The sequence below is a fragment of the Molothrus aeneus genome, chromosome Z, assembly GCF_037042795.1.
Source record: "Molothrus aeneus isolate 106 chromosome Z, BPBGC_Maene_1.0, whole genome shotgun sequence".
Classification (NCBI taxonomy): domain Eukaryota; kingdom Metazoa; phylum Chordata; class Aves; order Passeriformes; family Icteridae; genus Molothrus; species Molothrus aeneus.
In genome coordinates this window covers 38,426,994-38,482,408 of record NC_089680.1, presented here as the reverse complement: position 1 = coordinate 38,482,408, position 55,415 = coordinate 38,426,994, and the positions used below count along the sequence as shown (strand labels likewise).

Genomic DNA, 55,415 nt, shown 5'->3' with positions numbered 1-55,415 from the left:
ATCGTGTTCACAGGCAGAAGCAAGTTGCTGTGAATCAGGGTATCTCTCAGCATTCCTCATCACTGCCACTCACCTTTCAGGCTCTACTAACCTGCTTTGGGATTCAGGATAGGGAAATGTGTGACTAGATTTCTGTCAGGATAAGGCTCCCTGCTGACAGACTTTGTGCAAAGGTCTGTATCATTAAATATGCATTAAGTTTTGAAGAGACTCAGGAATGAAACTAATTCCATATACCCTTATAGTAAAATGTAACTGCAGACTAAAAATAGGCAGAATGCTCATTTTATAGGCTCCTTATTTTATACAAACTCTAAGATACTGACTAAAATTCCATGTTATTATTTACAGGAAACTGCAAGTATATAGGTAAGAGAGATAATCCAGGACTATAGCAAACTATTGCTATAATGGCAATGCTGGGTGAATCACTATTCTTTGTAGTGCATTTTTCACATATGCAGTTTTACACATTAGCATATAGTCACTTGTCTCTCTTACCTTCACTGCAACATTTTTTCCTAATAATGTCCAGCTAGTAGCTGAGGCTTATTTTTTTTTACTCATTCTACAGTATAGGCATTATAAAAATAAATATTTAATCCTTTTGTCCCTTTGCTCTTTCAGTCCAATGGAATGAGAAATTCAATTTCAATATGAACTTTGCCCAAGAGAGGGCTGAAAGTTGAGTGTACAGTTGTTAATTTTAAATTGAATTGAAGCAATTTCATCCTGAAAGAGCTTTTTTGCATCTATTAATAGTACTATAGTATGATAAGTCTATGAATATGCACTTTTTGTATTTTCCTTGCAACCTAATATTCTATGGGTGATTTAAACAAAAACAATAGCCTTGCAGAGGATAATACAATTATATTTACTTTACCAACAGCAACAAATTGTAAGTCAGTCTGCTGAAAACATCTTAATTTCTATTTAAATGCAATCCTTTGACAAACTTTAATTACTATGTGGTTTTTTATTTTCTGAATACCCACTCTCCACTTGCTGTATCCCTGTAATATCAGATGCACTATAATGATGCCCAAGCAGCCACCCACTAGCAAGCTACATACCTGGTGCCATAGTAGGGCAGCTTGGGAAGGCTTACCCCTTCTGCTGTTTGCCTCTGATACCTGAGTCAGCAAGCTGTTCTTTGATTTCATCAGGAATGTTAAAGATATGTTCACATTAAACTCAATTTCTTCTTTGTCACTAGTGGTACACCTTCATACTTACAATTTTTGTGATCCTCCTTGTTTGCTCCTTTTCCTCTGAAAGCTTCATATGATATTTTGTGTAAGTTTTTGCATACGTGTATTAGAAGGTACTGTTTCTCCTAAAAATAATAATAATCTAAACAGGGCTATGACACTGATACTTCTTCCTGCACTCTTTGAAAGTGGAATAAAGAGCCTGTGATTTTCCAGAAGCCAAAGAGAAAAACCTACCCTAGAGAAAAGAACCAAATTGGATTTCTTATTCCCAAGGCAGTGCCCCTAACCAAAGTCCAGCCATCCTTTCTTGCTAATGTCTCAGCAGGTGGATTATAAACCTCTCTTGTCAGTAACAAAACCAGTTAGTGATAATGATCTGAGCAGCACAAACAATGCTGCAGACACACTAAGGAACAGTCCTGTGTATCCAAGAAGCTTAGATGCATTAGAGACAAGAGCAGGGGAATAAATACAATGGAGAGTGTGTATTCTTGGAAATGCATTTCCACTCAGGCATTTTACTGTGTGAGTGGGAATTTTACAATAACACTGCCCCTTTTTCTCACTGTTTTTATGTGTTTCCAGAATGAGGGTCTAAATATTGCATGTGAATTCAGCCACTTCATTGTAATTCTTTCATCTATTCTTCTTGCAATTACAACTCCAAAGGAGAGGAAAATAAGAAGAGGGTGTGGATATTCTGAGTCCATCTTGAAGAATTCTTGCTTTGCTTGTCTTTTGAACATCCTCCACATAGTCTTGAGGATGGAATAAAACAAGCAAGAAGGTGTGCCATGTAGAAATGTAAGTAATGACCCTGAGATTGGGTTAGCTGCCTAGAGCATGGTGCTATTTCCGCCAGGGTTGTAGGTTCAATCCCTGTTATAGACTACTTAATTAAGAGTTGGACTTGATGATTCTTATGGATCATTTCCTACACAGAAAAATTCTGTGAATCACAGTGTCAAAGATGCTGATGATGCTCTCAGCCAGACTATAACTCAAATCAGGAATACAGATTGAAATATGGTAAGGTTTTGTAAAAGCTCTTGAAGGGCTAAATATTTTATGTGGTAACTATGGATTTCAGCTCTTGAAACAAGTCCAAAACATGCTTTACAGGGCTGTTTTACTCTCATTAACCTGTTTCAGATTTTTCCATTGAGGGAGAGGCCAGCAGCCAAAGTATAGGTTCCTTGCTTCTAACACATCTGAAGAATATGTGAGAAGGAATACCTGTTGTATTTTATTTCTAGTTTACTTCAGCATGAAGGATATGGGTAGATCTGGATCATATATGATTTTTACAGTCCTGGCAAAACAACAAACTGCTTTTCTGTATAACTAATGTGAAATTTGATCTCTTGCTTCTATGTGGAGGCTTTAAGAATAAAATGGAAGTGAATTTATTAATTCATTAACATGTAATTCTGTTAATACTTATTCAGAGAATTAAAGCTAAATATTGTTGTTATTCTGAACACATAAAAACCCATAAGTAATGGTACTAAATTATCCAGATACTGGAACATTCTTTCAAGTAAAGCTGTTTATATTGTGGGGAAAAAGCACTGTCCATTTATGCTTAGAGCAAATGATTCTTATTAGTGTTGATCACTAATTCTTCATTTTCACCCTGCTCAGCAGTTCAGTATGCATATTAATGCATTGTCTTTGAACTGAGCCATAGGCAAAAGTAATGTTTTTCACACACTCACTGTTTTAATGGCTAGCTTTCAAAAGACTAAGACACATTACTGCATGCAAACAGGTATTGATAAAAGTCCCAACAAATTCTGTGGTATATAAATAGACTTCCAGTCTAAACATTTTAACCTGGGTCCTACCAAATCCTGCCTATATTTCCTAATATCATTCAGCTGCAGGAGGGGAAATACTGGTGTATCCCTGCTGGAACAGTGGGCAGAAAACACCCAATAGATTCAGTCTCTAGACAGAGTAGTGCCAAGAGGTTTCATTTTACCACATCAGCTGACTCGTCATTCTCATGGGAGAGGAGCAGACAGAAGTCATGGTGTACTCACATATAACTTCACTTTAGAAAACTGTATATTACTATCTGAATTAATTCCCAAATGTGATTCTACCTTTCTGCCTATCTCATATCCTTATAGCAAATTGTGTCTTGTGAAAAACAAAGAAGAGGAACAGAAACCTAACGATTGTGGCTGTAATGCAGTAAATTTTAAAAACACTTAGTAAGAAAATGCTAAATTTCAGATTTCCTATGCACATTTATTTCAGCCTGCACGTGCCTGTATATTATAATGTGCTGTCCAATTATGGAACTCTACTGTATATTTTCCACTTGACTACTATATCAGTCAGAATTAAATTTTCCTTCTTCTTTACTTTTTAGTCAAGAATTATTGATGCATGTGGCCTCATGTTTTTCTTATGTTTTTTACTCACCACTTGACAAATTCTGTCTGAGGACAGAAATCTCTTTTTTGGTCACATAATCTGACACTAACTTCTTCACAGATACTATGTTTCTAAGATTCTATGATTCTATGATATTAGTCAGTTCATTTTCATAACAATCCACTAAGATGAGAGATTATTATTGCCTTTCTTTCAGAAGCAGGAATGAGGCACAGAAAATTAAAAGTCCAAGTATTTATTGATTTTGGGCACCTAATATAAACCAGAAAGGATTCTGTAATATTTAATATCAAGTAGCTACTGGCCAGACCACTTTTAATATTTCCTGGAAGTACAGTTCTCAGTGCCTAGTACTGCTGTAGGTCTTGACATTCCAGCTCAGATCTGCTGTAGTGGAACAAACCATGGGCTAATGGCTTTTTCTGTTAGCCTTTCTCCCCACATCTGGAGGTAATAACTGCAGGGGTTTGTATCAAGTAACAGAAAACATCAGTCCAACTGTTTTAAACATGAAGGCAATCAACTCCATATTAGCTGGTACAAAAGGCAGAGCTGACATGTGGCAGCCTTGTATGCCAGCCAGCTTGGAGTTGAAAAGACAGCTCCTAATGAACTCACCCACACAGGAGATGGGAACATAAAGGTTAACAAGAGGCAAGTGCAGCAACTACATTTTGGAAGGCCCTAATGGCTTTTTGCCTTTTCAAATGGGACTGAATTTTTCAAGTAGTCATGCACTTGACACGTAATTGGTATGTAGCAAGCATATCTTGTAACCACATTACCTAGCTGTCTAAATGCTTGCTTCACACTTGGATATGGAAAAAAAATACATACATGAAATCAATGTGTGACATTTGAAACCAGGAAGTTAAAATTATTATCAGAGTATGTAAAGTGGCTTTAAAGACTAAAGAAATTGAACTACTGAGAAAAAATATTAACATCATGATTCTACATAATCAGAGTGTAGAACTGCAACAGTAAGATAACTAAAACACACTTTTCCAGATTGCAGAATAGTTTGGTGTGTTTTTATGGTATCAACAGGATGCATTTTTTACTCTGGAAACAATAGCAACAGGAAACTGTATTTGATTTCTCAAAATAGCAGAGGCCTCTTGCACTATTTAAGTACCTAAACTTAGGATGCTGATTTCCTATGGTTCTAGACTAGACCTTAGATTAAAGAATTACCAGTTGTTTGTATATTGGTCCCAAATCTCTATTGCGCTGTAGTCTGTGAATGTCAGCTATCCCACAATTATTGTTCATAGAAGAACTCATTACTATTGTTTGCACACTGGTGGCTAACTGCTCTCTATGGCTCGCTATACAAAGGAAGAATGAAGCATGATTTGGCATCTGATTTGGCCCTGACTCTTGTTCCTGAGCAGAAAAGGGGCCTGTCTCCAAACTACACAGATTGAGGTTGGAGAACTAAATGAAAAAAAACATAAAAGTATATCAAAGTAGGGAGGAACTAGAAAGCATCCCTTCTTCCTTAAGGTCATGTTCTTAACTCTAAAATGTTGTACATTATAAAAAAAAAAAAAGAAAAGCCATTGCCAAAAAAAATCTAACATTGACCCAGTGGAAAAAAAAATGCCATAGGCTGTGAACCACTGGTATGTGATTTAATAGTCTGTCATTGTTCTTAATCCTGTTATTGTTTTCTTTGCTATTTGTTTCCACAGCAAAATTCCAGCAGTGGTAGAAAATGAATAGTGGTAAGACAGTTTGGAGTCTATATGAAACTGTCTGGTGGTTCTTTCTGTCCTGGATTTCTGCTAGAATAAAATGTAATCCTGTAGCCTTTACTTTGCTGATATCCTCAGTGAATGCTTTGGGAATAGCAATGAGAGTAGGGAGTTGACAAATGGGACAGATAACCACGATTTATTCAACATCCAGCTGCCTTTAGCTACTATCACTCAGTACAGTTTGCAGAAGGACAGCTTGCTTGTACGCTAATAACCAAATTTCCTTGTGTTCAGAACATTTTGTCTTTCATTCTACTTCAATCTTCTTTATCCATCCATCAGTCATTCTCTTTGTAAAACTGAGTATGTTTTGAATTGATAACAAAATGCCAACGATGCGAAGTCCTTTGACTGCATGTCAAAGCCCCCTCTGTGGTTTTGCTTATGATTAACTCTTCCGAATTATTTTCCTGTGGCTTTGTTCATCCCTGCACAAAGAAGCCCCTCACAACAAAGGCTTTATCAACAATGAAGAACACAGTCTGCTATCTATAAGTAGCTTTAACTGGCCCCAAAGAAAGCTAAAACCTATATGGAATAGCTAAGTAAACAGTTATGCCCAGTAAATACACAAATTATTTTTTAAAACTTCTCTCTAAGAGTACACAATCACATTCAAGCTCGGTTGTACTAATTACTAATCTTTGACTACAGAACTACCCCATTAGCCTGCACAGACTTAATTTACCTCCTTGGTACAGCAAAGATTAATATGGAAGAAAGAGATTCTACTGTGAAAATAAAATTGTTTCTATAACATGTGAGTTAAATCTGCCTTTATAAATATTATTTTTCTCTCATGACATCACTACAAACACTTTATTGCTTGCAGAGCATGCTATGTAAACATAAACCTTAGCAAAATAAAGTTTCATTAAGGATCTTCTGACCTTCAGTAGAACAACATAATAGCAACAGATTTTCACAGCAGTTATGATCTGTGTTATAAAAATAGCTGTATTGACAAATACATGTTGGGAGGAAAGTACTGTAGTAATGAAAAGAAAGGGCTACCTTACCTACTAATCAGGTTTCTAGTCATGTTAAATAAATGTGGACATGTACAGAGATCGTTCTTTAAAGGGTATGACAAAGACTGAGTTAGATTCTTCCAGTATTTTATATGATACAATGGCTTTTTTATGAAGAAAAACAAATTTCCATTTTTTCCAACATATGTGGCATGAGGTCTTTGCAAATAGGCAAGTATACAAAGCAGGCCAGAAAACATTTTTAGATTTTTCAAATTCTAACATGCTTAAACAGAAGGTTGAATAAGAAAGAGGAGAAAAAGAGTTCTAAATTTCAGACCTAACATTTTTAAAGCATTCATGACTCACGTATATGGAATAACCTACTTATCCACCTCCCATAAATTAAGGTTCAGAGTAAATTAATTGGTAATCTTAAAAAAAGAATCTGGTCAAGTTCTGTTTTCTGAGATGAACACACACTAGGAAAGAAAATATAATTTCAGAAGTAGTATAGATGATAGTGTTAATATTAAGGATGTAAATTCTGCACTGATACATAATTAAGGGCAAGTCCAGTAAAGATAAAGGATTATGTAGTTTATAGATCAGAATTTGTTCCTCATACTTAACTGAAAACTATCAACAGAAAAGGATTTCTAGCAGCAGATTTTACCACCTCTGCAGCCTTTCTGGCATTGCCAAAGTCAGGAAATTAGGACAATATGAGACTATTGTTTTAATTCCAACACTAAGGGAAATAACAGTTCTGACATAGAAGCCAGATTTTGATTGGCTTTCACCATGTGGAGGGGAAAGGTGAGACAGTATTTTAGCCAATGAATTATTCGCTTTCCTTCTAAGAATTTCATATTATCCACTAAGTTACCATATGAAAACAATAGCATTGAGACACCATCAATATCCTATCAGTCACTCTAAATTTGAGATTTTGGAGTAGGCCTTCCAATCTAACTACTTACCCAGTCAGTCTCCAGCTGCTCCTTGTCAGCTAAAGATGCTTGACACAGTAGTTAATTCCCAGGGTATATCGAAATCAAACAGCATATTTATGTCATTCCAGAGAGGAATTGTTCACTAACCACAGCAAACTCTTCCTGTAAATCCTTCTCAAATCCCTGCAGTTTCTTTTTAAAGACTTTCTGGATGAAGTACTTCTACCCCAGGATCAGCAGCTGGTCACCAACCAACCAGACCAACATGTTGACACTCAGCCCCAACGAGTTCTTGGCTAAGTTCTCAGGGATTCTTTGAACACAGAACTTCTTAAATCTCAAAATTCATTTAGTGAGTTCAATTATTTTCTAGTAAGGACTTACTTTGACAAATATATCCAGAGGATCAGTACACCACTTATCTTCACTTTCTTCTTAGGAAAAAGAAAGAAACAAATATCAAAAACCAAAAGGAGATACTCAGTGTTTTGTGCTAATTACATACTAGCATATTTATGTGTAATATAGGACCTACACAGTACATAATTTTAAAAAGCATAAATTTTGCTACTTCCAGAACTTCATAGGTGAGATTTTCAGTACTTGTATTGTTTTTACTAAAGTGGTCCACATGAAAACATGCACAGCTGAAGATGTCCCCATGGATAGGGGTTTCACATTTTAAATGTACATGCTAGCACTAGCTATGAAATTTTAACAGGTCCAAAATACATGAGTCTTATTGTACTTCATTGCCTTGAGATATTCCTACCAAGTCTCAAGAGAAACTTTCAGTGAGGCAGAGGAGTAGGAAACCTGACAATTGGCATTCTTCTTGGAACACTAGTTGATTCTTCACTGGTGAAAAGTAAGACTGTTTCTACAGCAAGAGTGCTTTGGATCCTGACTTTCAATAGCAAAACAGAGCTTTTGACTCCCTAAGGCACATTATTCTCTTTTAATTGTTCATTTCCTCTCCACTGTTTTGTCTGAAAAAGTTGAACAGATTATTATCACTGTAAAGAGTTTGCATTCTATAGGAATTCCTCAAGAATTTGTGAGGCACAGATGCATTTGCCTCTAGCATACATGCAAATATTGAAAAACAAGCCATGTGAAAAACAAAGCAGATATGTGTAAAGAGTTGCATGACCTCACTGTAACTTTTACAGTAATGTGAAATTTAAAAATAATTGTTCTACATGTTGTATTTCATACCTTCACTGTTCTGTAAAGCTATTGTTCCAACAGCAGCTGCTGTGGTCCTGTCAACCTTCAACTGCTTCAGCTTCATCCTTCATCTGCTCTTCTATCATCTCAACATGTCAAGAAAAAAGTCTTGTAACAGTGTTTGCAATGTGTCAAAATGATAATTCATTCCATGATTACTTATATTTCTTACCATACTTCCTAACAAATGAGCAAACACTTGATTCTTAGTGCAAAAGCTGGGATTCGTTTTCCACTTCTTAAGAGGTCCATAAGTTACAAGAGAGCATCAGTGCCCTGGAGAGATTTTCCAAGAGGTTGATCAGATCCAGCCTTTTCCAGGTTTTGAAGGACATGACCCACAAACAGAAGTATCCCTTCAGTAAAGCTGGCTACATAACAACAACAGTCTTTACTACTTGCAAGAATTTTTATAACACAGCGTGAAGTCTTGCTGCAGAAAGAGTTATGTTGTGATTCACTGACCAATATAAACACCACGTGATTGGAATGAGATGTTACTTAAAAAAAAAAATCCCTCAATATTTATTGAAAACAGAACACTTAGTATTTGCTGATTAGGCACTTGCAGGACTCATGGTTACATTGCTTATTTCTTCAGCGCTTACACAGATCCAGATCTAACAATCCAGCTAAAAAGAAAGCTCATAGCTTTAAGGAGCAATGGATTCAAAGTGATGGAAGTGAGATGGTAATTTTCTCACTATAAACAAATATATTAAATGTCATGTTGAAAATAACTCTTTACCATGGAGTTTTCATATGTATCACCCCATTTACATTGTCACATATACCTTATTTTACTATCTAGCTTTTTGGTACCAACCACAAAGCCTGTATTTCCCGATTGGGCATAACAGAACATTACTAAAATGAAAGGAAATACTTCTTCTTTCATTTAATATGTACTGCAAAATCTTAAGTGACAATATCTCTTTTGAATGACATGTGAAGTAGATAATGAGTGGCATCCCTGTGTGCTTTCGTAAAAGTAACTTCAGTGCTTCATCTAGATTCATTTGGATAATTACATGGCCCTGATGTAAATTTAGCCTGTTAGCTTCTCCTATAAGAGTTCTTGTTCAATTCAGCCTGCCAGCCTTTTCACATTTTTCCCCTTTCAACAGTTACTGAATTTCAACAGTAGTTGAAATACAAATTTATCTTTGGGGAATCAAGCACACAGAGGATTGTGACAGGGTAAGCTACTACTTCAAAGTTGTGTCAAGCAAGATGGACCTGTATTTATTTAAGAAATGCATCAGAAATGTGTTACTCTCATGATTTTTTGCACCTTAGATTTTTGCAGTTTAAAATACAGCTTTACCAGGATGCCTATTTCATATATTTAATAGCATCACACAATCATAGAAAGGTTTGGGTTGAAAGAAACATTAAAAATCATTGAGTTCTAAGCTTCCTGCCATGGGCAGGGATGCCATCCACTAGACCAGATGGCTCAAAGCCCCACTCAATCTGCCTTGAACACTTCCAGGGATGAGGCATCCACAACTTCTGCAGACAACCTGTTCCAGTGTTTCACAACCTACACAGTAATGAATTCCTTTTGAATATCTAATCTAAACTACTCTCAGTTTAAAGCCATCCCCTCTTGTCCTACCACGACATGTCCTTGTCAAAAATCCCTCACAAGTTCTCTTGTAAGCCCTCTTTACATACTGGAAGGCCACAATAAGGTGTCCCTGGAGGCTTCTCTTCTCCGGGATGAAAAACCCCAACTCCCCACCCTGTCTCTGCAGGAGAGGTTCTCCAGCGCTGTGATCATCCTGCTGATGCTCCTCTGGACCCACTCCATCAGCTCTATGCCGTGCTCACGCTGAGGACCTCAGAGATGGATGCAGCACTGCAGGCAGAGGGGCAGAATCCCCTCCCTCGACCTGCAGGCCACGCTGCTTTGGATGCAGACCAGGACGTGAATGAAATATTTTTTTCCGCCACCCCCTTCCAAAATACTGAGAAAGTAGCTTATATCGGTGTGAAGGAGAGTAGAGATCTTATCCGGCGTTCCCTGACGCAGAGTGCGCGGCCCGCCGGGAGCAGTTCCCGGCCTCGCCAGGAGATGTCGCTGTGCCCCGCGGAGCCGGCACCGCGCGCTCCCGGCCGGCCGTGCCCGCGCATCCCGGCGCCGGGCTGGAAAACCGGCGGCGGAGGCGGACACCAGGGACACCGGCGTGGGAGGCCGAGCTGCCCGGCTGCTGCTTCTGAAGAGCACTTCTGCAGTGCTCCCCCTCGGCAGCCTCCCCGCTGGGCAGCACCGAGAGAGGCCTTCGAGGCACGGTAAAATCGGGAAACAAAACCTGAGGCACCGAGCTGGTGATTTAGGACATTAATCCTGCTCCTGTCGGATCTGCTCTGAAGGCTTAAAAAGACCCTGGTAATCAACTGTTATTAAAACGTATTGCTGGACCGAATCCTGCTCTAGGTATTTGAAGAACACGGCACCATGAGCATCAGAAGTGCCTCAGTGTTGTAGCACTGCGCCCATGTTTAGATTTGAAAGCCAAAAATCAAGGGTGTTTGTGTGTTCCACTTGGCATATTCCCCCCCGTTAGTAACAAACAGATAAGAAGCATTGTGCTAATTCATGAGACCACAGATGACAAACTGAGAGAAGGGACTGAACAGAGGAGAGGGCAGGATGGGAAAGCAGAAATAGGCTCTACAGCTTCATTATCAAAATCTTTCTGATTTCTTGTCCTACAGAGTAGAAAGGGATCCCATAACCTTCTGCAGCATTTTGCATGCAACATGAATTTAAAGGGTATTCAAAGAATCTTTCGTGCTAATTAGACCAGACAGCTTCAAGTATGCTTAGCACAGACATTTGAAAGACTAACACAGCTGTTTCTGGGAATAGATACAGCTGTCCCACAGTGACTTGCAGTGAGATGGTGACTTCGGTTTCCATTTGAAGTGTAACTATGGGCAAGTGTATCCTTTTCCAGAGATAATGAGAATAAATAAAACAAAATTTAAAAGTGATATTCCTGTACAGTACATTTATTAATGAAGTGCAAAACTGAAGTAAAATAAGTCAGGCTACAATCACAGAATTGATCAGGGACAGCAACAGCTTTCAGGAATCTGTATAAGCATAATATCACAACCAGTCAGGCATACTGCTTTGCTTCAGGGTTAAAGTTTCTTCATCAAGTGAATAATTTGCTAGCAAAAGAGAAAACACCTGAACAGATAACAAGCAATGCTCCAGGTTGGTTTTATCACTATTTTAGTCAATCATACATACAGAATTGCATTTTTAAATTATTTCTGGAGGACACTTTAACAGAAGAAGAGCCAATAGTTAAATAAAGTAGCTTAACTCTCCTTACAGTACTTCTTTCTCACAGTACTCAATTAAACAGTTGGCCTTTAATGTAAGTTATCTTGAACTTTTGAAAATTTCCTTACATTCCAATGCAGCCTTTATCATTTTAAAATAAAATGGCAGCCTTAAAGCTTTAATTACACATACATCTGGTAATTCTGCCCTGCTATTAATGCAATAAAGAAGTCAATATCTGATAAATATTGAAGTTTAGTTGCCTCTTTCTTTATTTCTCCATTAGCAACCAAAGATCCCATAATAACTACAGTAATGGAACATGTAAGGACAAGGGAGAGAGAGATCTCTGAACAACAATAGCCAAACAAGAAGAAATAAAAGTGTCTTATTTGATTATTTCTAGCCCTAGGGCAACTTTTACTGCACTAACAAATCAAACAAAATCTTCCCCAACAATTACCATAACACATTCTGCTTCACATTACAAAGCTCAGCTAGAGTGATATTCTAGCAAACATGCTAAAATTTAGAAATTATTTTCCTTCTTTATTGCACTTTTCTCTTAGCTCTTGTTAAACAAACTATTGACCTTTGTAGGCATTATCTGCCCTGCAATCATAGAACGGCAAGAAGATTACAAGGCAGAGGTTGTAGAACCTCCTTCTCTGGAGGCATTTCAAACCCACCTGGATGTGATCCTGTGCAACCTGTTCTAGGTGAACCTAATTTAGCGGGGGGGGTTGGTGTAGATGATCTCCAGAGGTCACTTCCATTCCCAAACATTTTGTGCTTCCATAATTACACCTCAGAGAGCCTTGGAAGTCATCAGTCCTGCTTTGCAGTCACATACAGTAGATGAGATCACAGGTTCAAGCTGTTAAGCAGCAGAAGATGGGAGTTACCGGGACAATGTTGTAGCATTAAGGATTTAGAATTGTCTTTACTATGTCCCTGGGGGAAAATAAGGCTCTTCTGGAAGCTCTGAAACATGAGCTTTCATTGTAGTTCTGTCTGCACTCTTGTGGCTGACTCCCTGACATGTTGGAGATGTCTCTGCTGTGTTTGTAGGTCACTAAGATTGCAGATTCAGCCCTTCAGGCTCCCCCTTTTTGGGCAGAGATAGTTCCCTCCTCCCATCAAAAACATGGTGTCCTGGGGTGACCATGCCCAAATTTCACTTATGCACAGCTTCTGCAAAAATGTCCAATGCACTTGCTAACTTCACAGTTTAGCTAAACTGAAATCTGCTCCATTCCTGCTGCCAAGGTAATTAAACCTCTTCCCTCACTAGCTACACATTTCAATTAGAACATACAATTCAATTAGAAATACAGATTTTGTACTTATTACCACATATCCCTTGGAAAAACCAAAGTATTGGACTTCCATTTAAATAAAAAAAAATCACATTATTTGTGTAATCATTATTCATAATTATACACAGCACAATATTGCAATAAGACATGCATTAAAATGTTTCTTTTACTATTCCTGCATGAAAGCCATGCATGTGTTGGAGCCACTCAATACAGCAGTGCTATAAATAGTGCTCTATTGTTAGTGGATAAAAGACGAAACAAGTCTCACAGCACTGCAGCACAAGACACTGTATTAAATGTTAAGCTCTGCCTGTTCTAAAAGTGAAAGGCGACATCAACTGATAGACTGGTCTGTGGGTAAGACACAGGGCTGAGAAAAGCTCAGTGTGACTCTGCAGTTTCCCAACACAGCAAGAGCAGCAGCTGATCCTTCTGCCTCAGCAATGGCAGAAGCTGTCATAAGACATTGGGTGGAAACTCCTGTACGCTACCAGGAGCAGTTTGTTGGCCAGGAGCTGGAAGCACACAAACTGAACCACCTTTTATATGCTTTGCCGGGCCCTGCCACCACTGCACTGAGCGACCGAAGGTGCGCCCCAGAAAGCACGGCTGGGGCCGGGAAGAGCGGCCAGGAGGAGGAAAACACACAATTCCGGGTCTTGCTGGATGTTGTGCAGTTCCGCCCCGAAGATATCATTATCCAGACTTTCGAAGGCTGGCTCCTGATTAAAGCTCAGCACGGACCCAGGATGGATGAGCATGGTTTCATATCCAGAAGCTTCACCAGACAATACAAATTACCTGACGGAGTGGAGAACAAAGACTTGTCTGCACTTTTCTGCCATGATGGCATTTTGGTTGTTGAAATGAAGAACTCAGTGGAAAAGAATTAGAACCATGTCTATAGTTATCGGTGAGATAAAATCATTCTTAATGTAACAAAATTATATCAGTCATGCAATGCTGTAGGGTGTAGTAAGCAAGTAGCTGTATTTATTAAAGGAAATTATTTGTATATGTTTTTTGTATGCTGAGTTTACTGTTTGATGTAAACTGTTATACTGCTTGCCTCCAGCTACACATAGGTTGAAAACATAGGCTGTTCAAACAGTAGCAAACTCAGGCTAGTCTCAGCAGAAGAAAAAAATCTATTTGATAACATATTGAAAATGGAGCATAGTTTTGAGTTAAGTAGAGGGAATTGTATTTCTAAGCAGTAAGCATTTGTTATACATAGTCATAAACGTTAAAGAAGGAATGGACAAGTTGTGAATCTTATAGAAATTTTAAAAATCTGTTTTCTAATTTTTGAAGTTAAATTCTTCTCTCTGGAAAAGCACACGAACTGAAAGATACCATCAAGAAAAAATTCCTATTTCCACAGTTCAAGCTTCTGTACCAAAAAACTCTCAAGAGATTACTTTTTAGAAGTGTGTTGCATGTTTCAAACTACAAGAAAAAAATTATTTACTTGACTTTATTTGCTTGAAAACACAATAAATATAAATTATGCTTTCTGTCAAATTACTTTGAAAGAAAACTTTAAAAGACATTTCAGAAAATTGGTTTTGTTTAACATAACAACTGAAGACAAGATTTTTGTTTACAAAAGTACCAAGTTCTTCTTTGTGAAACCTCAGTAATAAAAAGACATTGCTCTTGCACAAATGCCTTTTTATTTGCACATTTTAGGTAATCTTGTAATTTAATCTGATGAGTATTTAATTGTCCATGTTGCTTGACAATTTAGGCAATCCCACAACTCTGTCTTCAAGAGCAATTTTTCTGCCAATGATAATCCCCCTCTCTCCATAGGAACACAGGCCCTAATGAATCTAATTTTAAATACAGGGGTTCCTTGCTGCAGACTCAGCTTTAGTTTCTGTTCCAGTGTCTCACATTTCATGAGAGCAGCGGAGATGAAAAAATATCCACCTTCTATATCTATGTGGTCTTCTCAATATTAAAAAGAAATAATGCTATGGGTTTGTAAATACTCACATATTTGAGGGTAACTGCATCTGCAAGTCAAACTGCCTCCTTTTATGTGTACTGGAGACTACTATGACTGGTGTGCTATGAATAGTAAAGGAATGTGGAATGGAAAGTGCCAAGTTAAAAACAGATGCTTTATCACAGCCATCTGCTGTTTGGACAAATCAAAACCATATTCAAATGAAACTGAATACAAATACAATTTTAGGAATACCAGAAAACTATGATGAACAAAACCTGGGCTCTCATTGGCTGAAGCTAGAGAGTTCCTTTAGTTTCAAATTAAAATCCTAAACTTGTATGTCGGCACATGTCCATTTATGAGAAAGATTTACATTTTTGTTTTTTAGACTTAAAGATATTTGAAGCAATTGGTTTTAGAAAAGTGGGTGGTAGAATTCTTGTATTTTACCCATTAATTGTGCTAAAAGTCAGAAAAAATTTGTACAAGAAAGGCAAAATAATTGAATTGTAATCTGAATTGTAAATTTCCATGAAATGCAATTATATTTTTAATACACCAGAAGTCAAAAGTGTAATGTTTTCTAACAAACTAAACCAAATATAAAACATATGTCCCTGCATTGCTATTCAACCCCACGCTTTTCCCTCATATTGCCTGTGTTCAATTTGCATGTTGGTTTAAGATCAAATAGCAAATCAGATCTAGATTTCTACATCTAGGAGCTTCATCAGACAGCAATCTGGTAGAAGATGTAACATGGACTTAAGAAACTGAATTCTAGATACAAGTCAAGTGTAGAATTTAAACTTTACAGGCCAGTTATATAAAAACTGTACAAGCTTAAATCCATGGTTTCTACACCACCTTATGGCACAACTATTGGGATAGTGTTCAGGATCACAAGTTAGCAATCTGTTTTGGTGATTTTTGTTTTGTAAATTTTGTAAAAACAGAGAGTTTTGTAAATTTTATCACTTAAACTTACAAGTAATTAAAAAAACTATTCTAGCTATAATTGCAGTGATGATATTCATAGCCCTACAGATGAGAAAGATGATCTAAAAAAAACATAACTGATTTAATTATTTCAAATTAGATCATGGTTAAGCTACTGGAAACTTGGCAAGGAATTGGACCATACAGCCAAAATCATATCATCTGTTCTATATATGTTAATACCATGGTTACACACAGGCCTGCTTATTTACACAGGCCTGCCTCACAAAACTGGGTGGAGAATGTGAAGTCTGATTGTTCTGTATTGCAAGTCTCTCTGCATCACTCTGTGCCCAAGTCTGTACTTGCTCACAATGTCATTCAGTCAGAAATCACTGGAACACCTTGACCCAGACATAGCACAGATTTATCCAGCCAAACTTTACCTTCTCTTGTAGACAGATCTTTACAAAAGCCTATATCCATGCTCCTTGGTAAATGGGAACTTCCCCTGACCTGGTACCCGAGTCTTCATGTAACAGGGACCACACTGGAGTATGGACCTGCCACTGAATTCCTGCATTTTAGCACCAAGAAGAGCATAGGAAAATATTTCCCTCCTTTTTTTAAGTGGTGATTTATCAAAAGGTCTTGGATGCCTGATTTTATGTGTTTACCAGAACAACCTCAAAGTACTTGGCAGACAGTTTCTGAATAATCTGGAAAGATCTGTTCTCACACATTTTATATGATATTTTACTTTTATAATCTGATTAGAACTGAATGTGAATGTCACATAGAAAGTTGCTAATATTGCTCATGGGCAGCAGACTGAGATATTAATCAACAGCAAAGGATTTCAGAACAGCTACAGCTTAAGACAGGTTTAAGACATGCTGATGTGGTTAAATTAGGAACTGTGAAATTGGCTGTCTATAAAATTCTGGGCCAGAATAAGTGATAAGCCTGTGCAAGCCCTGCACACCAAGTGTTACTGAGCCTTCTCAGTTCCCAACAGTGAGGGATTACCTTTGTAATTGATCAAACTGCTCCTCCAAATGGCTAAAGATGATTTAATGCATGAATATAAGCACTGTGAAAAATGCCTTCATACAGAAGAAAATGTATCAATATGGCACTAGTCTCCAAAAAGAAGGTAAAAAAAAATTTCCATAAAATTCTTATGGGCAGAAAGCCCAAAAATGCCTTTCGTTGCCTTGCTGCCTTTTTATGGTTTCTGCTGCACCCAGGGCATTTGAGATCTCTCTATAGGGTCCAATATTGGTAATACAGTGAGCCAAGGCTGACATGATACCCACCAGTCACTCAATAACAACTTAGCTGCAGCACTGGAAAAGAGAAAAGGAAATCTCTGGTGTATCATGGTGGCAACACTCCTGCTCAGAGAGAAAGGTCTCACATTCCTTACTTACTTCATATCCAGGAATCAAAATGTTCCTTTTTAATCTGAGTAACCATACAAGACTGGTTTTTAAAGTGAGTAGAAATATTTCTGAAAATATTAGGTACGCCTTCTGTTTGAAAGAGATGCAGACCTCTGTCTTTGCCAACTACCAGAGACAGTGGCTGTCCCCTCTCACCCAGACGACAGCAGCTCAATAGCCCCACACTGTGAACACAGAAGTTAAGTCTAAAGAGTTACACCTGTACTGTACATTGGGTACTGAGGTGGCCCCACTTGTGCTAACTCTGGAGCCAAAAGTACTGTCCCTGTGTGCTCAGGTCCAGAAAACTCAGACCCTCTACTTCTGTGCTCAGGCTGAAAAGTCATCCCTTATTAAAAAAAAACACTTGAGAAATATGGCACTCCAGCTCAGGACTCCCCATTCAGGTTAAAGCTAGAGTGGAGATTTCTGCTGTCTGTGCCATGGTGGGCTGCATTTTCACCACAAATCCCATCAATCTACTTTAAAAGTAACCCTCTTTAGCCACATGGTAATACTGCTGATGCCAGCCCTTTCAAGGGGAAGTATGTCTAGCAGCAGCTTGCACAAATGGAACTGGTGCAAACAGAGAATAATTACAGTTCCTCTCATGCTCCTTGGTGTGTTTACTGTGCTTTGGGTTGCCCCTGACCCCAGTGAGCACTGGCAATGAAGCATGCGACTGCTGAGCTCTACTACATGGCACAGAAGCTGCAGCAGGCAGGTCTGTGCATGAAGAGGAGACAGAAAACTGTAGAACTGTAGAACCAGGGCAGGTAGGCCTTGGCACACAGCTCTCTCAGGGAGAGCTAAAACATCCTTGTTACCAACACTGTTTCCAGCAAATCCACACCACAGCAGCTACTGTCAAGAAAATACACTCAATCCCAAGTCAAAACCAGTGGATATATAAAAAATACTTGAAGACATAATACTTAAATCTTCTGCAAGAAATATTTGACTTTTTTGTAAAATAAGCATTTTTAGGGGCTGAGAAATATATTTTAAAATTACTTCAAAAATTTTTGATTGTTAACAGAAAAGGAACATGTACATGGACTGAACCCTTGGTATCCTAGGCTGAAAGAGATGAAGCTAGTTTAGCTACTATTTTCAACTACCTTTCTTTCCAATTGCATATCTCTTCAATTATCTTATCTATTAATTGTATATTTCATCATGTAAGCAGATATATTCATGTCAGAATCTCTAAAAGTTTCATTTGTTCTTAGCAGAGTTGGATGACATGGGGATAAAAGTGGAAGTGCCCTACCTGAACTAGCCACCCCAAAATTCCTAGTCAAGTCTTCATCAGCTCAAACTGGTTTACTGAATCAGTATAAAATAGCTAATCTGTGCAGTTATCTCTCTCACTGGCTCTGCATGGAGTTGGTTTGATCCAGCAAGACTTCCTCACTCAGGTGCTAATGTGCAGCCTCCAGGGCTGGCTGGAACATTCCTCTTTACCACCACAGTACCAGGAGTAGAAGCTGGCTGCTCCTGCAGATGATTCAGATGCCCAGAGGGACGACTTGAGTAGTTCTCTGTATGTGTCTGATTTCCCACAAGAGGCAAGATGGGATCTGAGAATGTTTTGGGTTCCAGTGGCACTAACTCCTTTATTTTTAGTTCCACTCCTCACTTTCCAGGATATACTATTCCCTTCTCAGCCTGGGCATGGAAGTTATCTGTTCCACAGACATCACAGCAGCAACCTGGAGTAAGCACAAAGAGCAGGCATGGCTTCTATCTGTGAATAAGCTAATTTGGAATTTGGATGTTGGGTTTAAATAAGTCCAGCTCTTAACTAAAAATGATCCATTGATATAGCTATCATGAAAAATTAATGAAGGGGAATGATTTTCAGAGCAGAGTGTGACTAATAAAAATATAATTCTTGTATTTTGTCTTACAAGGCAGACAGAAGCTCATAAGCTACCTGCTCTGGTGACAGCTGTATGCATTTTAATAGCAGTTCAATTATATTTTGCAACTTGACCACAATTACCCAAGCACTGGTGGCATGATTAGTATGTACCGTACAAGACACTCCATAAATACTGCCTCTGCCTTAATGTATATATGGAGCCTCAGGACTTGATCCCAGAATGAAACTGAGAGACTCAATACAGATTAGGAGACTATGAGACAACTAAGTGAAGAAATATGTACTCTAGACCCTATCATAATAACCATAGCAATATTTAACTTAAACCTGCTAGAAACCTCAGTCTGAAATGACTACAGTGTCGAGACAGATAAGGTTTCCAGATTTATTTTATTCCAGATTTAAAGGGCAGAAGGATCAGTGATGATCTCTAGTGTGACACCCTAAACAGAATGCGCATTATCTCATTTGATAACTTCCTCACAAAGCCAGCCCATAATATGTTTGAAAAAGAACACATATTTAAGTAAGAGATCAAATCTTTATGTCAAGACTTCAGCTGATGGAAAACTCATCACACCTCTCCATCAGTTATTCAAGTGTTAATAATCATCATGGTCTACAAAGAGCAGGTTTGCCCTTGTCCCCTGAGATTTGTTCAGTGGTAATTTTATCTTAAAACTAAAAGTAATACTCTGGACAGCTTTTCAGACAGTCTTTCTATTACCCTGTTTTTATGAGTTACAAAGATAAAAAGGCATAGCGCTTTCTACTAAACAGTCTTATTAGCTACTAATAGAACACAATTTATCAACATGAAAAACTGTAAGCATAATCTTTCCACACAGAGCAGAAATACATATTGAATAACTTTGCATACATTTAATACCTTTGTACCTTATGGATACCTGTATCATCATTGGTAATTTTGCCATCTTCATGTCCTGCTCTTTAAACTATTGCTAGGATTCTATTGCTAATTGAATATGTCCTGACCTCCCACTGACCATATAATTTTTAATATATTTTGAGCCTTCTCTTGTATCAATTGATATTCCTACCAACTCCTTATTTTTTCCATTTCTACTTTCACTTGCCCTTTTATAAAAATGTATTTTAGATTTGGATAATTCTGCTTACATGAGCACAGTTTGTATTTACGGGTAGCAATAAACACTCTAAATGCATACAGAACAACCAGAGACAGGTTTTGATACTGTTTCTCTTAGGAAATTATAATCTCTTAGGATTTTATTAATGGTATGGGATCCCCTATACATCTCTGCATTGAACTCCATCCTAAAACGAATGTTCAAAACAAGGAAGCACCAGACTACATCACCTGTGATAGGGAATTAATGTCATTCACTTTCTCACAAATACATGGCCCTAAGCAAGCACAGCAAGAACCTTCTTCACCACTTCAATATTTGCAGGCCTCTATGTTCTCCAAAAGACCAGCAAAGCACGGAAGCTAAAACTATATGTAGTGTCATTTTGAGTCACTCAGCTTCTCAGAACTCTCCATGTCTTGAGCTGACACAGACAAATGAGTAACTCCTTGGCCATCCTTCAAGTAGTCCATGTCCTCAAGCAACAACATGAACAAAATTTTTCTTCTTGAAGAGAAAAAATATCCCATAAATACCCAAATATTAATTAGCCTTAACGGAAATGCCACTGTCTCCTGATACAGAATGCACTGTATCAGCTTAAACACAAGCTCTGAGAAAATAAAAGATACTTTGATGGTCAAAATGCCACCAAAACTGGTTTGTTGCCTAAGTTAGTGAGCACTTGTCCTGGTTTCCAGGCTGAGACTGAGAAGTCACTCATAAAATTCAATGACAGACAGTAAAAATTCATAAAGTAGTGTCAAGCCTCATCCATCCTGACCCATTGACATATATAACTGAGGAGCTGCCAGTGACTAGTCCCTCACTGGGCCACCAGCCTCTGCCAGGCACCTTTCTGCACTGACCAGAGCAACTTCAGCTTAAGTCCTGTGGATTTTTAGAGCCCATCAGTATTTATTTTCCCATATTTTCCCAGCGTTAACCACAGACCCTGCTAAGGAGGTCTTCTCTGCAATTTCTGTGTCCTGGGTGAATACCAGGAAATATGCATGCAGGAAATTAATGAATGCTCAATTCTTTATTCTTACTATGCTATGACTTATTTATCCTATACAATGGGTTTATTGCTGGCATAACTTTATTTTCATGCCACATTTATATGGTACATGGATATAATGCTGGCCTCAACATCAGCTACCCACTTAGCTCTCAGTTTTGCTTTTTATCAAGTATTTGTTATTACTAAAGGTATTAGATTGATAAACGTAAGATTGAGAGAATCCTTCAAGGACTTAGGTAGCTCAGGAGAAACTACAGCAGGCTCATTCATCCTCTTTTGCTGTCTCAGTCTTTACTCAGCAGGTAAATTCTGCCTGTGTGCAGGCCCAGGGACTGGCAGTTGGCATGGACCCGTTTGTCCATAACCATGAGAGACTCAGCACCCTCAGAATGTCAACCTAGCACATATCACCCTGCCACAGCATGGAAGAACTGCATACATAAAGGATTTATCCTGACAGCATCCTTAGATGGTTTGAAGCATTATCCCTTCAGACAGGAAATGGAGACAGACACGCATTCCAAGGAATATTAAATGGAGAGTGGAGAATGAGTAGCAGCCACCTATTACACAGATGGGGGCTGGGATAGCTGATACATATCGCAAAGGCCAAGCAAAATCCTCAGTGTTTCTGATCAATTATCTCTAACTTTACACAACCTAGTTTCAAAAAAAGCAATGCAACTTTTGTTTAATTCATGCTTGTGATTGAAAAATATTTTGTTTCCTTCTATATCTCACTGCATCTTCTCCTAAATTTCAGTTTATAGAACACTATAAAGTGTTTTCATTTCTCTCAGTTTTATGTTCTCAAGTAAGATTTTTTAAAACCATTAAAATAAAATCATATTCCATCTTTCAGAAACTGAAAAAAATACCACTAGAATAACATCTTTGTCAAATTTATAGCACTTTCTTTACTGATTTGATAGTTCAAAGTCTTTAGTCAAAGTCTTTGCCTTTAGCTTTTTACGTTTAGCAAGTGAAATGCTTAAACAATTTTGTGTTTAAAATCATTTTGTGCCCTCTAGTGGCAGCCCAGCCAGGCACCCGAACTGTGACATCCCTATCAGAGATTACATAAAAATGGAAGCAAAACAGTTTATTCCCCTATTAAGTGAAATTTATTATCAATCTGTATGGTTTCCAAAAATTACACTCGGCTCTAGTTATGATGAGGTAGTAACACCAGCTACAGATTTACCACAAATAGCAAAATCCCCAAAAAAATCACATATACTGTGTAAGCATTTAATCAAACTTGCTCTTAGAAATATATTGATGAAAACCAACCTATTTGTAGCCATTTCCTTGCATGAAGCACTATTCAGTGTATTTCCTATTATAGCATTGCTCAATGTCCACACAAACATTTTTTCCAGGGTCCACAGAGGAGTACCATCATAAAGAAAAGGCTTAGTGCCACCAAAGTTTCATCTTCTCTCATGAAAATTCATTTTGCTTTTCGTACTAAAACAGCAAAGTAATAGCATAAAGGAATAGTAACAAAATAAAGATGGAAATATTTGACACCTTCAATGAGAAGTTACACAGGGCAATATAAACTTCCATTATATTTGAGTTCAGAGCCTCTCTTCATTCACTTTTTCTTAATTCAAGATAGATTAAAACCATAAATTTTTTTCAAAAATGTTTAAATGTTTCCAAATTTTTTACTCTAATTTTCTGCACTTGATCAGCAAAAAAATCATGCTGATTTCAAACATCTCTTTTAGCACATATTAATGGTGTCTTGAGACAACTAACTCACATACAATGAGATATCCCATATACAGTCTTTGCTAGCCATTTGGTTTTAGTCTGGCTTTCAGCTTTACTCCCTCAAATAACAGGTCCCTTGGAACACAAACACCTGTAAATAATACACATTTTCACTGAATTACAGGTTATTAGTCTTTATAATAACATTCACTTTGCCTCTGAAAATTCAATTCCCAATGAAGATGGTAGAAATTCCTGACCAAGCAAAGCACTGAGATACTTGCTTTGTGCAGCTAAAATGCTCTAAGTCACTATGTACCATTCTTACTTTGAAACTGTTGTCTCTCCTAGCTCAAATAGCAAGAAAAAAGGTCAGTAAATCCAGCTCTTCTGCTTGGCACTGCAGATGGTTTTTGAGAACTTTGAAAGCTGGTTGGTTTTTTTTCAAACATTTTTAAAATGTTTGTTAGAATGGCTTCTAATTTTGCAGGTCAGTTTTCTTGAAAATAATAATTGATGGTTTTAAGATGTTATTTATAATATGCACAACAGAGTGCCTCAGCACTGTGGTAATCAGAATTGGCTCACAGGTGGAAAATGTAATTTGCAACCTTTTTATTGTTCCAAATTCTTTTTGCAGTTTTGATCACTAGGAAAATAACATAGCACACATTTTCCTTTCATATTTTTGCCTTATTGAAAACATTAGTGCTGGAAAAAACATGACTCAATGTCACATAACTTAATTTTTTATTAAAGTCTTCAGATAAAACTGAAAGATCCTAGAGAATAACTACTTTAAAAATTTCACCTGAGTAATTAAGAAATACTACTTTCATTAGCTTTATAGATCTTACACCTTCAAATTCTCCTCGTAGCAGTTTTTGTCCCTGTTGGACTTGACACCTTTGCTTCTGTTCCTTTGAGATGCAAACATCAAGCCAATACTTACTAGAGATAAATCAGGCCAAAAGCACTGAGGGGAGCAGGAGGAAGTAGGACAGCTGCCACCTCCACCAGACCCAAGGAAGTAAGAGAGAAGCCCAGCTCAAAGTTGTCCCTTTGTCCTGCGCTGGCTGTGACAGCCACAGCCTGACAGGCACTGTCAGCATGACCACTTGGAGCCAGAAAATCCCATTCCTGAACCAGCTTTGCACTTGTGCAAGGCATCTGTTTGTCACTCCACATTGTCCAATGAGAGTAAATCTTAAATATCTGCCTAAAACAAATCAAGCTGGTCAGCATCATGTCTAGTACTGTTCACTTCATGTGACAAAAAATGATTTCTTATCTATTCAGAGAAAACAACATTAATCATTAAGAACATTGAAATTTAGATGAATAGGAATGAAAAGTTTTGGAAAGGAGTTGGATCAGGTGCAGTTAAATATATATAATGCACTAAGTAATATAGAGAAGGCAGATCAAGGACTATTCTTCTGTAGTTTAACCTGTGAGGATTCACATGAATACATAAGATTTCCCAGATCAATATTAGCAGTAACTTTGGAAGGAATACAAAATCCCAATCACTTACCTTGATCTGCAGTAGTCAGAATTTGGGATGAAATCTAAAACCAAGGTCAAACTGATCCACATGTATCTCCTGTAGGGGTTTTAGTCTTTGCTGTAAGTTGGCCAGCAGGTGGAAAGCAGCATGGTGGCTGTGGGCCAGCTGCCATGGCTATCTCTCTGTTTAGCAGAAGAGAACCAGACCTCTGTGAAAGGCAGACACTGACGGTGCATCAGCTGCAAGGGCAGATACTGACCAATGGAAAGAGAGCTGAGGTGGTTCTAAGAGCACTAACAGGTCCTCATGCAGGGTTTGAGGATCCCCTCAGGGCCTGCTGGTCAGTGGTGAGTGATGATGACCGGGCCAGGTCAGGGTGTTTCTACCAGCTGCCAGCTCTCTCTCAGGAGACAGCTGATGCTTCTCACCTTAGCACTGCTGTAGATACTCAGAATTGCTCTCTGTAAACTTGCTGCAACACAAATGTGTTCCACAGGGCTGGCTACTGAGGAGCTGGTTGTGTGGTGAATTACATGTTTCTTTGGTCATTGTACTCAGTAATTAAAACAGACTTCCAGATTTAAGCATTAAAGGAGTTTGGGGCTAACATGCTAGACTGGGGTGAGCTGACATATTAAAAAAAAAAAATGAGTAGACAATCTGAGCAACAGTAACAGGAAAGTACTGTGATGATATGTGAACTAATTCTGGAGAAAAAGAAGTGTAAAAAGTAAACCCCAGGTACCAAACACTAAAACAAGCAGTGAAAGGAAACCGTGGGTCTTGTAGCATTCCAGTGAATTCCTCTCAGGTGAAGACAAATTATTTGACACAAATTTATGAAGTTACATACTCTCTAAACTATAGCAGAGAAATAAGCAAGATACCTGGATGCTAATGGGGAAACATGAAGAACTGGGGACCAGAAACTTGTCACATCTCCTCTGAAACACTTCCTTCTAATTGTTTGTGAACAGGTAGAAATTTTGAGAGAAACTTCTACCTAGGGATCCAAATAGAGGTAAAAGGTGATTAACGGGACGGGGTTCATATTACTAGACAACACAGGAGCAACAGGTGGGGAAATAACCACGCAGGGTTATTTCCCACGCAGGGAAAAAAGCACCTCGACCGGACTGAGGCTGCTCCGCAGAAAACCAACATCAGTGGCATTACTACATTTTCTGCGAAGGCTAAAATACGCGTTATCCACGAGCAAAACGCACCCTGACATTCTTTTTCTCTGGCCGCAGCAGGCAGCCGGAGGAGCGCCAGCAGCACCGGCGCGGCCCCTCAGCACCCGCCTGGCGCGGCTCCCGCGGCGGCAGCACCGGAGCGCGGGGAGAAGACCCGGGGGCTCAGGAGGTTTCTCGGCCGGACGCGGGGAAGCGCTGCCGCGCCCTCGGGGCATCGGGAGGCGCTAGCGGCGGTGGAGCGGCGGAGGCCCGGCGCGGCCGGGACACTCCGGGCACTGGACGCGGCCCCCCGGGCCCGCGGCCGGCAGAGGGCGTACGGAGGGGGGGGCATCGATGGGGGCGGCCGCTCTGCGCTCGGCTGCTCCGCGCTCGGCTGCTCCGCCCTGCCGCTCGGCTCTGGATTAGCGCAACTGGCGACGTGGGACGGCCCGGCCCGGCCCCGCGCCCGCCGCCGGCTCCGGGAGCGGCACCGGAGCTGCACCGGGAGCTGCACCGGGCAGGCCGCCGACGGGAGAAGGAGCCCGAGGGCGGCGGCACTCTTTGCGGCAGACCCGCCAGCGCGACGCGGTGAGGGGCGGCGGCGCAGGGAGCGCCCCGGTGGGCGGCGATGGCGCTGAGGGCGCGGGCGCTGTACGACTTCAGGTCGGAGAACCCGGGTGAGATCTCTCTGCGGGAGCACGAGGTGCTGAGTCTGTGCAGCGAGCAGGACATCGAGGGGTGGCTGGAGGGCGTCAACAGCCGCGGGGACCGCGGGCTCTTCCCGGCTTCTTACGTGCAGGTGATCCGCGCCCCCGCCGCCGAGCCGCCGCCGCCCGCCCGCTACGCAAACGTCCCCGTCGGCGGATTCGAGCCGCTGCCGCCCCCCGCCGCCTTCAAGCCGGCGGCGCAGCAGCCCCCGCCCGAGTCCTTCCCGCCGCCCCCCGCCGGGTATCCCTTTCCGCCCTACGGCGGCTCCTACCAGCCCAGCCAGGGCAGCGATGACGACTGGGACGACGACTGGGACGACAGCTCCACGGTGGCCGACGAGCCGGGCGCCCTGGGCAGCTCCTACCCCGACTACGAGGCGGCGGGCGGCGGCGCCCCGGGCCGGTACCGTCTGTCCACCCGCTCCGAGCCGTCCCTGGGCCCCCGCGGCGCGGGGCACCCACCGGGACACCCGCACCCCCCCGGCGGCGGCGGCGGCGCCGCCAAGAGCTCGGCCACGGTGAGCCGCAATCTCAATCGCTTCTCCACCTTCGTCAAGTCCGGCGGAGAGGCCTTTGTGTTGGGCGAAGCGTCGGGCTTCGTGAAGGATGGGGACAAGCTGTGCGTAGTGCTGGGCCCCAGGGGCCCCGAGTGGCAAGAGAACCCCTACCCCTTCCAGTGCTCGATCGAGGACCCCACCAAACAGACCAAATTCAAGGGCATGAAGAGCTACATCGCCTACAAGCTGGTGCCCAGCCACACCGGGCAGCAGGTGCACCGCCGCTACAAGCACTTTGACTGGCTCTATGGGCGCCTGGCTGAGAAGTTCCCTGTCATCTCCGTGCCACACTTGCCAGAGAAGCAGGCCACTGGCCGCTTTGAGGAGGACTTCATCTCCAAACGTCGCAAAGGCCTGGCCTGGTGGATGGACCACATGTGCAGCCACCCTGTGCTCGCTCAGTGTGATGCCTTCCAGCACTTCCTCACCTGTCCCAGCACGGATGAGAAGGCCTGGAAACAAGGCAAGCGCAAGGCTGAAAAGGATGAAATGGTGGGTGCCAACTTTTTTCTGACCATCAGTGTCCCCACAGGCCCTGGGGCCAGCCTGGACTTGCAGGAGGTAGAAAGCCAGGTGGATGGCTTCAAAGCCTTCACCAAGAAAATGGATGAGAGTGCCCTGCAACTTAATCACACAGCCAACGAGTTTGCCCGCAAACAAGTCACTGGTTTCAAGAAGGAATACCAGAAGGTGGGGCACTCCTTCAAGTGCCTCAGTCAGGCATTTGAGCTGGACCAGCAGGCCTTTTCAGCTGGCCTCAACCAAGCCATAGCCTTCACTGCAGAAGCCTATGATGCCATCGGGGACCTCTTTGCAGATCAGCCCCGGCAGGACCTAGATCCTGTGATGGATTTGTTAGCGTTGTATCAGGGGCATTTGGCCAACTTTCCAGACATCATCCATGTGCAGAAAGGTAAGACCCTTTTGTGTTTTCTGAAACAATTTAACTTTTATGTATCAGTGGCATGCAACAGATATAGAACCAGTGCCTAAATTTGCCTTGTGTCTGGCTTGCTGGCTTTGTGTTCAATATTCCTATGTTTACTTAGGTAAATTCTCTCTAGAAATACAAAAAACACATCAATGACAATTTTTATTATGTGCCAAAAGCCTAAACATAGTTGGGAGTTTTGCTGATCAGAGGTTGCTGCGTTCGGCTGCATATCTCTCAAAGTAACCGCGTTGAACTAAACTGCCTATATATTAAAACTTATTAGGCTTGTTTACAAGCTGGAAATCAAGTGGTTTGCAAACATATTACTCTGAGGTATGTGAGGTATCTTGAATCTTTTATCTATTAGGTACTGAATATGAAGTAACATGATGATGCAGGTACTCCTCTGATTGACCACTCAGTTCTAGGTGCACGTGGAGGTGTGTGTTTTGCAGCATCAGTCTGATGAGATGTTTAAGGCTGCTGGGGCAGCCTCTTTGTTCAGCCAAGTGTCCTGTGGTGTTTGTGAAAGAGTAATGGTCAGCTACAGTGTTCTTAGTTGTTCAACCTTCACCCTTAGTATCATGAACAGATGCTGGTCACCTGTTACCCTTTCAGCATCTTTCTAGCTGAAACACGCTGCCCAGGTTCAGATTGCTAGTTGTAAGGTTCTTAGTGACCTGTCAGAAAGAAAGAAATTCAAAAATGAAAAAAAATCTGCTGTATAACTAATGATACGTGTTCAGAGAAACAGAAGTTTGAAGTACTGTATAAGAGGAGATGCTGCTGTTAAATTATTGATAGTCATACATTCTTTACCATTGCAAGTAGGTAAGTCCATCATTAATTCTTTTTTTTGTTATCTTCCTTTCCTGTAGTTTTCAACTCAAAGTTCAGGAGAGTGTGGCCTTTCAGTAATAACACCAAGGCCAAGAAAACATCACATATGCTCTGCAGAAATGGTTATCCATAAGTTACCCAAGAAAATGCATGAGCTTTGTAGAAAATTATTTTGGAGATTAAATCCCAAGTGAATTGTCCCCCAGAGCAAATCAGTCTTTTTGTCCTTATATGAGATTTCCAGGGGTTTTGCATCTGAAACAGTACACTAAGATTAGTAAAAAGAGTTGGAAAAGTTTTTTTAACAGAGCAGAAAGACAGGTGTCTAGAGGTATGCATTGCTGGGAACATCTGAGGAAAGAGAGTTGCTACAAAGTGCACAGTTTGTTGTTATTTAAGAAAATAAGCTTTTCATAAAAATTGTATGCATCAAAGTCTGATTTCCATTCTGCTGTCAAATATCAAAAATTGTGAGTGGAAACTAAAACAATCTTAATTTTATTTTGAAGAAGAAAGGGAGGTGTGAAGGTTAGCATTTGAGGAGTTTCTTTGCTAGCTGCTGTGGTATTGTGTTTTGATAACAGCTTTCAAATATTTTAGATTTGGAGAGATGAGTGGACTTGGCAATGCCTCATGTTTGGGAGCAGAGCATGTTAAAGTGAGTTGTCATCTAATAGGATTATCTGTAAGCTTCTGGAAAAAATATAGGGACAGATAATTGTATTAGATGGAAAAATCCAGCAGACTGTATATACTATTTAAATAATATATCCTCAGGCTTTAAGGTTATATGGAGGTCTTCACTGAAGTATTTTTGGAAACAAGCCTTTGAAGAGAGGACTGGTAATAATAAGATATGTGCTGAAACCATCCTTATTTCCTTTGTAGTTCTATTTGAATTTACACTTACTGGTAAAGTGTACCAGTAAGTGTACCAGTAAGTACTTGCTGAACTGCTGAAGGTTCATGTAAATAACTAGAGCAGTGCATGAGCATGAAGTATGTAGAGTTGATTTTGGGCTAGGCACTGTCCTGGAGCAGACTGGAGAAAAGTCCAGCTCCGCTGCATGCAGCTGTTAATGCTCCAGCACCTCTGAGCTAGCACTGTGTTCACAGTATCATCCATGGCACATAGTAGTCATAGGAATATGGCAGGGGCTTGAGAGGGTGGTCTTGAGAGGGTTTGAGAGTCCCACTGAGACTGGTATAGCCCCACTGAGGCTGGCATGGCCATTGCAGGAACAGAGTTGTGTGAGTTGTGTGATTTTCGTTGTTTCTGTTAACAGACAGCAAACTAGACAAAAACTGAGAGCAATGTTTTGTGCTCCGTATTGCTGGTTTATTACTCTTAAAGGGTAATAAAGAAGGTACAGCTTTTCAATGCCAATCTGTAAACTTCAGATGAAAATATGAACTGTTTGATGTTCTTGCAACATAAAGGCTTTGTTTTAAATTTACTGTCTGGGATAGTTTCCAATTTTGAGAAATAATATTGCCCCTATAGACTACACAAATATCTGTTTGTATAGTCAATATCTATGAAACTGTGTTTGTGATAAGAAGTCATGTGAAAAACAGGGTTGATATATCTTTCTTCAAGGGTTTTATTTTCTAGTGAGCAAGCTCATTAAGCAGTAAAATTACACCAAAGTGCCCTTAAAAGTTGCAGAAGCAGCAGCCTGACTGATACATTGTATAAATGGCCATGCCTTTAAAACTATGAACCCTGAAATTATAAGCAGTGCTCTTTTTTTGCTACATAATGCAAATATATTACTTCTGATAAAACCCAAGATGATATTCCCTTGGACCTAAGAAGGATGAAAGAACAAAGGCAGCTGTACCAAAACTTGCCTGTGTCTGTGCATAGAGCTGGAGCACTACGAGTGTGAGAATGATCAACTCCCAACCCTCCCAGCTCAAGCTGGATCCCTGCAAATCTATGAGGCCTGATAGGATTCATCCAAGAATGCTCAGAGGGCAGGGTGATATCATTATGAAGCTCCTCTCATTGATTTTTGAGCAGTCTTGGAAATCCTAAGAAGTCCCAGCTGACTGGAAGCTGGCAGTTTTCCCAGTTCTAAAGAAGGGCAAGAAGGAGGACCCCTTCCACAGGCCTGTCAGTCTCATGGCAGTGCCTGGTGAAGTTATGAAGAAGCTTATTCTGAGAGGTGTTGAAAAACACCTGAAAGACCATGCAGTCCTTGGTCACATCCAGCACAGCTTCATGAGAGTAAAATCCTGCTTATTGAGTCTTCCTTGTTTTTTTATGACAAGGTTATCCACAAAGTTGATCAAGGGAAACCAATTGATGTGATCTTTTTGGATTTCACTAAAGCTTCCATTGTTCTCTCTCACTGTATCCTTCTGGACAAAATCAGCTCACAGCTGGACAAACACATCATGGGATGGGTGAGAGCTGGCTCATGGGCTGGGCACAGAGGGTTACAGTGAATGGGGTGGTATCAGACTGGGGACCTGTCACTAGGGGGGTTCCACAGGGCTCCATCATCAGGCCTGTGCTCTTTGACATCTTCATACATGACTTGGATAAAGGACTGGAAGGGACACTAAGCATGTTCCGGAGATAAAAATCTGGGAGGAGCTGTTGACTCCCTCAGAGGGAGGGAGGCACTACAGAGAGACCCCAACAGATTAGAGAGATGGGCAATCACCCACCAAATGAAATTCAATAGGGAAAAGTGCCAGATTCTGCACCTGGGATGGGGCAGCCCTGGATGTACAGACAGACTGGGGAATGAGAGGCTGCACAGCAGTGCCATGGAAAGGGCCCTGGGGCTCTGGTCCATGGCAAGTTGAACATGAGCCAGCAGTGCCCTGGCAGCCAGGAGGGCCAAGCGTGTCCTGGGGGCATCAGGGACAGCACCACCAGCCAGGCAAGGGAGGGGATTGTCCTGCTCTGCTCTGCACTGAGGCAGCCTCACCTTGAATGAGGTGCTGGGGACACTTCTGGGTGCCACAGTATCAGACATTAAACTACTAGAGAACATCCAGAGGAGGGCCATGAGGATGTTGAGGGTTCTGAAGGGGAAGCCTGATGAGGAACAGCTCTGAGGTCACTTGGTCTGTTCAGCCTGGAGAAGAGGCGACTGAGGGGAAAACTCATTGCAGCTTGAAACTTCCTTGTGAGGGGAAGAGGAGGGGAAGGCACTGATCTCTGTGTGATTGATGACATGACCCAAGGAAATGGTCTGGAGTTATGTCAGATGAGGTCAAGGCTGGATATTAGGAAAACGTTCTTCACCCAGATGGTTTTTGGGCACTAGAACAGGCTCCTGTTTTGGAGATTTCCATTTGGACAATTCCCTTAGGCACCTGGTGTGACTCTTGGCATGTCCTTTGTAGGGCTGAGTTAAACTCAGTGATACCTGTGGGTCTCTTCCTACTTGGCATAATCTGTGATTCTGTAATTTTAACTGTCTTGCCCTGTTATGCTTTTGCTGTACTGCAGTTAGCTGAAGAGCTGCTGAATATGATTTCTAAGTGCAATTTGTGCTATGGACTGAGAACTCTGCATGTCTGAGGTTTTGTTTAAAAACTTTCTGCAACTTATGCAAAAAGAACCACAGAGATAAAAGTTCCCCTCTATGTGGGCTTTTTCTTTTTCTCTAGAATTATGAACCAAAGCCATGTAAGCCTTGCCATTGCTTTGTCTGCATCTAACCAAGAAAATGTGTTAACTGTTGTGCTTTTAATTGTTTTGGGATTCAGGTCTTTCTGCCTTCTATGCTGAGGACATCATATGTGATCTGATTTGTGTAATTTGTGTAAAACACATGTACCAACGGACTGTGGAAATATTTTCAAACTGTTAGCTATCTTATTAATATTGTTAATTGATATTTTATGAAATAGCAATAGCTTCAATAGGAGATTTACAAGATTCCTTTTCTTTCATCTTGAGTTCCTAGTGTTTAAGTAATTTTCTGCAGGAAGAGTTAATATTCCTGCTACAGAAGAGAGACAGACAAAGTATTTGAACATTTCTGTACCACATGCCAGTCAAGGATCAACAGGTCAATGCTTCGAGACCTTTCTTGGTTTCATGTGCACCCTAGTCCGGGTCTTGGATTCATTTGATTGAGTCCTACAGCAAAGAATGTGCCAAGCTGGAAACCCCACATTTCCATCTGGAAATATTTGGTTTGAGAGTGCCACTGAGTCTGGTATAGAACATATCAGTATCAAGGCATACATCCCGTACAATGACTTCTGTTCTATAGGTCTTATTTGGAAAATTAAGTGATTAGGGAGAACCAGTGCCTGGATAGGGTAGACAATGGGAGAGTGGTGTCTCGAGCTTCTAAATATCCCAATGCTTTCATGCATCTAGCCCTCAGATCCTTGTAGGTAAATGCCTCTGATGCGCATGCATGAAAACATACTTGGGCATGTATGTGGGGTTTTTGGAATGGAAGGTACATATTAGACAGATACACTTGTACACAGTTTTCTTTAGCCTCTGGCGAAATATTTTCAGAAGAGGGATATTAAGTTCCAGAGGTGCAAAACACTAAGCTGCGTTTATCATTTTCTATTGCAGAACTGGTCTATCGTTCAAGAAATACTGGTTCAGTTTTTTTAATTTTGAGAAGCAAAGCAGCTTCCCATTTGTAATGGATAATACCTTCTCTTTTATGCATTTAAGGTCTACTTGGGGAAATTCCCTAGGCATTCTTGGTGAAATAATTTCTACGTATTTGCTAAAGCTTTGCTCAACTTGATGCAATCTTCCTACTTCTGTACAACACAAATGCTCACTGCAGGCCCATGCAAGTTCAGAAAATTCATGCACTTGAGGGAATTGGAGACAGTATATGCTAGTATCCTAGCTCATTCTTGTCTGGCTCTCTTGTCTTCATATTTGCTTAGTGAGGGTAGAGAAGTTGGGAGAGTTTTGGATATCTTTCTTTCAAGTTTTATTTTAGGAATTACTATAATTGGCCTCTTGCAATTCATGAAAGTGGAGGAAGTACTGACTAACATGCTGTTTCATCTGTGCTTTCCAGATTTCTTCTCTCTTAACATTATGATGTTCTTGTTTGCGAAATTTCTGGCTATGGTTTTTACAAAAGAGATCTGAAAAAGTGGTCTAAATGTTTCCTGAGATACAGGCAATTCCATTTCCTTTGCATGCCAGGATTTAAGAGAATTATTTTTAAAAAATACCTGAATGACTTACTGTTTTCTGGTCACTGCTTGTGAAAAGGAAAATAAAGCAAATAGTCTTATTTACCTGAAGCTAACTTAATTCTAGACATAGGCTTTAAAGAATGCACTTGCTGTGTTTTTAGAATATTTATAAATATTACATATATATTTTTATATTATTTACAAAACTGTAGGTAAAAAATCTATCCAGATGGAAATGCATCAAAATTTAAAGCACCAGAAAATCCAAACGGCACTGAAACCTGGAACTCTGTAACATTTTCAGAGTTATTCCGCCTTCTCCCTCCTCCCCCCATGGAGAAGTGGAATAAATCAGACTGGTTAATATTGGCACCTAAAACTTTTATATCACAGTATAAAAGCAGTGCTTTTCTCCTATGCTTACTTCCTTAGCTCTTAAATTTGTTGTGCAGACAGGATTTTTCTCATCACTGTTTTTCCTATTATCCACCTTGTAGGGTTTTTTCCTCCTCTGTCCCTCAGATGAATACACTCTGCATGGGCTTCAACTCAGGTAGCTGCTGGGTAAGAGCTAGGCATGCAATCCTAGCCAGATGACCCTTGCAGCAGTAAAAGGAGATGGGTGTTTCATCTGTGTAAGAGCTTTGGTGAGAAAGGATGCTCCAGGATGACTTCTATTTTTTGCCATGTCAGCCTCCCCATAGCTGTCACATGATGATGTAACACTGTCTGCTTGCTGCCGCATTACCCAATATTGTCTCACAATATTTAAAGGTAACCTTAAGGAAATGGAGCTAAAATGTGAAATAATCTTCACATTTAGAAACTGTATAAAATTACAGCTGCCTTAGTTTGTGTGAAGTCAGAGGACAGGAGTAAAATTGAGCAATGCCTTTACTTGAAGAAAATTAAACAGTAAGAGGGGAAAAAAAAGGACTTCCATGCCCTGTCTATATGAAAGATAAATTGGTCTTCTTAATGTACGATTAATTTTCCTTTTCCACTCCCTCACAATCTCTGTTGCTTTTAAGGGAGGGAGATTCATGCTGTTGTGATGGGTCATTTTCCTGTTACCTTTTGAAACTGATCTGGTATCATACACTTTCAGTAACAGAGACATTTCTTGGCTAATAACACACAAGTGGGTTGTTTTTTTCAAAAACTGCTGGTATCAGAGGAAGACTATGGCTATTCCTTCTGTGGGAGGGACTACATGCATTACTGCACTCCAGAAAGTCTGTCCAGTCTACCCTGCTAGTCCTAACTGGAGAAGTTTTGATTGGAGCTGACACCTCTAGGTTTGACTACAGGCAGTGCATATTTATTTAAATACAAATCTTCATCAGATTTGTAGTCAGATCATAGAAAATGTCCCAATACTATGTGCTCACCACAAGTAGTAAGGCTTTATCCACTGGGAAGACCCAGTTGAGCAGCAAGGGAGTAGTAGAACAGTGTAGACATTGAATAATTAAAAATTATACTGTAGAAAAAGGAATTCTATTTCAAAAACAAAGTAATGCCTTTTGAGAGACATATGGAGAATCTGTAGAGAGGGCTGGTTCTTCTGAAGTCTTGGGTGCTCATTGTCTGGCTGATAGGCTTCTATCCAAATACGAAAGACAAGAATTAGTAGACTGAAAATGGAAAGAAGCTCCCAGAGCTCTTCCAGTTCTTTGTTAGCACATTATCAAAAACAAACAAGCTGCCTAACTTTTTTAGTTTGTAAGTCACCTTTAGAACAAGGACATGTTTCAGCCTTTCCAGAATCTTTCCATGACTTCATTGTTAGACTTTGTTTGAACAGTTAAAATGCCAAGTCAGTAAGTGCAGACTGTGTAAACTTAGCCAGTTGGCATCTTATGTATTTTAAATTTCCTGGTTCAAATAACACAGAATTTGAAAATTTTAATTGAAAAAATAGGAAATTACATTTGGCTGAGTTCCCAAACATGAGCCTTATCAACAGACTTGAGCAAACAAATGGCACATGCTTTCTTATGCAGTTTTGTTTGTATCTTTCATAAAAGCCATGAGGACTTAAATAAAATGGAAAAAAACCCCAAACAACCCACCAACATTTAAACAATCTGTTCAGTTCTTGCCAGTGGCTTTGGGTTGTTATTGTAGCAGAACAGGAAGAAGTGTGATGTTTTCAGCCTTTGTTTTAAGTAGGTACACATCATGGGTGGACAGCTTCTGTAATCATAGTGAACTGACCTATGCTTTTTATGCCTGCATGCAGTTCATTAACAATGTGAAAAGCAGGTTCATCCTGTGATTCGGAGTTTACATTTCTTTGTTGTCCCATAGTAAAAGCAACTTACTATTCTGTACTATTCTGATTTTTTTTTTAGAGTGTTTGTGATTTTGAATCTTTATATGCATGAATAGCTATGCTGCCTATAACTAGCAGTATACTAAAGGAGCTTTTCTTTTAAATAATGTAAGTATAGCATTATATTAAAATTTTCACATGTTCTGCTTTTGTATTATTTAACATATATTAATTGGTTGCATTAATGATGGCTTACCTTGAATGTTTTTTTCTGCTACAGAAATTCTACTTCTTTTTGTTTACACAGAGAAACTGCAGAAAAAGCAGTTTTTCAAACAAGAAAACTTCTTTTTGTTCTTGCAGAGAAATGTTCAGAAATCTAAGAGAGGGCAGTTAAAGGGTACTAGGATAACATAAACCAGTATCTGCATTTCATTTGCATCTTGACTCTTTTATATGAATTTATGTTAAACTGCCTATACATGTTTTATTTGCTCATCTTACGACAGTAGTGGAGCTAAACAGATGATAGTGGACAAGCAAACACTGTAAGTTGTAGTTGTTCTTTGCTTCTCTTTTAGTCTTAACAGAAAACAACATCCAAAAGCAGGTGTTTCATTGTGTCCCAATAAAGCAGTGATGTAAGAGTCAATGGAACTTGAATTTATACTTACTTCTCTCAGTAATAGTTGGATGTTGATATACAGTGTTACCTGGTTGCCCCATCCATCCACTTCCCATGAATCTTACAAAAATTTTTTTGTAACAAGGAAAGAAGTCAGCATTTAATGTAATAGTGCTCACATCCATTTTGGAGAGGAGGAGTAGGAGGAGACATTTCTGCTCATTTGTTGTTAACTATTTCTACTCAAAATTAATTTATTTTATCCATAGACAGCATAATTTCTGATGGTTGTTGTCTTGAAGTCAGCAGTATGAACAGGGCTTTTACAAAAGCTGTTAAAACTGGAGCATCTTTCTAACATAAAGTGCTTGTTCCTAGCATCCTAATTAGGAAAAATTGACAAAACCTGTGACAACTGAATTGTAATAGACCAATTCTGGAAAAGCAGAGTAGTTCTGTATTAGAAAGCTTGTTTGATGCCCTAGTTAGATGTAAACTAATGAGAAGTACTAAAAATGACTGAAAGGTTTCATCTTGGTACTTCTGCAAATTGCAATTGCCTAGGTTTTCAAGTGTGGTCCTAAAAAACATGACTACCTTTCTAATGGGCAAATGTACTGTGTTTCTGGTGACCAGTCTAGTTTATGTTTCATTCTTTTTGGTCCCCCTAGTCTGCATTTCCAGCTGAAACCACACCAAAGAAAAAGTCTTTTGAATGGTACATGTGAGTGCCAAAAAGTACAGAATGCCTTAGAACTGGGCAAACCCAGCATAAGTTAGCATTTGCCTCTCAGGCTGTGGTGCAAAATTTTATGTTTGTGATAACAGACAGCTGTACACATAGTTTAACTGGATTTTACAGTCAAATGATTCCTGGTGGGCCTCCTTTCAGACATCACTGTAGGTGCTTGTAAAGTCAAAGCTACTCACAAACACAGTTTAAACATGCTTTAGTGTCTAAAATAAGGTCATTTATTTGCTTAGAAGACTGCTAGTATACAATGCATCAGAAGATAACAGTTTTAACATCTCTGCATTCAACATTTGAATGGAAAATACTAATCGCATTTTACACACTTTTTCTATGTGGCTACCTAGCATTATGTTTTGTTGGGGTTTAAAAAATTTTATTAATGGCATTATGTGGGGCAGTAGATGCATTAAAATGATAATTCTATGATGTTTCTTTCATTTACTAGACCATGTTGCTCTAATTTTCTGTTATCGACTCCTCCAAAGGGAAGTTATGGCATCTGCTCACATAGCAGTGTGGTGTAACATGGCCCAGCAAAACATTGCTACTGGAGGTGCTACACACCAAGGCTCATAGATTCCTCTGGGATACTCTGGACTGAAATGCACATTGACAGTGTAGAGATTTAAATATTTTTTCAGTAGTGTGATCATTTTACACTCTCTGAACATGCACAGGTATGATTACAGTCCTTGTAGATTTGGGTAAATAAATCAGCTCTTCCTCCGTGTATACTAAGTGACAAATGTATGCTTAATGAGTCTAATCAGATCTTAATAATCCTTCTATTTAAAATTTAAAAAGATATTAGTTAGACTACCAGTCACACTGGTAGTTTTGAAAAAATGACATTTTACACTGTGCATTCTAGCATCATTGTTAATTTGGTTTATGTTAATTAAATGAATTTGTAAGTTAAGACCATCAGATGAGGTTATAGCTAATTAATGTCCTGAAATATCTAGCAAAGACTGTGTGAGCTCTTGAGTTGTGTAAATTAGGAAGCAACTTCATTTTTAACTGAAGAATGTGTTTTTTAGTGTCAGCTTTCAATTAGCTTTGCAGCAGGGTAACTGAAAGAGCAAATAATTATGTCTGATTTTAATAATTCTGTAGTCAGTGTTGATCTAGATGTCAGCAGAGTGCTGTAATTTATAAACCTAAATTTACAGGATAGTACTATGTTGTTCTGGGCTTTTTTTGAGCAATGGGCAACAAAACAAGGGAAAACAAAGCTCACTTCTTCAACTATTGTTAGGCTGCAGGTTCTAAAAGCATTATAGCTATTTTCATGTATCTACAAAAACCTCTATAATACTAAAGTAATGGCAGTTTGATGCATTTGAGTTTTATATTTTTGGCATTTTACTATGGAAAAGGGAGTATTGTTAAAGTGGTTTTGTGCCCTAAAGGAGAAGAATGTCATCTTTTAAATGCAAAGACTGGGTTTGAAAACTGTTGCGTTGGCACTTACCAAAAGAAAGTGCCAGAATTTTGCCTTTGGTTTTGAAAATCACTTGCTTCTTTTGGTGTAAAACTGTAAAACTAGATTTTTTAAAAGCAACTCATTCCAATATTAATAACTGTAATGGTACTTTTCCCCTGTCTTCTGGTTTTAATTTCAGGCAAATTCCTATTATGTTGCTTTCCATTATAAATCTTGGCCAGAAAATGTAAAGAATTTGCAGAATCTCTCTGTAGGCTTCTTTTGTTAATCAGTGCTCAGAGCATTCTTAAGAAAATAATCTGTCAGTGTAGCAAAATCTCTGCTCTGTTACTATTTCACTTTTGATGGACAAGGAGAAGTTTGGGGATTTTTTCAGAGTTGGATTTCACACTATGTGTTATCTCATTGTCATGGTTTGAGCACAGCTGGAAGCTAGGCACCGAGCAATTGCTCACTCAGCCCTTTCCTCTCTCTCCCTCCACCCTAACCCCAGTGGAATGGGGAGGAGACTTGAAGTAAAATTTGTATGTTGAGATAAGAACAGTTTAATAATTGATACTAAAGTAAAATGCAATAATAATGGCAATTAATAATAATGACTATAAAAAGGAAACAAACAGGTGATGCACAATGCAGTTGCTCAGCACCCACTGACTGCCAGACCCCCTTCCAAACCCAGATCTGCTGTGCTTCTGGGTAACTCCCCCAGTTTATATCCTGGGCATGGCTTCTGTGGAATGGAATGTTCCTTTGGTCAGTTCCAATCACCTGCCCAACTGTTGAGTTTTCTTTTGTGCACCTCCTCACTGGCAGAACATGAGACTAGGAGGCAGAAAAAGTCCTTTACTTGGAAACATGCCATAGCAAAAACCCAAATATCAGTGTGTTTTCAACACCATTCTCATTCTGAATCTAAAACACAGCACTGTAAAGGCACTGAGAAGACACTGACTCTACCCTAGCTGAAAACAGGACACTCCTGAAATGCTTCTGCAATTTCCCTTGTGTTGGAGCTAATGATTGTGTAACCCAGAGCTGACCTGGATCACATAGCTAAGCCAATGATAGAGCTAAGGCATCATCTCTCTCCCCAGGCCACTTGCATTCTTTTATTGGATTAGTCATTTGAGACATCTTGTAACAACATCTTTGCTAGATCTGGAGTAAGAGGGACAACGATGTAGACCAACTTGCTCTGGCAGCACTCTGCTGGATTAGAAATAATGTTGTTTCCATGCACTTGAGCTACCTAGGATTTGCTTTTTCGCATCATTAAGCAAAGATCTCTAGTTAAATAATCTCATCATTAAGTAAGAAGAAAATGTTTCTAGTTACATTATCTGCTTCTACATCTTTTTATGAAAGTAGCATCATTAATATGTTTATTTCCTTTTCCATTAGAGATGGTTTCTTAGATTTCTTATAAGAAAAGTAAAGCTAAGGGAGTTCTTTGACAAGTTCAAAGCTCTCTCTTCATTAAGGTGCTTTGAAGGACACATTATGCATCCTATTAGAGTATTTAATATGCTGGACAGATGAATGGTGTGGATATTATGTTGTTTTCCCTTCTAGTAAGTAGTGCACTAAATGTTATTTTATAGCTTGCTGATAGTAGAAAGATGAAATATTTATTGCATAGATAAGTTTATTGGCACAAGATTTCTGATGTACAGCTGCTGAGAGATCATTAAAAATGTGTTTGCTCTGTTTTAGTATAATTTATCACTGTGAAAGAGATACTTTAATAGCTGCAATGATAAAGGCATTACAATCATGGTGTATAAAAAAGTAACCAGCTGGCTCTCACAAGTGGGTGAGTTTTCAAGTTGAATATTTTGAAGTGAGATACTGAAGACTTTGATATATTGGTGACTTAATGGATTCTTGAGACTGACAGTGGGTTTCAGACCCCAGTGAATTCAGCTGGTGCTTACCACTGCTTCAGGTGCTGTATTCAGCAGTGTTGAACTGATGCTTCTTTGTGTTTCATCCATGTGCAGCATTACTGTATGCAGTTAAATTGCTGCTGCTACAGCAATGTACTGTTTGTGTTTTTTAAGAATGGAGCAAGCCCTGCCATGAAACAGATGTCATTGTGGTAAACACTGTGCAAATAGAGAGCAAAAAAAGGGCTCCTGCCCTGAAGAATTCTTTGTGTGGATTAGTAGCTTTGGACACAGCTGATGTTTCACTCCTATCTGTTGCATGCAGCACTTGAGAGCTGATGTTTGGGTGTTTTGAGAAGAGGTGGAAAGGGAAAGATGATACATCCTTTGCAGGTATCACTGCTCTTTGGATTCTGATTGCATGGGCTAGTAGGCACAGGACAAGCCTGTCTTCCTAAGGAGACTAAGGAATTGAGTGAAAAGCAGTCTGGATTGCAGTCTGCAAGACAGGAACCCCAAAACTTCTGCCTTCTGGCCACGCTGAAGGCTGCAACTTGGACTTGGAGATATGCATATACTTCAGCATGGGTTCATAGGAGTACACATGTACTAACTGTGTGGAGGGAAATTGAGTGTATGGATCCAAACCCATCCTTGTCTGACACTTCACACAATCTCAAAACATTTGTTACTGGAATAAAACTGCAGATGATGTGAAAATAGATTATTTCACCCAAATCTAAGTGCTTTTGGGTTTGGGATATTTTCTTTTCTTGAATGTGTACAACTCCTTCTACCTCATAGCAATCTCATGTTTGCATGAGTAGCTTACTGTCTCAATACACTTATTTTTTCCTCATAACTCCTTAGCAATATTTAAGTTGCTGCTAGTACACTGTTTTATGGCTTGGAATTATTTATTTCTATTGAGAACTCTGCATTGTTCCTGTTTTTTGGCTTCTAGCACAATACACTAGCACAAATTTTGCTAGCATGAATGTTCCTTGTTGAATGTGTTTGTATCATCTTGTGCTGTCTAATTTCATACTTCAAAACAAGAACTGAAATCTGAATCTCTTTTAAACCCTTAGCTGCAGTGAGTACAGGAGTCTGTTTACTGTAAGGATTTGGGTAGTGACAAACAGCAATCATATAAGCTTTTCCCCACCTTGAAGAACAGAAATAGATGTGGCACAGTTTTTTGCATCATTTTTAATCCAGGCCCTCTTCACTAGCTGAAAGTTAGTCCCGATCACTGGGAAGTGACTTCTGACAGAAGGTCTTTAAATGCATGAGCAAGATTGAACAGAATCTGTACATCTGGATCTAAAAAAAAAGCCCAAGAATTTATTTTTATGTATTCCATCCCTCTGGGAACAGTGCACTGGTATATATTTATCCCAGGCATGTACTCTGCAAGAGGCTTCCTTGAGGTAATATGCATTGGGAGGTGGCTCCTTCTGTTTCTTCTTCCTTAAATATGTTTTAGTCTTTTCTCTGACTGCTGTGATTCAGCCTTCTTTTCTTTTAAATACATCTTCCTTTTTTGTTGTTGTTGTCCAAACCAATACTAGGTATTCACATAGTTAAAATCAGAAACCAGGAGAAATTTCTGCAGGTGTACTTCTAGCCCAGTGGGCCTTGCTCCCCGCAGCATCCCACCCCAGGGTGGCAGCAGGAGCTGTGAGGTGCCAGAGTAGGCGCTGAGTGGGATGGATCGATTAGTGAGGCTGGAGCTGGGGGAGTTGATGGTCTGCAGCCTGGGGTGCAGCAGGTCCAGAGTTGTGAGCTGGGAGTTGTTAAAGGTTACCTTTATCACCTACTGAGGCATCTCTGCACAAGACCCTTCTCTTCTTGAGGGATGTACACAAGGGGCTGCTCTCCAGTCCTTGTCTTCTATTCACTGTAGGATGAATCATTGAACCTTCCACATGGAGAAATCTCTGTTCCAGCTCAGGGTCTTGCTCACATAGATTAAAGTACAAGAAGTGTAGATTATGGAAAGGTGTTTGGAGAAAAATGGGCAATTTTTTGTTGCTTAAGCTGCTTTCAAAGCCATGCCAACTAATAACTTTGGTTACTTTGGATTTGCTAAACTAAGTCTTGCAAATGTCCGTAGATGCTGAACAGGTTAAAAATGACATTTTAAAACAATTAGTTTCTTCTTAGAGTAAAGGATGTGGTTTGGAGGTTTTTTTCTCTGTGTTTAGGGAGAATTCTTTGACTGTCCTCAAATAAGATAATATTATCCCTCTATAGAGTTATTTTAAGATTAATTATATTACTAATTCTCGGGTATAATTAAAAGTTTCATTTAAAAGCATTTAAAAAAACAAGCAATAAAGTACAGCTTTATACTAAAGCATATGTATGAGCTTTTTCATATATTGCTGACATCTGGTTAAAGTCTGTCCAGGTTTTAAAAGAAATTCCACTACAGGGCCAGTATGATCCACATGCATTAATAGAGCAGTGTTAGTGATTGCACTGTACTTGCCCCGCTGGATTGCTTCACTAATTATAAATCTTTCTCTTTTCTTTTATTTTTAATAGCAAAAAATACATAATATATCTAGTCTGGAGAGCAGTTGGTAATGTATGTTTTGGTAATGTATGTTTTTTATTGATGTAAAATAATCTGAAGATTATACATGCTCCATAGCTTACTTATGCTTTCAGCTGCTGATGCTATGAATTTCAGTATTTCTTTTCCAGTTTGGTCATTTTAGAAATAACATCTAAAGCTGTTTCTCACATCACAACTGAAGAATTGTCATGTTTATTTAACCAGCTACATCTGGCTTCCAGTAAGTCCCAAATTTCAGTTTTTCACAGCTGTGCATAGATTCCTGTCATGCCCACAGCACACAGAAAAATTTTTGCTAAGCCTAAATTTGTTGAAAGAAGTATTCTTCTTGTAGGAGAACGGATTAAATGTTTTTCAGATCATACCCTAACTCACAGATTCCTTACTTCTTAGAGGACAACATACAGATCTGGCACAGTGTCACTGCCGGCGCCACTGCTAGTGGAGAAGGTTTTTCAGTGATGTTTTTGGAGCCAGGCTGGAGATGATGAGGTTAATCAGCAGAAGCAGCCAGTGCCAAGCCCTTAGCCATCCCACTGTCATGCCATGGGAGCCAGGAAGGTGTGGAACACTGCCTCTGCCTCGCAGCCCCCAGAGACAGACACTGCCCTTGGCCTTCAGGCAGCATGCTGTAGTCACATGTAAGAAGTGTAATCTGATAGGAGAGTTACGACATTACAAATATTTACAGGAACAAGAATCTAGTGAGATGATAAAAGCTGTACTAGTCTGATTTGGTTTAGTTAAATGAATAAAATAAGTAAGGGGAAGAAGTTGCTCTGTGGGAAATTGAGTCCAATATGAATGTCTTAAGATGGCTCTGCTTTGGGTAGGTCTGTTTTGGATGATACTTTGCTTTTGTAGGATGTGTGTGCCTTCATTAGCTATTTGGAGAGGGAGGATTGTCAGTTCTATAACTCTGCTTTTCTACTATGTTTTACAACACTGTGTAAGCGTAAGGTCTGCTTGGGCATCTATGATTTTGAGATAAACTTTTAGATTCTCTGGTAATCAGTAATTAGTTTTGGAGTATCTCTGGTGCAAAATCAAAAACATGTTTTGACAAGATTTTGTGTATTAAGATATGCTTTTGACATTTCACAAGGATTGGGAAAGGGATATTTCACATAGTCCAGTTCTTAACAAGGTTATTTTTCTGGTATTTATATAGGCTTAAATTGATCTTACTAATTTTCTCATGCTTTCACTTACTCTTCCACTGGTATAATGATGACATATTCTCAGAAGGATGCCATCTGATTTTTAAGGTTGTAAAATAGGATTTCTAGTGACTTTAGTATGCTTGAGCCTTAAAAAAGTATTGGGTTTTATTTTTTACACAGGATCCACTGGTCTGTGATTTTTCTTACATTAAAAAGCTTTTGTTTTATTGTCTTTCATTCACACATATGTCTGTGCACACATGTAAATACACTGAGAATAAGTTTTATACAAATCCTTGTTGTTATTAAATCACTTGTTAAAGTTCAGTAGTCAAGTCTACATGATCCTCACAGTTCAACTGTTTCATTTTGTTCTTTACACAGGAGCCCTTACCAAAGTAAAGGAGAGTAAGCGGCACGTGGAAGAGGGGAAGATGGAGCTTCAAAAAGCTGAGGGCATTCAAGAACGTTGTAACATTATTTCCTTTGCAACCCTCGCAGAAATTAATCATTTCCACAAAATTCGTGTGAGGGACTTTAAATCACAGATGCAGCATTTCTTGCAACAGCAAATACTCTTTTTTCAAAAAGTGACACAAAAGCTAGAAGAAGCTCTTCACAAGTATGACAGTGTTTAGTCCCTGATTTGTGGACTTTGCTCATCATGAACGTGACCCAGGCAGCAGAGCAAATGCTGCTGAAGAGCTGCTGCCAGTGGTAGATGGCGGTACAAGGATGGGTTTGTGTTCACCTGGAACCCGGGTTTAATCTCTGATTATGTAGAAAGGAAACAGTTATAGGGCTATGTAGTAGAAACAGTACCACGCATTGTAACTAAGTTATACTGTGTATGCCTACACCATTGTAACTTTTTTGAAATAATGAGTATACTATTTGCCTTATTGCTTTTTGAAATACAGTATCTTAGTGCATACTTCATAGACCTCAATGCCCTTTGGGTATTTAAGGAAGTTGGCTAGATAAATGCCTGCTTCAGATGCCTTTTTACTTTCCTAGATTTGGATTTCCTAAATTCAAGCAATTCTCTGTTTACAGACTCCTACTAGAGCAGCTATGTGATTCTGTGCCTTTAGACTCTATTTTTCCTTTTCTAGTAAGTCACATTTTTATGATTAAATGAATGAAGGGTTGGTGCCTATGACGGGAACTGATGATGAAACCTCACATTGACTGGAAAAAAAATTCAGCTGCCATCCAGTTTGCATAGCAAGTACTATCTTACGACGAATGCTCAAAAGGGAAAAGTTAAATTTATTCACACTTTCCCTGGAAATCGAGACTACTTGTTAAATGTACTAGGATGTTAAGCACATGTACAAAAATACACCACTTAATTCCCTTTCTGAAAGAAATAATAGTAAGGGGTGAGGTTTTTTGGTGTTTTTTGTTTGGTTTTTTTGGGTTTTTTTTTGTTTTTTTGGTATACAGCATTACTGTAAGTAGAAAGTTGAAGAGCTAGCCTAATAAAAATTACATATATCAAGGGGATATTAATGCAAGCTATGTGGCTGCAACATTTTTTTTAAGTTTCAAATTATTTGCGCTTTGTTCAGTTGCTGATTCAGTTTAACTTCAGACTTGCATCTGCACTGCCAGTTGTCTGAGTTTAAACTCCACTGTGATTCATTAGTTTACGAACTTAAAAGTTTTTTGGGGATTATGAGTAAATAAATTATCTGAAGGCTTGGCTGAACTGACTTGGAAAACAGGTGGCATTTTTATGTTTGTAACACTCAAGAATTAACAATTGTCTTAATTTTTGTATAAATATTTTTGACAAGCAGGGTGCATTTATAGATATGTAAACACTATCTTTTAAAGAGGTTTATGGCTTATTTCCTTTGAATTAAGTCTGTGTTTCTTACCTATTGATTTCCTTCATATTGGTCAGTATGAAAGAGGGTTTTTGTTTATCCTATCTTTTTTCTCCTGAACAAAAATAAGAAAACTTTGCAAAGAAGCAAAATGTTTCTTTTTTGTTTAATTGAATTAATCAAAAATAGCTTAAACAAATGAAAGCCTGGAAAAGGAAGTTGAGCAACAGTTACAGTTAAGTACAAATAATTCCTCACCTATTCAGCAAAAATGTGCAGTTCTTTCAAACGATCATATGAGGTTTTGTAGTTTAACCTCACACCTCTGTTTCAGAGGAATAACACTTAAGAATGTAGTTTTGGCTCTAAGATTCATCCCCAAATTTTTGGAGATGGCTGTTTTGCACAAGCTGTGTTTGGTGGTGCTTCTAGTACACATATAAAGCAGTAAAATACAGAATAATGAAGAGGGGAAGAAAGGACAATCAGTGAGGAAAGACTCTATTTCCAGCCTGTTGAAACATTTCTGCGAACAAGATTGACCATAAAATAGGACCACAGTCATAGAGCTGACTTGCTCTTTACCTTCCTCATGGTGTCTTATACTACATTCAAAACTCACCACTTCCCCTAACAGCTCTTCCCAGCAGTACTCCTGCTTTCCCATATGTCATTTAATTATGTGACAGAGTCCTGAGCTAGGTTTGAGCTGAGTTCCATGGCTGATGTTTGCTTAAGCCACATACTGTTTTAGTAAATGTCTTTACAGTAATTAGATCAGACTATAATCAAGCTGGTTCTACGTGGAGGTATTAAGACCTGTTCAGAAATTGATCTTGGTTCAGTAGAAGTATTTTAGGAGGTTGGTATCAATGACATGTTCATGTCCAGGAGGAAATTAAGCTGTGATATGTATTCATACAACGTTATCAGACAGGTACAGTTTTCCCTAATAAACTGTCATGGCCTTCACCTTACTTTCTCATTTGTGAATTTATTTGAGCACAGGAAAATTGAGTGTAGTAATTGGTTAAATTTGATGTACCAGAAAATTTTGGTTGGAATCCTGGTTTAAATTATTGCAGAGTACAGAAAGGTTCTGGTCCACATCTATATTAGTGTTTTCTTCTTTTCCTCAGTCATTATAGAGTTGAAGTTGAACGGGCTGATGGGTGGAGCACAAGGAGTTGCAGTAAAGGGTGTTGCATCAGGCTGGTGACTGGTCACCAGTGGGGTTCCACAGAGCTCCATCTCAGGCCCTATGCTCTTCCCTGTCTTCGTAAATCACTTGGACACAGGACTCAAAGGGGTACTAAGTTTGATGATGAGGCTAAGATTGAAGTGACTGTGCATGCCCTCAAAGGCAGAGAAGCCCCATAGAGAGATGGACAAATCAGAGGGCCAGGCAATCACCAATCATGTGAAGTTCAACAAGGGCTGGTGCCAGATTCTGCACCTGGCATGGGGCAGCCCTGGATGTACAGACAGACTGGGGGATGAGAGGCTGCACAGCAGTGCCATGGAAAGGGCCCTGGGGCTCTGGTCCATGGCAAGTTGAACATGAGCCAGCAGTGCCCTGGCAGCCAGGAGGGCCAAGCGTGTCCTGGGGGCATCAGGGACAGCACCACCAGCCAGGCAAGGGAGGGGATTGTCCTGCTCTGCTCTGCACTGGGGCAGCCTCACCTTGAATGAGGTGCTGGGGACACTTCTGGGTGCCACAGTATCAGACATTAAACTACTAGAGAACATCCAGAGGAGGGCCATGAGGATGTTGAGGGTTCTGGAGGGGAAGCCTGATGAGGAACAGCTGAGGTCACTTGGTCTGTTCAGCCTGGAGAAGAGGAGACTGAGGGGAGACTTTGCTGTGCTCTTCAACATCCTCATGAGGAGGAGGGGCAGGCACTGATCTCATCTCTGTGGTGACCAGTGACGGGTCTCAAGGAAATGGCCTGGAGTTGTGTCAGGTGAGGTTTAGGTTGGATACCAGGAAAGGATTCTTCACCCAGAGGGTGCTTGGGCACTGGAGCAGGCTTCCCAGGGAAGTGGTCCAAGCACCAAGACTGACAGAGTTCCAGAAGTGTTTAGACAATGCTCTGGCATATGGTGTGTCTTGGGGATTCCTGTCTGAAGTCAGGAGTTGGACTTAAGGATCCTGACAAGTGTCTTCTAGCTCAGCATGAGTTTATGATGTAGGGTGCCTGCACTCTATTAATGCTTGCTGCACTATATAAGAACTACAGTATTAATTGTATTTGGACCAATTATGACATTGACCACTTATGACTGACTGACTACTGAGTGACGTGGTCTGGGATCCAAGTGTACATAATGTGAATGTATATTGTGTAGGACTATGGAAGCACCAAAGGAAATCTAACAATTTAAATAAATAAATGTGAAAGAAAGCAAATTTGCTCTGTATCATAAACCCTTTTGTTTCATATGATTCATGTAATTTGTTTTCAATGCATCGCAGTTATTGTGTTGATAAGTAGTAAGAATCTGGTATGCTTGTTGGGGTTTGATATCTGCAAGAAGATCCACTGAGGTATTGGTTTGTGTTAAAGTGCTGAATCCTGTGAACAATGGAATGAACCCTTCAGGGTAATATATCTACATAAAATGACCAGCAAGTGGAGAGTGAATAATATTTCTGTTCAAATTGTAGGGTTTACAGTTAGAAATTAGCAGCATACTAAAATTATTAGATGTTTGATTCCTATCCCTTTTTTTTTTGTGATATTTGCAGAAGAGAGTTACCCCAATGATTTGTGCATGTTCTCTACATTCTTGTTGCAAATAAAATTGGTTTGGTTTTAGAAAACCTTAATCAGCTGCCTGCAGTGAAAATGCCAACATTACTTGGTGAGGCACGGGTATCTTTTTGGTGAATTACAACATCTGGTTGGCAGTACCTGATTATTTTGCCAGACCTTCACCATTCCAGCTAGCATCTTCCTTGCTGGTTGTCTGCTGCAACCTGAATTCTTCTGGGAAGCTTAAGTGAGAATTGGTCAGCTATTTCTCAAAAGGAGTTCGTAAAAAATTTTTAAAAGGGTGTTTTATTTTTAAATTCTGTAAACAATTTTGCTGGAAATCTTTAGTTCTTTCATACTTGGGAGAAAGGAGTTGATATTTGGCAGACTCATTATCTTTTACAACCTTAGATGTGCTTTCTGCACAGCCTGTGAAAATTTGTCCATCTGTTTCCAAGTTTTACCAAAGTTTTTCTGGGACCTGCAATTTTGACAGATGAATTTTCTGTAACTCCCTTTTCCTCCAGGCAAACTTAATTCTGACCTTAGTCAGCAGCAAGTGAGGCTTTGACTGTAATTCTTTTCCCCTTCATTCAGGGGATCTGCAGTTCTCAGGCCACAAGCTGAGCAAAGAAGCTGTCGATAGGTGCTGCTGGCTTTTTAGGCCTGGCCATGGGAGAAGAGGAGCAGCAGCCTGGAACACAAGTTTGATGTTGTGCCTGGCAGCTACAAGAAGGTGGATGTCAGAGATAGCTGAAGAGGAACATGAAGATAAGAAAATGGGGAGGAGAGAAAGCCCTTTGACTACAAAGGCCTGTTCCTCCAGTGCCTAATGAATGCCTTGAGCTTCCAAAGCATCCAAGGCTTTTGCTGTTTCTAAATAGCCATCATGAGCAGGCAGAAAATGGGCAGCTTTAGTTCTGCTTGTGATGAGGACAGCAACGTTTTGTTTCCATCATTAGAAGTTACTTTCTTTGCTTGATGGTCTCGTGGGCAGCTGAAAACTGTTGAAGAACTGTAGGTTTTGGGGCTGAAGGAAATGCTATAATTCAGGCCCAGTCAGGCAGCACAGTGGATGTCAGTGTGGTCTGATGTGTTTTGTCACACACCTTTTTTCTTGGGAAGAGGAGATCAGTTTAGGAAATTGTGCACATAAGAACTCCTGTATTAAGGAATACTAAGATTAATCATTCAGGAAAAAAAAAAAAGAAAAATTAAAAAATATTTCAGCATTAAAGTTGCCTGTGGTAACTAGTATATCAAGACATCTCATGAGACATTTGCACTGTTTCCCTGCCTGATTAAGTGCACATGATATAAAGCATTGTGCTAATCAGCTTAAGGTCTTTCAGAGAGGTTGTCGTCTGGCTAATTCTTACTTCTTTCTCAGCTTCAGTTGTACTCTGCACTGTGAGAAAGTCCAGGGGAGTGAAGATCAGGTACGGGTGGCTGTCAGCCTGCAGAGTGGTGTTCAGAGAACTTGACTCTGTCCATGTCTCTACCCAGGTTCTATGCAATATAAGCCATGTGAGATAAATCATTTATATGCTCTCCATTTTGTGTAGGCTTGAGTTTAAACCCAGGAGTTACACCGAAGAAGGTGCTGGGAATTCACAATTTTCACTGAAGGTTATGCACATTCTGCTTTGGATAAAGGAAATACTTCAAATGCAAAGTTGTCTGGAAAAAAATAATCAGGTATTCATTTCTTTAGGTAGACCAGCACAAGTTGGAGAACATTTGTAATCCATTAGCAGCAAAAGAGGAATAGTAAACCCAGATCATATTGTTGGAATGTTGCAAATGTAAGTATAATCTCCTTGAAATTGGTGTTCAGATATTGATTTATTTTAAAAAAATCCCTCCTGAGAAAATTAATATTTTGCCTTCAGAATGAAGTGTGAGTATTATTTAGGAAATAAGGGATGGGGCCACATGTTGAGTAGCAAGGATTCTCACTCAGGTACTGTTCATTCCATGAATAGAATGATAAAGGCCTTCTGAGATGAATCATAGAGTGATCATTTGTACGTGTATTTTGGATGCATATTCACAGGAAAGCAGAATTAGCCACGTGGGCTAACTTACTTCTGGCATTTCCTGAGGCTTGAGATGCTGCCTTGTAATTCCATAATTTCTCAATGTAACACGGTGCAGTATAGTATGTGTTGCACATAGAAAAGTAAATTGTGTAATATATGTAAGTAATGTAATTTTTATATACTTCAGACTCATGCGGTTGGCAGCAAAGCTCAGGCATGCCTTGAGTTAATTTAAATACAAATTAGTAATAGATACAGTAAAACTTAATTTTCTAAAGTTAAAAGGCATCTCCTGTACTGACTGACTGATAGGCTTGCCACTTAATTTGGTCCCACTTTGAAATCAATGGGATTTTTTTTTGCCTAACTCCACTGGGAAGAATATCAGTCTCAGTGAGTTGAAATTACATCCCTCCACCAACCCAGAAGTGTTCAGCCCAGACTATTCCCCTCCTGTGCTCATTTACAACTGAATTTAACATACAGAATTTTGAAGTTGCCTGTCAAAAAGCTCTATCCTGCAATTTTAATCAAAACCATCCCCTATTTTGGGGAATATAACATTATCATTTGAAATGAAGAATGGTACTGCTTTTGGTTTTAAAAGACATTTCCAAGGAGCATGAAAACCTTCTGTGAGAAGATAAAATCAGGAATTTTGAATTTCATCTTTTCTCTCTTGAGTGTTTTAACTGGCATTAACAACTATTTTTTATGGAGAAAATAATGCAGGGGAAGAACATCACATAAATACATTAAAAATTTTAGAGCTCGGTGAGACAGTACAAAGTTTTATTTGCAATGAGTTAAGGTGACTGTATTTCTGTTGGTACACCCCATGCTGTATTTTAAGATCTTTTCTTTGGAAAAAAAACTAGAGTCAGGTCTTTAATTAAAAGTGAAGATGGTGAAATAGTGTTGGAAGAGTATCCTCCCTTCAATTTCTAGTCACTAGCCCTCAGGTAAGAGCTGCAGGAGACATTTAGTTCCTCCTCTGTCCTTGAGGAGCACTTGACTGGCTCCCTGTCCTGCAGGAGGCTGCCACACCCATCACCTCCACCCCAGTGCTTCCTAAGGTGACTGGGGAAAGAGCTGCAAACAGCAGTTCCGTTTCACAGACAATTTCTGGTTGCAAACACGTGAACAATGTTGCAAAACCGCACTTGCAAAATGGTAATTGTCAGAGTCCCCCAGTGGCATCCTGGCAGGGTGCTGCCACGTTCAGTATTTTTCATTTTGCTTTGCTTAGAGAAATTGCAGGCAAGATGACTACCCCAATTTTTAAATCAAAGGAATTTAGGACCATGCTGCTGATTCAATTGCTGTGTCAAATCTGTGCCAGTGCTTGTCTATCAAGGGTAGATTTAATTTCATATAATTGTAAGAAATACAGAAAGAATTTTTTCAGAGCTTTAGTAAGCATTGGGAAAACCTTGTTTGCTTGCATCATTGTTCAGGATCTGTGAAGCAAGCTTATCAGAGGTAAGGTCCCTGCTGTCAGAGTGTGGTACCAGGTTTGCTTTGTGCCCATGGGTAGTTGCTGTGTAGAAACAGTCTGTCCAATAGATTAATGCAAACCTGACTGAATGTGCTAATGAAGAATTGCTAGTTAGTAAGAAAAGCATGCCTTCTCAAGCTCAATTACCTTCTCTGGGAGAGTCTTTAATTTCAAACATGCAGTGTATTCAATTTCTTTTCTTTTCCTTGCCGCTGTCTCTGTGGGAGTCACTTGTGAATAAGCATGAACAGCTGCTCTCAGACAGCTCGGACTGTTCTATAAGCAACATCCATTCAGAAGCTGTAGCTGAAAGGCAGCTGTATCTCTGCTTTAGGGTAAATGGTGTGGCAAGGTGCCTTTAAGCTCTGTTTTCAGTGTCATGAATGTCAGATGTAAAAATTAAGTTATGATGATACATATGCTTAAGGATGTGGCCAATCCATCATGCTGCAGCGGTGAGCAGCTCAGTGGTGAGCTTGTCCTATTCTGCTGGTCTTTTCCCCAGGTGGTTGTCAGCAACAACACTTCAGTCTCGCAGTGTCTCAAATAGGTAAGTTTCTGGGCTCTGCTGTCCATACCCCCACAGCACATGCAGTGGCAAGGAAGTGTGTCTCATTTCAAGAACTGGTTGCTCACACTTTGAGCCGCAGTTAAGGAGTGCATTTGGTTGAAGCAGTTGAGCAACATGAATGTCCCTGTGCCTGAGAGTGGGGAGGAAGGAATTTTAACTGCTCACAGTAGTAACCAGATAAAGGGCAGACTCTGCACCTTGCAACATTGTTCAGTGTATCAGTGTGGTAAGGAAAGCCTGTCTGAAACTTGTTAGGGCAGGAAGATGAGAAGGAAGGGGGAAATAATTGTCTCTTTCCTCATAGCTCAAGTGCAGACTGTGGAGCTGTTTGTTGACAACCAAAAAGAGAAGCTCAAAGATGCTGCAGGGTTCCCTTTGGATCATTCTGACTCATGAATGACCGATGGGTGAAGTAACCTGCAGAAGGCAGTTGTGGCTATTTTCTCTTTAGAATCATTATTGCTTAGTCTAAAATACAGGAGCAGCCCTGCCAGGAGTAACCTCTGGCAGTAAATGCTCAAAGGTGTAAAGGTCATCTCACAACCTCCTTTGCATTCTTCTGCACTTTGAGACAGCAAGGAAAGGACAAGCCTTAGCTCACACTTATCACAGATGCTTGTTCCTGAGACATATGTTCCTGGATCTCTGAGGCCAAAGGTGCTGGGATTCCCTTACTCATGGGTGAAACTATTTCAGCGCTATCCAGGACGTTGTGCAGGAGGCAGTAACATTCACACTGCCACCAGTCAGGGCTCAGCACGACTTTGTTCCTTAGCAGGACACACTGTAGGTGCCCACCTTCCAGAGAGTAGTTGGGATGTTAGTCCCCTGGCTATAAAAGCTTTCATCTGAAGCTGTACAGGAAGGACATAAGCTCTCAAGGGGCTGTGTGCTTATTACCCCAGTGCTCATTCCATCCCCTGACTACTTCTATATGATTTTTTGCTTCTCCCCCTGGGAAATGTGTATGCAAATTGTTCAGGGAGTCAAGTCACCTGATGCAGAGATCATCTCCATAAGCCAGGCACCTTAAGCTAGGTTTACAGGATCTGCATTCCTTATGGGCCTTAAGCAGTTAGCTGCTTGGATAGTCAGGAAATTTCATTCAAAATAGACCTAAAGTCACGTTAAAACATTATGTCCATGTGCTCATTCAGGATTCATGCTATTCCATTTAGCCTTATTTGCTCACATACTGAAATAAAGTAAATCAAATTAAGCTTAATACTGAACAAGAGTTCCCAGCGTTTGCATAGGGAGTTATGCATCTCTAATACCTAAATTCCCATATGTAGCTGACACATGCAAACTAGTCTGAAAATTTGTGCACAGAAAAGATGCCAAATATTTTCCTGAATATTCCAGAAATTACACAAAATCTGAGCAACTTTTCTCACTTCTAGCATCTTTTCTAAACTGGGATTAGAGGCTAAGACTGCTCTAGCACAGGTCAGATTCCCAGTAGGAGCTACAGCTGCCTATCTACAGGAATCTCAAAACCAGAAGAGCAGGGTGAGAAAAGGCTTTTCAAGCATACATGGTTCTCAGGGTTGCTGCAGTACATCACCACTTGTGCGAGGCACGATGTGCCTTCTGCCCTTCACAGCACACTACGCCATCCTTCTGCTCACAGCCCTCTGCTGCGCTGTATTCCCCCAGACCAGTCACTGTCCCCACTGCCCGAGGGAGGAGCAAGCATAACAAGGAAAACTGGCAAAAACAGGTTGATAAATTGATTTGGGATCTGTAGCATTTGGCAATGTTATCTACATGCTTATGCGTAGGGGTGACTCAACTTTTTTCCTATTATTGGTGCATCAGGCATGTTCTGTCTGAAACA

The 55,415-nt window shown here is 39.9% G+C and overlaps 2 protein-coding genes across 4 annotated transcripts; both read left to right on the top strand.

Annotated features, from left to right (window-relative positions):
• The first annotated feature begins 13,520 nt into the window (after window positions 1-13,520).
• HSPB3 (heat shock protein family B (small) member 3) lies at window positions 13,521-14,116 on the top strand. Its single transcript, XM_066569637.1, has one exon. The coding sequence runs from the start codon at window positions 13,613-13,615 to the stop codon at window positions 14,060-14,062; it is 450 nt and encodes a 149-aa protein (XP_066425734.1). The 5' UTR covers window positions 13,521-13,612; the 3' UTR covers window positions 14,063-14,116.
• A 12,453-nt stretch (window positions 14,117-26,569) lies between these two features.
• Window positions 26,570-49,136, top strand: SNX18 (sorting nexin 18). Of its 3 annotated transcripts, none has more exons than XM_066569689.1 (3): window positions 26,570-27,853; window positions 28,076-28,118; window positions 45,258-49,136. In XM_066569689.1, the coding sequence occupies exons 1-3, from the start codon at window positions 26,570-26,572 to the stop codon at window positions 45,509-45,511; spliced, it is 1,581 nt and encodes a 526-aa protein (XP_066425786.1). In that variant the 3' UTR covers window positions 45,512-49,136. The 3 variants fall into 3 exon arrangements, with proteins under 3 accessions (XP_066425786.1, XP_066425785.1, XP_066425784.1); XM_066569688.1 differs by adding an exon at window positions 43,677-43,729 and having other exon boundaries at window positions 26,570-28,118; window positions 45,258-45,324; XM_066569687.1 differs by having other exon boundaries at window positions 26,570-28,118.
• The last annotated feature ends 6,279 nt before the right edge of the window (window positions 49,137-55,415 follow it).

What these genes read in the sequence shown, in the direction of transcription:
- SNX18 (XM_066569687.1), top strand. Translation starts at nt 26,570, where the DNA reads ATGGCGCTGAGGGCGCGGGCGCTGTACGACTTCAGGTCGGAGAACCCG. An exon ending in CATCATCCATGTGCAGAAAG is followed by an intron (nt 28,119 to 45,257) that starts GTAAGACCCTTT and finishes TTCTTTACACAG; the next exon opens with GAGCCCTTACCAAAGTAAAG.
- HSPB3 (XM_066569637.1), top strand. Translation starts at nt 13,613, where the DNA reads ATGGCAGAAGCTGTCATAAGACATTGGGTGGAAACTCCTGTACGCTAC.